The 71,859-nt window shown below is 45.0% G+C and overlaps 1 protein-coding gene and 2 pseudogenes across 1 annotated transcript; 1 reads left to right on the top strand and 2 right to left on the bottom strand.

Moving 5' to 3' along the window:
* Positions 1-297: 297 nt before the first annotated feature.
* Positions 298-29,507, top strand: DOK7 (docking protein 7). Its single transcript, XM_066632598.1, has 11 exons — positions 298-479; positions 664-709; positions 3,933-4,163; positions 6,268-6,468; positions 8,519-8,638; positions 10,442-10,549; positions 12,463-13,334; positions 21,003-21,045; positions 25,048-25,119; positions 26,348-26,500; positions 27,384-29,507. Exons 1-11 carry the CDS (start codon positions 423-425, stop codon positions 27,527-27,529), a joined length of 2,049 nt encoding a protein of 682 aa, XP_066488695.1. The 5' UTR covers positions 298-422; the 3' UTR covers positions 27,530-29,507.
* A 29,316-nt stretch (positions 29,508-58,823) lies between these two features.
* Positions 58,824-58,940, bottom strand: LOC136656518 (5S ribosomal RNA; annotated as a pseudogene).
* A 9,812-nt stretch (positions 58,941-68,752) lies between these two features.
* On the bottom strand, positions 68,753-68,868 carry LOC136656545 (5S ribosomal RNA; annotated as a pseudogene).
* Between the last annotated feature and the right edge of the window lie 2,991 nt (positions 68,869-71,859).

Consider the following 71,859-nt stretch of genomic DNA (forward strand, 5'->3'; position numbering starts at 1 on the left):
TGACATCAGATCACCCCTTCTTCTTGGTTCCCAGGCACCCTTGGGGTGAGCGAGCTGTTGGGCATTTGCACTGTACAAAACATGGAAGATTGCACAGGTGAGGGGCCCTAGCAAAGAGTAGGTGGGCCCATCAGGGCTTCCCACAGGCAGGGCAGGAGTGTCTGCTTGCCTTTCTCCCTGGGCAGGCGGGTGGAAGCAGGGTCCATGGGGGGGAGGGGGACTCAGCCATCAGCTGGAATTGGAGCCGGCCAGGAACGAGCCCGCCTCCCTGTGTGCCCTCCTCTCTCTGGTTGCCTCCCTGCCTGCCCCCTCCCGCCCAGCCTCTCCCCACCGCAGGCGGCAGGGCAGGCAGTGACCCAATGAGGCTATTTTGAAAGTGACCCCGGCCTGCTGGCTGCAGCTGTCGGGAATCATGCCTGAAGATGACGGATTCCGCGGTGGTGGTGGAGGGCCAGCTCAAGTGGAGGGACGGCAAAAAGGTCCCCAGCGTGGCGCGCCCTGCCGCTCGGGGGGGGGGGGGGCTTCCTCTGGGCGGCGGGGGGGAAAGGGGGCGCCTGCATGCATGCCTTATGTGGGGGGCTGGGCTGGGGGTGGCGGCGGGGAGAGGGAGCCTGGGTGCCCGCGTACCCTCTAATGCCTCTCCCCCTCTCTCTCTCTTCGCAGTGGAAGACCAGGTGGGTAGTGCTGCGCAAGCCTTCGCCGGTGGCAGGTGAGTGCGGGCGCGCAGGTGCGCCAGGTGCTCTTCGGGGACAGGGGCCCGGCGGACGGGGGGCAGCGCCAGGGGTCTCCGCCCGCAAGCGACCCCCGGGAGACTCGCCTCGTTGGCCTGGAGTGGAGGGGAGACGGGGACGCTTCCCGTGAGCTTTTCCCAGCCAGGGCGCAGGGCCACGCGTCGCCTGCCCCTCTGGGCTCTCCCCTGTTGTGCCTTCCTGCTCCCTTGGCCCGGGGAGGGGGGGGGTGGAAGAGATAAATATAGAAGGAGGATATGGATGGTGGAGGAGGGATGGACTGATCGCCTGGCCACTGGCAGAGGCCACCGCGGGGATCGCTGAACTGTCCCGTTAGAAAACTGGACCGTGCATGCATGGGCTTCAGTGGCGTAGCCGGGGGGACAAAGCACTAAGTTTTGCAGGAAGCCTCCCCGCGGCGTGCGAGCGGACCCTCTCTTCGCAGCCATTGGGGGGGGGGGAACCAACCATATGCATTCACACATTCAGCCTCTCAGTCTTGTGGCTGGTGGGCTCAGATCTCGCCTAGATGGCACTGCACGGTCCACTCCAGCTGGGTCTTATTTATATCTTTTGTTGTTTCTTTTTTCTCCTTCCCCTCTATTACTCAGTCATAGGAGTTTCAAGTCAGGTTGTTTCTCCAATGGCCTGCCAGCTGTGTTTTTCCTGGCTGGCAGCCTGGCACGCCTGCATCCTTTTCCTGACAAGTTACCTGTGGTTTCCATCTGTCACTATAGTCAAACTGGTGAAAACTGCCATTTTTCTCCAGACATTCCTTCCTAATTGCCGCCTCCAATCTCCTGCTTCTCTGTCTGTATCTGTGAGGTTGTCTTAAATTTTAGCGGGTGCCAGCTTGTTAATAGCCTCATTAATGAGAGGGGGGGCAGCTGGCTGACAATCCATCATTCGTTCTCTCTCTGGGCGACCCCTCCCTTTCTCCTGAGCATGTGAAAGAAAGGTAATCATTTTGCATTGGTGAAGGGAGGGACTGAGTGAAGTTCCTTTTTAAGCTCTTGGAGGACAACTGATTGATGGATTGTCTTCTTAATGACTCTTATCTTACATCACAAAGGTCAGCAAGGCTGTTTTTAAATCACCAGAGCAAAGAAACTTTGTTTTTAAAATTGATTTGCTATAGTGCGTTTTTTTGAGTGCTTGGAAGGGAACCCACTCGAATAATGAGGCTCAACCTGTATATTCTTTTAACAATGCTAGTAAATGGGATTTATTCCTGTGTTAGTGTGGATAGGATTGCAGTATAGGATTATTAAAAAAATTTCCTGCTTGATGATGTCACTTCTGGTCATGACATCACCGGAATGTCATGGTGGGCCATGGTGAGCCCTGACAGATTTTCATTCTAAAAAGTGGGTCCTGGTGCTAAATGTGTGAGAACCACTGGTCTAGAATATTTTTCTTACCCTATCCTACCCACTTCAGATCTACCAAAATAGTTTTGAGATTTGGATTTTGAGATTGAAGTTAATGTTTTGAATCTTTGATGCTGTAGTAGAAGTGTGTGCAGTCAGTAAGAGTAGATAATATCTTTGTTGATAAGAAATGTGCTTGGTGAGATTCATGAACGTGTGGTTGGTGAGGGGGCAGGTGAGGCAGAGCCTCCCCCCAGGAATCCTTCTAAGGGCACAATCCTAACCCCTTATGTCAGTGCTTTCCAGCACTGGCATAGAGGTGTCAATGGGACATGTGCTGCATCCTGCAGTTGGGTGGCACTCATGGAGGCCTCTCTCACAATCTCTCACAACCCAGGCACTTTCCAAATGACATAATATGCAAATCTAGATAATATTTTCAAGATATGGGAGAGCATGGCCACCTTTTCAGCCATCTGCTGAGGTATCACTTTGCAGCTTATCAGCTGAGAGATGCTCTGCATAGCAATGCCATGGCAGAAGCAGCTCTGCTGTGACTCCAGGAGAGTCCAGTTATAATGGGGGGGAGGGTAAAGAGCTTCCAGGGATAAAGAGCTTCCAGGGACTCCATCTAGTCAGGGGCCTTATACTTGACATTTCTGTGTTGGATGATGAGGTAGACTGTTACGAATATTTGCTGTTTTGCTGGTGTGTCATTCTTTGGGGCTCAGAAGAGTCTGATGGCAATTGGTAGTTGTGAGTCTTGTAAAGCTGGGGAGGGGTCTACATCCTTCATTAGTTGTAAATATGGATGGGGAGACATGATGGAGGAGGAATGGCAAATTTGTGATAAGGGAGAAGGGTCTGTCATTCTTGAATGCTCTCTTCTTCCATCTACTGATTCATTCTATGCTCTTCTTTAGTGTCAGGTTGATTCAGAATAAAGCAGCAATCTTTCACGATATGACCAGGAATGAGAAGGCTAGCCTAATGAGTATTAGGGACACCTGGCTGGATGAGACAGCAACTTTCTTGGACATAGTCACTTTCTTCAGAGTACTCTGTACAGCTGCAGTATAAGATCAGTGGATGGGGAAGGTTACTATAGTCCACAAAGATTTTTTCTCTTTGCCAGATTGCCACACCAACATTTTGAGTATGGATACCTGATGTTTGATGATTAGGATAGTGTAAAGATTCTATAGGTTTATTAACCATGCTGCTGCCTAATAATCTCCCTGGCTGAGTTGACAGAGTGGTCTCTGATATGGTGTTGAGACACTGCCAGGTTTATAGTTATGGAAGACTAAGTTATAGTTATGGAAGTCTCCTTAATAGATTTGGGGCCCAATCCTATCCAACATTCCAGCACCGATGCAGCAGTTCTTCCTCTGAAGCGTCAGTAATTGGGAAAGAGAAATGATATCTTTTTAATGAAAAAAACCTAAGAAAATGCTGTTGGACCTGATATAGTAGTTTTGTTGTATTGGTCATGCTGATAACCAAGTGGGGTGATAAGATTTACTCCCCCCCCCCCCCAGGTCAGGTTGCCCAATGATCCTCAGTGAGTGAGTAGTTATTTTGCTTTGTAATTCATGGCAATTGTTGCACTACTGAATGATCTAATGATGTATTGCAGACAGTAATTCCTCCTTTGGCAATGTATTCTGTGCTTTATAATCTAGAACTGTAATTAGATTATTCAGATTATCTGAACAGGAACTGTTTCAGAAAAAAGAATCCCAACTAGTGCTGAGGATGTCCCAGTATTTAAATAAAAGATGGCTTGTGTCTATCTAAATGTTGTACTTCATGACAAGTTTCCCTCTTTCAGATTGCTTGGTCTTGCTGGTGTATAAGGAAAGAGCTGAACGACTGAAGGGGCTGAGGGAACGGAGCAGTGTGACCTTGGAAGACATTTGTGGCCTGGATCCGGGTCTCTGTTACGAGGGTCTGAATCACACTCTTGCCATCATCTGTTTGACTCAAGTTGTTATGCTGGGTTTTGAGAACAAGGAAACGATGCTTGCCTGGGATCTACGGATCCGTTACAGTTTGGGTGAAGGTAATGCTTGCTTCACCATGTGCATTTCATTTTTGTTCATTTTGTTTTGCGATCTGATTCAAGACATTTGGGTCCTAGTTCTAAAAATGTGCAAACAGTCAGAGGTGTAACACACTGCCCTGGCATGATGTCATGTGAAGTTGTATCACGTGAGGTCACATCTGAGTTCTCCCCTGATGAGGGGTGCTCACTGTAGTAGCTTCATGCTCCCTGTTCCTTCTCCTGTGAAGACTCCCCTTGAAGGGCAGTTAAACCTAACCTAACCCAACCCACTAGTTGCCATTTTTCTAAACTAGTTTCAACAGTTTTAGGTTTTTCTCATAGGCAAATTGCTCCAGCTTCCTGATCATTTTCATCGCTCTTTCCCACCACTCTTTCTAGCTCTACAATGTCCTTTATTTAAGATGGGGTAAGCAGAACTGCACATGGTATTTCTAATGTAGCGACTCAATAGATCTTGACAAATGTACAATTCAGACAGTTGTATTTTCCATTCATAAGAACATAAGAAAAACCCCACTGGATCATGCCAAGGATCCATGTAGTTCCGCATCCTGTATATCACGGTGGCCCGCTAGATGCCTCAGGGAACACACAAAACAACAAGAGACCTGCATCCTGGTGCCCTAGCATCTGGCACTCTGCAGTAGCCTACTTTTAAAATCAGGAGGTTGCACATACCCATCATGGCTTGTAATCTGTGATGAACTTTTCCTCCAGAACTCTGTCCAATTCCCTTTTAAAGAAATCTAGACCAGATGTCATCACTATGTCCAGTGGCAAGGAGTTCCACAGACTAATTACATGCTAAGGAAAGAAATATTTTCTTTTGTCTGTTCTAACTCTCCTGACACTCAATTTGAGTTCTGGTTCTGGTGTTGTGTGAGTGGGAAAAGAACATCCCTCTGTGCACCCCCTGCATAATTTTGTATGACTCAATCATGTCCCCCCTCAGGTGCCTTTTTTCTAGACTAGTCTGAAGAGCCCCAAATGCTATAGCCTTTCCTCATAAGGGAGGTGTCCTAGCCCAGTGAACATTTTGGTCACTCTCTTCTGCACCTTTTCCATTTCCACTATATCTTTTTTGTGATGTGGTGACCAGAACTGGATGCAATACTCCTGGTGAAACCTTACCATCAATTTTACAATGGCATTATAATATTGGTCGTTTTTATTCTTAATCTCTTTTTTAATGATCCCAAGCATGGAATTGGCTTTCTTCACTGCTGCCACACATTGAGTCAACACTTTCATTGAGCTGTCCACAAGATCTCTCTCCTGATCTTTCACAGACTGCTCAGAACTGATTAGCCTATATGTGAAGTTTGTATTTTTTGTCCCAGTGTGCATTACTTTACACTTACTTACATTGAAACGCATCTGCCATTCTCCTGGTTTGGAGAGATCCTTCTGGAGCTCTTCACTTTCCCTTCTGCTCTTCATCACTCAGAAAGTTTAGTGTTACGGTAATTCCTTTCTTAACAATCGCTAGGACTGAATTTGCCTTTTTCACAACTACTGTACGCTGGGTCAATATCTTCATTGACCTATCCACCACAATCCCAAGATCTCTTTTCCAGTTAGCTACTGTTAATTCATATCCTATCTGTCTATTTGAAAAGGTGTTTAAAAATGGATTTTTAAACTGCAGATTTGTTGAATAAAATGGCAAAACATGGTGTTTTGTGTTTTTATTCAAATACAACTTACATTTTAATTTTATATTTAAAAACAACAACTGATTACTATAAAAGTAATCTATTTTAACCAGATGCAATCTGAAACCAGTTGGTAATTTGGTTCCAAATCTGGAAAATGAAAGAATATATACAGTTTTATACATTGTGGTAGCAGCATGAGGTTGGGAGCTACCTGATGGCATCTGCAGAGTCATGCCTAACCTTGCTGGTCCTGGATTGTTCATGCTGGCATGGCGTCAGGGTGAGGAAGGCCTACCTGGGACCTTCCACGTATGGCCAAGGTTGGATGTTGCCCCTGTGGCACCAGCAGAATTGCGCCTATGCTTTCGCTTTCATGGCTTATGTCTTTTTGGTAGCATGATATGATTTAGTGTAATTCTTTGTGCTTTCTTTCCCCTTGCCAGTTCACAAGTTTCATGTTGTGATTGCACCTGGAACTAAACTGGAGAGCGGTCCAGCAACACTTCACTTCTGCAATGATATTCTAGTACTCGTAAAAGATAGTCCTCCTGTTATCATGGGGCAATGGAAACTTTCAGATCTGCGACGCTATGGAGCTGTTCCCAATGGATTTGTCTTTGAAGGAGGAACTCGTTGTGGCTACTGTGAGTATTCTACGCTTCGGTTTTGCTGTGTGGGAGTACAGAAAAATAGTTACCTGTAAGATGATGGATCCAATCCAAGCATAGCTGTAACTTCTCTGTAGACTGCTTGTGTTTAAGTATAACTTAAGTGTAACTGATTTGTTGAGATATTAGAATGTGTCAGTTATAATATGCTGTTCTTCTAGAAGAGGTCTACAGGCCTAATATGTTAGAACACATGTCATCCCTGCACTGATATAAAGCAGAGGTGGGAAGGGGCAATTTAAAAACTGAGAAACAGAGTGTGTATGGGGCATGCTAAATCGGCCCTTTCACAGCTCACTTCTGCTCATTTTTTTTTTTTACCCAGTGGGGTTCCAGGATAGAAACAAACTCAATGGGGGAATTGCAGGTGGGGAGATGATACAGGGCCTCCTCTTACTTGTCCCTTCTTTGATTTAAATTCCCCTGCATTCTAACAGATGGGTTGTGTTGCCACCATATGTAATTAACCCCAGGAGAGTATTGAGTGTGTCCTTACTCTGGGTGAATGCCCTCTGTTGCTACTGAACAAATATAAAAAGTGTTTTCAAAGTGTACATGAGCTGAGTGGGAGCGAAGATGTCTAACATATTTGCTTTTCCTCTAAGACAGGGACTTGGGGGGAGTGAGGCTATAAATAGCAGCAATAATGTCTGGCTAACAACTGGAAAAATAATCTGCCAAGTCACATGGATTCATTAAGAAAAAAATCACAGGGCATTACAGACACTAGCAAACTATAACTGAGCTGAATTTTAACAAGCTGTGGTTTTCATTTCAAAATTTGAATGTTTGTGGGAGAACCTTCAGAACAGCTAAGTAACTTGATCAAAAGAGTTCTGGATACTAATCACTGCTAACATACAGCTATGCAAAAGCTCCTCAAAGCTGATTTTTAAGACTCCAAGGAACTGTACAGTCCCTGAGTTAGATGTTAGGCACAGTTCAGGAATGTTCCTGAGCTTTGGAAGGAAGGTTGCTGTGCAGTCCCAGAGCCTGTCAAATCAAGTTTAGGGAATTCCTTTTATACCTTCTGAAGTCCTTCTCCCAGGCTGTGTTGTCTGTAGGTATCAGCGTTGTCTTGAGCAAGGTATCGGCCTTAAAGGCCTTGGGAGCTTTCTTGGGCTGTGTCCTATGTGGGCTAACCCAGGAGTTACAGTTTCCTGTAGCCTGAACAATAGCACTTAGGAGATTTTGCACACTTTGGAAAGAGGTGACCAGGAATTGGATGAAAAATAGACAAAATTTGAAAAGTACTTTGAAAGTGCATTAAAAAAATAGAATTGCTTCACAGTACTGAAAGCCAAAATAAGGCAAAAAGATCTTTTGACTTGGCTCTAAAACAAATGAAATGCTATGTTCATGATAGAAGAAAGAGAAATGAAATCATATAAAGGTAATTTGACCACTGTGTTCTACACTGAAATAATCCCCCCCCCTGCAGTGGAGTGGTAGTTTTCCTATGTCTCTGCAGCGGGTGAAAGCACCTACCTATTGTGCTTGGCACTGGCCATGAAATTGGCTCTCCTGCCTGCTCTGGCTCCCATACCGCTCCAAATGGAGGCGTTTCTGGGGCCAGGGCTGCACATTCAAGGGGGAAAGGGTGATTGCGCAGGTGTGGCAGTGCCATAATACAGGGGCAACTTTGCATCACCTGGGCCCCAGGTACTACCCCCCCCAGCTATGCTAATGAAGAAGGTACCTCTTCCCCTTACTCTAATGCTAGAATCTCGTCCTCCACCCACCAAAGCAGTAGTCATAATTTTGTTGTGGTAGCAACAGTCTGGTGCACACACAGAGGACAGTACAGAGGCTAAAAAGAACTCTTTAAATGTGATACGTATTGAATGAAACTTCTATAAAGATAAGGTTTTTTTGGAAGCAGCTTCAAAAGGGTCAGCGTAATGGATGTGTTGCTCCTTGCAGGCCTTTTCAGCAATCTTTTGACTAACCATGCTTAAATGTATCCTCTAACTGTGCCTCTCCTGTGTTTGGGTTAGAATTGCCCTAAATTTTCACTTCCTTGCAGGGGCCGGTGTATTTTTCCTTTCTTGCATGGAAGGAGAGAAGATCAGCTTTCTCTTTGACTGCATTGTCCATGGCATCTCGCCAATGAAAGGCCCCTTTGGCTTGCGTCCAGTCTTACCAGGTTAATATAAGAAGTATACCATAGCCACATAAAGAGGGGACTCACTCACCTTGCCTTAATGCATTTTGTTCTGAAGGGAGTTAAAGGTTCTGGATGCCAAGACATGGAAAGCACATAGTGCTTGTCATCAGCAAATATCAAAATACAAATGAATGTACATTTTGACACACCCATTTCATCCTCTGCTGTCGTTCATATTTATGCTGCTAGCTTTTGCCTGGAATCATTCAGTCATGTACAAATATAAGATGTTAAATAGAGAGGGGTCCAATATCATTTTGGGATATCTATATTAAACTAGAGACAAACCAGGCTCAAAATTGGTGGATAACTTACTGAGCCAGGGACTGACATACATGGGATTTCTTTCATTCAGTTTCAGGTAACTCTGGAGAATAATGCTGCCATTGGTTTAGTTTAGTGCTGGGTGACTCCCACATGAGCTCAGTTTGGATTGGGACTGGCAATTACAAGTGGCATTGAAGAATGCTCAGAGAAAGGTTTTTCCTGAGAGTTCTAAATATATTTGCAATTCTCAAGCCCCCAACTACCACCACTCCAAGCTGTTGGGTTAACAGATGCTGGGCTCCTACAGTGTCCTGGCAGCTTCAGTGGCAGGAAGGGAGGGAGACTACTCTCAGTCCTGAGCATCTGGGATGCTGTTTTTCTAGGTGCTAGGGAGGATGCAAAAGAAAGAAGCCTGCCTGCCTACCAGTCATCTGTACCACAGCCTAGTAAGGGAATGTAAGGGAGGAGCAACCCATTTTCTCTCCCATACCCCAGTTCTCAAATTGTGTACCATGGTGCCTTAGGGTGCCGTGGGGCACTCACAGGGGCTTCACAGGATGTCCCTGGTTGCCTGTCCTACTGGCTGTCCCAGGCGTTGCTATCTTGGATCTTGCAAGATTTTGGGAGATCCAAGATGGCGGTGCTTGGCTGAGCCAGGAAGAAGAGACTGCAGGGCATCATGACCCTGGTAAGTTTGGAATTGCTGCCCCAGTTCTTCTATTGCTTGTACTCCAAATTGAAGAATACATGTTGAGTGAAACTGGCCCAGTTTGGAACGTGTGCATGCATCATGAGCTTGCCACTTTTATTGTCTGAACCTGGTAATTTTGAGGCTTAGTGACATCCCTTGTTTAGTTAGATCTTATGGAATGAGGCTAAATTCCCTGGAGATTTGTGGTTTAGGTCCTTGGGAGCAAGAACACCCAAAATTTGGAGTAGTTCAAGAAATTACCCTATGCTCCATAACAGCCTAGATTGAAATTCTACCAGATCAAATGAGGACATTGCGACTGAAAGAAAGGTAATCTTTCACCTCCCACTTTCTGTCAAATGTTGAAAGCAACACCCATGCTTAACCATTCAAATGTCTTTCAAGGGTAAAGTAATAACTGCTATCAGTATTTTTGTGTTGCTGAAGTTCCTGACTAGAAAATGGAAGAGGGGTGTAGAATTATCTTGTCTGCTGAGAAGAACTGCACATCTAATTGTAAAGCGATTTTCCTGTTAATAGCAAAAAACCCTTTCCAATGAGATGTGTAACTCAGACTGGACAAACTACCAGTTTATTCTCTAGCCACAGTATTGCTTCTAGCAGGAACCTGCTGCTTCTTGTCTTGGCTTTTCTCTGATGATTTAACATTTAGTAGTGCATAGACAGGGATTCAGTGGTTGAGATGGTAGAGTCAAACCACAGATATTATGAGATGTCCATAGGTGCTCTGCTCTGAGTACTTGAGTGAAACTTTAATTACAGTGGCATATCAATCATCATTTCACAGTATCATTTTTTTTAAGATCCCAATGCAAATCCCACCTGCATAGAAGAAAGAGTGGCACATGAAGCTTTGCAGTTAGAGAAGCGCCTCAGTCTTCTGTCCCATACAAGTTACCATGGCAGTGGAGGTAAGAACACCATCTATCCAAGTGGGCAATTACAGTCAGTTCTCATTGTTTGCTAGAGTTAGGTTCCTGAAAATCCTTGTGCATACTAAATTAGCAGATACTGAATCCTTGAGCCTATGGGGAAAATGCGGTTAGGTTCCAGGGGATCCTCTTCACCAAACACTCTATGAACTTTGTGAACCTGAATCTTACCGTGAAATCTATGGGCTGGGGTGTTACTGAATGCTAATTAATATCTCCAACATCTGATGCTTCCTCGTCCATGCTGGCTATCCCTTGATGCATTGAAGATTGTGGTGATAGCAATTTCTCCATTCAGCTAGAGTCCCTGAGATGGTGCCCAACATAGTAGAGCAAGCCTGGCAGTGGACGCAAATGTGTCTGACGATTCTCCACAGACCAGTGCCCATTTGATGTGGAAAATTGACTCAATCCAAACAACTTTCTAAAAAACGAGGAGTGTAATTGACTGAACGCGATTATTGCATCCCCTTATCCATAAGCCGTATACTGTATAGACATCTCTTCCTTTCCCCCCAAGCCGCATGGTGCTGGCATTGCCTTCTGCTTGCAAGGAAGCCACTATCTCTTTTTCTCCTCCTCCTGCAACCTCTCTTGGCCCCGCCTGCATGCTCATAGCTGCACCAAGCCCCCACCCCCACCTCGAGTGCACTGGCATAATATTTGCAGATAACGAGAACAGAGTCACAGATAAGGAGAGGTAGCTGGCAATTCTGCCCCTCCTGATAAGTGAATTTGCAGTTAGTGAATTCGCATATAAAGAGAACTGTGTAGTCCTGTTTTCTGAGGCTTCTGGATCAAGTCTTGATTCTTATTAATGGAGACTTCTGGTCCAGACCTATAAACACAGTTTTAGAGAGATGGTTGAAATAATAACAATAACAATAACAACAACAGGTATTTCTATACCGCCTTTCTTGGTCTTTATTCAAGACTTTATTCAAGGCGGTTTACATAGGCAGGCTTTTATTTAAATCCCTTATTAAATAGAGGTTTGTCATGTTTGTAATCCTGTGTTTTGAAGCCCATTTTTGCTCAGCTGCAGGCTGCTGGGGATCAAAACCGCACTGTGAGTAACAAGCCAGGACTGTCCACTGTGGGATGCCAGCTGCCACCACTGTCTGTGTGCGAGGTAGCCTAACTTGAATGTGGCATGTGCAGTGCTGGAAGGAAGCAATTGCTCTTCCTTGCAACTGTCAAGAGACAGGACGCAGCTTGGCAGCTGACACAGTTTGGCAGCGAGTCTGAAAAAAAGACACTGCTGAACTTCTGGTCATAAATTATAGATAAATGTGCCTATCCTGAGTCAGGAAAAAGGGAACTAATTGTGAGTTGCAGCGTAACTAAACAGGGGAGGTGCTGTACTGCTGTACAGGAATGAAGCTACCAGCCAGGAAATTGACCAAAGAACCCAGGACTAGCCATGAACAGTTATCACAATAAGCCTTAAAGGATTGATAAGCCTTAAAGGATTGATGAAGATCCACAAGTCTAACACACACATGCCCCTGAATTGTCAATATCTGAATTGCCTTATGCAGTGCAAGGGAAAGCTCCACCATCTTCTTTCTTTCCAGTGCACCATTTGTTTTCATTGTTGTAGCTAAGGTCTGGGGGCACACAGTCTGGGGTCTGGAGGCACCTGGGGGCACAAGAATTTTTAACATCCCACTGGGGTGTTAATACCCTCCAGGGGGTTAAGTGCCCAGACCCCCCCCCCGGGGCTTCCTCCCTAAGCCTCAGAACTCCTCCCAGATGCCTTGGGATCCACTGTCGGGGGTTTGAGTTGGCACTCCCTAAGGAGGTGGTACCCGGGGCAATGTACCCCACTGCCCTCCTTAGCTACAGCACTGTTAGTATTTGGAGCATTAATCTCTTTACTTTCATCCTAGGTGATGATAGGAGTTTATCGAGTTCCTCTTCAGACACCAGCCACTCTGATGCCAGCCTCGGGAGCAGGTTGACTATTTGGCCAGAACAGTCTTCAGCCAGTACTTCCCAAGAAAGTCATGGACTAGCCACAGCAAAGGGCATTCACCCTGGGGAAGAAAAATCCCATTCAGAGAGTAACCGTGGCACTACCAAGCCCCCTCCAAAGCTTCTTCGCTCCAGGCAGCTGCAAGAAATAGGCCGCCAAAGTTCTTCTGACAGTGGGATTGCTACTGGGAGTCACTCCTCTTACTCTGGAAGTTTCTCGTCCTACGCTGGGAGCCTGGACATTTGCCATGCTGATGAGCTTGGATCGCTATTGAGCTTGCAGCTGAATCTTCCTTCAGACCAGAATATATGCTCTTGCCCGTCTGGTGAGCACCAGAGAGGCTCTGGCCTAGAGTACCAGGTTCCCAGCTCCCTTAGACATACCTATGACATACCCAGGAGTTTGTTACAGGGATCTACTAAAGAGGTACAAAATACAAGTGCAGATTCCTCACTGTCCAAGGACCAGGCGCTTCAAGGAAACAGGGACCTGAAACTGCTGCTCCCCCATCCAGAAGCCCAAGCTCCTCTCCCTGAGCACTGCCAGGAAATGGGGATGCAGGCAGCCTCCCCCTTGGAGAACATCAAAGATTTGGGTCATGAGGCAAGTGTGGATTTTGTTTCAAGGTGGTCACAGCTCAGACATCAAGGACCAGTGGAAGACTCTAGGAGTACTGAGGTGACACCCTTTGGAGGGGTTTCCAGCAGCCTGTGTGAAATATGTAGCTCTCCGACCAGTTCATCTCGAGCTATCTTTTCCTCTTGTCCAGTCTGCGGTGGCCTCAAGGTAAACACTTGGGCTTGCATGCTAAGTATGGGTTTTGTTTGATCTTGAACTGTGGTTTTTGTGTTCTTATACAATTTCTGAGAAAACAGATTTTGTGCCATTTATGAGTAAACCACCACCAGAAGAATGTTCATTAGATTGTACAGTGGGCCCTCGGTATCCAGGGTGATCCATTCCAGGATTCCACGGATAATGAAATCTGCAGGAAGGGAACCTGCACCAGCAAAGTGGAAGTGCCTTCCACTCACATCCAGGAGGCCTGTTGAGGCATGGGGAGGCCTGCCTGTGGCCTTCCCACACCTCAGAAGGCCTCTTAGACAGGACTGAAAGGCAGTTCTGGTTTTTTCTCTGAGGCCCTTCAGTTACAGGCTCAGCATCCACAGATACTCAAATCCATGGATGCCGAGTCTGCAGATAAGTAGGGCCCATTGTAGTTAATAAATCTATATCTAACTTTTCTTCAATGGAACTTAAGGTTTCCTTGAACTCTGACCAGATGCAGTTATCGTCACATGACTGCCTTCAGACCACAGCACTGAGACCAATTATTACCATCTCAGAGAGCTAAATAGACTTGGAGACAAAAGCTGCAAAGTCCCAGAGAAGGGATAAATTTACCCTATCAAAAGCTAATTGAGAATCATTTAACCATTTGCTGAAATAACATACCAGTAATTTCTGTGCTGCTGGCATGCCATTAAATTTAAGCAATGCCCATTCAGCTAGTCACGAGTATTATTACCTCTGTAGATATTAGATCTGGGAACAGTTCTGTCCTCTTTAAAATGTAATTTAGTTATTTGCCTCTTTCTGCAAAAAATTATGGTGAGGAATTCCACAGGCCACTTTTATGCAAACATTTCACCTTCTTGAGAAGGGTTCATTGAATGTTGTTAAGGCAGTGCATTTCAAATGGTGGTTTGGGACCCACTAGGTGGGTCACAAGCAAATTTCAGGTGGGTTGCATAGTACCTAGCTCAGCTGCTATTGAAAATACAGAGCTGAAAATTCAGAGTACAGAGCTGCTGGGCAGAGTGGGCACCTGGTTAGTGAGAAGCATGGTGCTTTTCTAAGTGGGAAGATGGGTTGCTGGAAAGAGGGAAGGGATGTGTGGTTAGAGAAGGATCCAACTCTGCGTTCTGCTTTGACATCTAAGCTGGAATGTTTGAATTCCAAGCTATGCAAAATAAGAACACAAGCATGCTGTGTAATTGGTCCTTGAAGGTTTGAAGCCTAAATTGATGATGTCACTTCCAGCCATGATGTCACTTCCAGGTTAATGACATCACTTCCAGTGGGTCCTGACAGATTATAATTCTAAAAAGTGGGTCCCACTGCTAAAAAGTTTGAGAACCACTGTGTTAAGGAAATAAAATGTTCCTACCTATTACAGGTTGATTGGAGTGAGGTTGGGAAGCATGGAAAAAAAATTGAGCAGACCAGATGAATGTTTTAAGACACCTTACAGGGGCATTTCCATACATCATGCAGAATGTAGTGATTATACTGGTTGGACAATATGTAGAGCACTGTGCTTGAGAAACATTGAGGATAATTACCTTGCTGAACGGCCAGAGTCAGTTGTCCCTTCTGTTCCTGGCAGTTTCTTGACAGGCTGCTTGTTTCTAAAAGGCTCCAGACAGGGACCATTGAGAAGAAGGAAGCTTGAGATGCCTCGGTAATTTTAGCTGTTCTAATAATAGGGCAGTGAAGCCGAGGCTGTTAGACAGAATGACTGTACCCCTTTCAGGATTAGCCATGTCCTGAGAAGTGCAAGCTCTAGTGTTGGTGGAGGTCAGAGCTCCATTTCTAAAATGACCAGTGTTCATGTTTAGCAGCAGCACACTTATGAATCCCAGCTGCTGAGGAAGAACAACAGGAAAGGGCTGTCACATTATTTGCTGCTTGTAAGCTTCCTAGAGTCATCCAGATGGCCACTGGAAAGCCCACTGGGTGGTGGAAACAAGATGCTGGGCTATATGAACCTTTGCTTTGTCTAGCAGGGCCCTTTTCATGTCCTTCTGAGATGTCAGCCTGCCTGTGAGTCCTGTTCTTTGGCTTGGAATCATGTATTTCTTGCCTATGGTGTTTGGGGAACTAATTTTTACTTAGTGATGAGGGAACAGCACTCTGCATATATTCAAAGGCACTGTTGCCTATTTTGCTTTTGCTGTGTAAACTATTTTGCATTTTGTTGAAAAGCAGTATATACAATTCCTACCTCAGTATCCATGGGGAATCTGTTCCTGGACCCCCCATGGAAACCAAAACCCATGGATGATTATATCTATGGAACCTGGCAGCACAATCCTAACTTGCTCTGGAAAAGGCAGGCTGGCAAGTCTGCACTGTGTCAAGCACAAGTTTCAGTCTGGCTCTGCTTAGCCTGAGACAAGGGGAAATAATTCTCCTTACCCCCAGTAGAGCCACAGCAGCCCCAAGGGGCTACTCAGATCTGCGCCCCTGAAGAGATAGCAGAAATTCGAGCAGCCCTGAGCTGCCCCAGGCTACCCAGGAACAGGGATAGGATCTGTCATGAGTGCTGGATCCTGGTCCCACCCCTCGCTTCCCTGCTGCGTGCCCATGGGACTGCTGCCTAGCTTCCCTGCTGCCTGCTCTCCCCCGCCCCGAAATGCCTCCCCGCCCTCCCCATGCACCCCCAGACTCCCACACTGGCCTGGAAAGGCCAGTGCAAATTTACTGGGCCTGGGGCCTGTGTCAACAGGGGAGGCCAGCGCGCGACTCACAAATCTGTGCAAGCATACTTTATGGCACATTGGTGACATTCGGGCTGGCAGAAGAGACTTGTGCCAGCCCAAGGCTGTTTTAGAATTGCGCCCTTATTGGCATAAAACAATATCAACAATTTTAACCAAAGATACACATACAAACAAAAACAGCTTTAGACGTTATACAATAGCAAATAGTTAGATGAGGCATATAAACATTCCCAGGCTACTCATCCACAGCACATTCAGTATAATTATATTTTGAACTCGCGTCTCTAGAGCTCAGCACTGTGAGAATACAAGAGGCTACATTTTCAAGTGTCTCACCCTTCTTTATCGATAGGAGGGCGCAGAGAGCAACCGCATTGGTCCACCCCCTGAAGTTTGTAAGCACTGGAGCAAGAAACTCCCAACGTGGCGCTTGATGTAGAGGACAGGACAGAACCAAATGTTTAAGCATTTAATTCTAGGGGACAGATGAACATTCTAGAGCAGGGGTGCTCAATAGGTGGATCGCGATCTACCGGTAGATCGCGAGGCAAAATGAGTAGATCGCGGAGTGCTGACCCCCCCTTCAGGTGCCTCTGGGAGGAAACGCCAGGAGTAAGGCCCATTGTACTCAATGGGGCTTACTCCCAGGTAAGTGTGGCTAGGATTGCAGTCTCACAGCCTAATCCTAGGCATGTCTACTCAGGAGTAAGTCCTGTTATACTCAGTGGGGCTCAAGGTACACCAACATACATTGTACATATAAATGTTATATGTTATGATGGTGCGAACATTGTAAAAAAAACTCTGGCAGATCTCCGGGCCTTGCTGGGTTTCAAAGTAGCTCTCGAGCCAAAAAAGTGTGAGCACCCCTGTTCTAGAGGAACTCGATAAACTCCCTCTGATGCTTCCAGGGGCCTTTATGAGGCCCATAGAGGACACATGCAGCCTCTGAGGGTCTCCGAAAGCCTCCCAGACATGACCGGAACAAAGTTCTGGTCATGTCTGAGAGACCCTCAGTGGGTCCTCAGCTGTGAGTTTGGAACCTGCAGTAGATCAAATTCATAGTCACGAATCTGCAGAGAAAGAGGACCCACCAGTAACAACAACAATAATTTCTGCATATATTCCAGAGGCAAAATCCGGAGCCGGAGTCCCTGAGGCAGTTCATGGCTGAACACAGTCACGTTCTGGCAACTCCTGCAACGCCGCTGGAACCAACCATATTGGCTTCTGCCTTTCCATTGGACCATTCCAGTGATGTGGAGAGGGGGGATTTGCTGCATGGGAAACAGTCTATCCTCCATATCTACTTTACCCAGGCTTCATGCTCTGGAGAGGACATTCTGTTCCAGAACCACCATTCAGAGCGCGATACCATAGTCTTCCGAGACTGAAGGATGCCATAGTCTATTCCAGAATTGAGTCTTAGTACTGAAAACATTCCCAGGGCTGGCTTCTGTATTTAGCTGTAGACTTGGGCCCGGGATATGATAGTTTCATATGTATATTTTTGGACATTGTGTTATTTAGTTTGGTAGCTAATATTTTTGATATTATTTCTTTTCCATTATAGATCTGTAATATCCCTACTGGTTTGTATGGCAAGTAGAAATTCAGTTGGTGAAGCTTTCCCTGTCTTGCAGGTATGTGAGTGGAATTGCTTTACCAGGTGAATTTCTTCTTAGCATGCATCTGTAAAAGGCACAGGAGCCCTGCCAGAAGACATTGTTTTCTACCCTAGTATAGCTTATTTTGTATATCTTTCTCACAAAGAACTATGAGATTTTAACAGAATAGATTGGTCTAAATCACAGGAAAATCTTGATTTAAATCAAATTCTAATTCATTTGTTTGCTGAACAAGTATACAAACCAGTTAGTTGCTATAATTATATCTGCAGTTAAAAAGAACCTTGATACTACTGAGGAGTACAATCAAAATCTTGATCAAAATGGATAGGTCCACATACCTTTTCACTATGAAATTTGTATTTATTTAGGAGAACAAATGTGAAATTAAGGATTTCAGTTTGGATGTTTCTATGCATATGAAAGGCATTACAAGGAACTGATTTTGCTTAGTGTTCTTATGTAGAGATTGCCAGAAATGAAAGCTAGTGTTTTTAAATTAGTTGTACTAACTAGTTAATGGCCAGGTGCAAACGTACCACTCAAATTTAAAAAAAAAGTGCTTTTTTTCCCTAGCTAGACTCTGTGATCATAAGAAGGCTAACTTCAGGGTAAAATGTTCTAGAGGTGGCTTAATTTTTTTTTAATGGCTATGGGTCCAATCCTATCCAACATTCGAATACCAATTCAGCCATGCCAACAGGCCATGGGCTGCATCCTGGGGGGGGGGGCAGCCTTGGAGACCTCCTTAAGGTAAGCGAACATTTTGTTCCTTTGCCTTGGGGATGCATTGTGGCTGCATCGGTGCTGGAAAGTTGGACAGGATTGGGCTGTCTGTCTACACATACATACACACTCACCTTTTATCTTGATGCATATACAGCAGCCCACAGTATACTATGTAAACCACACTATACTATGGTTTAGTGCTATATGAATGAGTTTCAGAAGCTGCAGGCTTGCACACTCACCACTCCTTTTCTCCTCTGTTGTGTGCAAGAAAAGAAGAGTGAAAGTGTTCGCATTCACTTTAGAACAAACTGCATTCTGAGTTTGTGCTTTGGCTGAGTTTGTGCCAAAGCTTGTGCTTAATGAAGAACTGTGGTCTGTTCTAAAGTGAAACCAAAGGCATTTGCTTTCTCTCTTTGGGCAATGAAGCAACTTTAAAGTGGAGGCTTGCTTATATTTAGCAGGGGGAGAGCAACTGTCCCTATTTCGCCCCCCCCCCCGCCTTGTGTCTTTGCTAGCAGCTGTTTGATGGTGTTTCTTCTGCATGTGTTTTAGATTATGAGTCCTTCTTGGGGGCATGGAATTATTTATTTATTTAGCTATTTAAATCACTTTGTGAACTTTGTTGAGAATCAGCATAAAAATATTCTTAATAATAATGTGAGAGGGTAGGGGGAAGTGCATGACCCTGCACGTCTGTAAGACAGATGGCTCAATCCTATTGGGCCTAACTGCCAGTGGAATACTCATTTAACCCCTGCTAACTGGTTAAGAGGCACTTTTTCAAGTAGGTGCTCCTTTTTTATTTAGTAGGGGGAGAGTAACTGGCCCACCTCACCCCAGCAGTGTCTTTTCTAGTGGCTGTCTGCTGGTGTCGCATCTTTTTAGATTGTGAGCCCTTTTGGGACAGGGAGCCATTAGATATTTGATTTTCTCTGTAAACCGCTTTGTGAACTTTTTGTTGAAAAGCGGTATATAAATACTGTTGTTGTTGTTGTTGTTGACTGCTGTAAAAGTGCTGTAAAGCACTTTCCAACAGCGAACTGAGTAGCATGCTCCCAGGATCCTGGCAGGAAGGATGGAGCCTTCCTGTGTGTGGTTTTTGCTTTCCTGCCAACTGCCAGAGCAAGTAAGCCAGTGGGAGAGGATGAGGGGGCTGGGGGAGGGAGGAATGGGGTGGTAGAGAGGGAATGGATCTGGCAGCAATTGTGCATATCAGTTCCTATCCCTTCTGGCAGCAACTTCCCTGCCTGCTTTCACTCCTCAGACTTGTGTTAACGAAATGGCTAGCACAGGTCTGAGGAGACCCTTAGGAGAGAGGGAGGCTTACACAGGGGTAAGGGGATACAGCATGTCTGTTTTTGGCACAGCTGCACCAGTGGGGGGGGGGTAGAATTGGGCTGTTAATTTTTCATATTAATAGTAATATTAACAACTCAGTCCTATCCTTCCTCCCCCTATTGGTGCAGCCGTGCTGAAAAGGAACATGCTGTATCCATGGGGGGGGGGGGGGCGGCAGATGGGGAGGCTTGGAAGGGGAAAGGGGATTAAAATCCCCTTATGTCTCCATAAGCCTCCTGTTCAGCAATTGGTCTCCTGAGAACTGCACTAGCAATTTCACTAGCACAAGGAGAGAAAGGAGATGGGGAGGCTGCCACCAAAGGGTATACGATCTGGCATGCACCATTGCTACCAGATCCACCCACTCCCACAGCCTCCCTGCCCCCATTTTGCCCTCCCTTGCCATCTTACCTGCCTCGGTGGGTCTTCCAGGGTCTGCTGGCATGGATGGAAAGGCTCTAGTCTTCCCGTCAGCATTCCTGTAGTATGCTAATCTGTATGCCTTCTGCTGGTAGGTGGACCCAATAGGAATGGGATGTAAATTGTTTTGCATTATATTTGAACTGACCCAGTTTGTCAGAATACATTGTACAGTTTGTTCAAAAGCTTGGTTCTTGTGAGCTTGGCAAGCAGTAGTCTAGCTCATGGAAACAATTGTATTGCATTCCCTTAGATCTTTTTCATGTGCATCCATGAGAACCATTCCAAATGATTAACACAGTGAACTTAGAGCGCAATCCTAAGTGCTCATTGGGCTAGCACAAGTCCCTTCCACTGGCCCAGGAGGATCGCAAACATGCCATAAAGCATGTTTGTGCCTCCGTGGGAGTAAGCTGCACTGGCACACGGAGGTGTGCTGGCCCACAGAGGCCAAATTTGGAGGCCTTGCAACCACCACAGCAGCAAGGAAAGGTAAGTCTGCAATGGCTGAACTTGGCCGGTGCAGGGTTCTGGGGGTGCCGGCAGAGGGTAGGGAGGAGGCAGGAGGGAGGCGTTTCGGGGTGGGGGAGGGCATGCTGCGAGTGGGCCTGTGGGTGGGCGGGTAGGGAGCAGGAGGTGGGGCCAGGACCCAGCAGTTATGCCAGGTCCTAGCCCTACTGGCCTGCCTGTTCTAGCGCAAGTTAGGATTGTGCTGTTAGTTGATAATAGTTCAGGCATCAATTTATTAAGTCAGATTCTTAAATGTTGTTGCGTTTACGAAAAATTCATTCATTTTAACATATTCTGATTCATGTGCTTGTGTTTTAAAGGAAACGTCAATTTTACCATCTGGAGTATCAACAACTATTCCAGGTAGGAACCACTAAGGCTTTTGCTATATGTAAAACTTCTTAATTTCTGTAATCAAGGAAAAGAAACTTTAAGCTAAAGTCTAAATCTACAAGTCTATAACATTCATTCTACAATAAAAAAATTTCTTCAGTTTAAGGATTTAAGGTGGTTATAAATTCACTCATGCGCCAAAAGCCATGAAAACTGTAAACTGAGATGTGCTATGTAAGCAGTAAACAAGTTATCTAGCGTTGCATATTGTGCTTATTAGCTTTCATGAATCTACATTTTCTCTTGGTCTTTGAGCCCTCCGTCCTCTTTCTCTGCAATGTGGGCACATGCACACAAACATACGAGCACAGCATCAATCTCCAGTCTCTTTCTTGCACATATACAACACCTTTCTCTCCTCACAAAAAGACTTCAGGTCACCCCAGACTGGAGGAAAGTCAATTCCATCTCTGGTGACAGCAAACCTAGCCCCTCCCAAGAGTCAGACTGAGATACAACCATGACAGCCAGCTGAGGCAATCATGGTGAGCCTCTGTCTTCCCTTGAGGAACTTGAGAGTGAAAGAGAAGCAAGTTGTATGAAGAGTATGTCTGTCTTCCGATCACCACAGCCTCTTGCACATCCACAAGGCAGTACGACAGGATTTAGGAAACTTTTCTCTGAAAGCATTTACAAACCACTTAAGGCTAAGTTAGCAGCACTTAACACGGGTTCCAGGGCAAGAGAAAACGTTTGACGCTTCTGCTACAACAGACACTGATCCATGAAGAAATGACATATATTTCAACAAACAGACTCATTCAAATGAGATCTGGAAAAATGGAACTGGTCAGGTTACATAGACCAAATGTTGGAGGTTTTCTAAGTAATTAAATGTAGGCTGGTGTTCTCAGAAGAATCCTTGGAACATTGAGAAGTGAGCATCAAGACTGAACTGCATTGCCTATCTGGGAGCCAGTGGCAAACCTGCCATTAAATGAAAGGGGCAAATGCCCCGGGCACAGAGCCTTGCGTGCCTCTAGGACTGTGCAGAAGCCTCTCTGAGGCTCCCAACGTGGTCAGAAACTGTGCTTCCCGTTTGCCAGAAGCACAGTTTAAGACATCGGAACAACCTGAGGAGGCTTCCTTGACACGTACTGGAGTTGCACAAAGCTCTAAGTGCTCCGTGTACATGGGGAGGGGTGGATTTGCCTGCAGGGGAGCAGCGGCATCTCGTAGGTGTCGCCATCACAGACCTTTGCCCCAGGTCATGGGGCTGGGGAAGTCCGCCACTGCTGGGAGCACAGTCAGGTAATGGTGTGCATTAGCATGTGAGACAATTTCTGTTGTCATACAATGCATGAGTTGGATGGCATACCTGTATCTATGTTATCATGCCAATGGGAATGTACATTTGCCTTGAGCCACTACTCTTGTGCAAGGCTTTTAGTACTGTGTGTGTTTTAAGTTTTCAGTCTTAAAAAAAAATCAGAAAAGACTGCAGCAGCAAAGTCTTACATAGAATATTTTAATTGTTTCCTTTCATTTGCAGAATTAGCTTCAGGAACTATTTTGGGAGTCTTTGTTCCAAAGCCAAGACAATAGAAGAAGAACTAATTTATAACTCAGCAACTGCAAAATTAAAGTTTTAGTGGGAGGAAGAGACAGGGAGTTGATACATCCATTGATAAGGAAATTTGTTTTTTCTTGCCAATGAATGTATTTCCAGAGCAATTTATTTTGAATGAATAGGCACAATAGAACTCTAATTATATCTAATGGCTTTTTTTAGTATTAATTTGCAGATGTTTTTAAAAAACAGGTGTTTCTGCTTCTCTGTCTCCAAAAGTGTTTAAAGGACAAACTTTGCAAGCTGGTAAGATACAGTATTTTGCTAGGGCCTTCCCTTAAACAGGATTGGCTAAAATGGCAAATAGTCAAGGTTTTAGATGTGATAGACGCATATGCTTTTTATTCTATTCGAATATCATTGTAGCATGACAGGTAACAAGCACTTAGAAGAAACAGAAGTGGCTGTTGAGGAGGGTTCAGTGTCACAGGCAGTAATCTTTATCGATTGCCATCTTGCCAGTATTTTAACAAGAGTTTAACAGAAAAAAGTTCCTCTTAAGCCTAACTTGTGTATTTTAGAAATGTAAGGTTTTCTGAAAATGCCTTTTGAGAGAAGCATATGCCTTCCCCACGCATATTCTGAGCTTGATTATAGGCAAAAACTGTCCTTACCCTATTGACCAGATTGCTCAAGGAAGTTGTTGTTTGATGAGTGATTTCCTTTTCTGGAGGAAAATTGTAGAATTTGAGATAGTGAATAAGCCTTGAGACTGTTTCAACTCTGCTTCTGCACCAGAAATTTGTCCCCACGATGCTTTTTAGGTGCATGAGTGACTTTACAAGTACCTTAACTCCTCTCTTAAAGTGAAGATTTTTTAATCTTAGAATTTTTTTTTTTAAAGAAATTTACTGAAGTATATGTTCTTCTTTGGGTCAGGTGAAGCCAATTTAACTTCACTGTGATTCTATAACTTGGCATTCATATTATTATGCTCTATGATAGTGGTTTTCAACCAATGTACAGCGACACATTGTGGTGCTGCAAATGGTCTGCAGGTATGCTGTGGGAGTTGGGGGGGGGGGTCATTTATTAGTAGGGTTGATGTGAGCCTCCTGCCAGCATTATGGTGTGGCTTGTCGATTGTCAAAAATACTGATGGTGTGCCTTGACAATTTTAATGCCTTGTCAGTGTGCCATGAGATGAAAAAAGTTGAAAATCCTTGCTCTAAGGCAATGTTTCTTAAAGTGTGGTCCATGGACTGGTGCCATTCTATAAACCATTGGCTGCCCATCTGCGCTGCAACTCCTCTGGCTTTCAGTTTCTCTATCATCTTGAGGGTGTCCGGAGAGATTAGAGCTGTGAAGTCTCCTGAGGCTTGCAGCTGGACCTGGACTTTGCCTTTTGGGATTGGTGCACCAAGTCTCATGAGAGGCTACCAGACAGTGGGACCCGAGACACAGGAAAAGAAGAGGGAAGCAGGAGCTTAAGAGCAGCAGAGGTGCAGGAAACAGATGGACAAGGACAGGAGAGGAGAACTTATAGGAAGAAGTAAAACACAGGAATAAAGACCAGGTGGGCTAGAAGGGGTGAGCTGTCGCAGAACTGAGAGACCCATAGGAAAAGCAGAGACTTTCCCTAGGGCAAGGGACAAAAGTTCTTTCACCTGAGGAGTCCTCTACAACTGCCACACCCACCTTAGGATGCCACGCACGCTCCATTGGTGGGCCTGCATTGGTAAGGGGGGGTGTTAGGTAGGATGGGGCTGCTCATCACTCACCTCTTAACTATAGAGCCATTATGGCTCTGTAATTAATCAGTTGGTTGCAGTGGCGTAGCTGGAGGGGGTGCACAGCACTATGACTTGCAGGGAGCCTCAGTGTGGTGTGCAAGCAGCCCCTCCCCCTCCTCTTCAGAGCCATTCCAGACAGGGGGAGTAGAACAGAGGCAAATGTAGGGAGGCGAATGCCTTCATCACCCCTAATTGATTCATTTGCTGGAGTAGCATTTATTCCCTTGCAAGTGTTGTCATTAGACACTGAGGATGATTTTAAAAAGATTTTTACATTTTTTGACTGAAGCAACACTTAGACCAGCTATTTTCAACCACTGTGCCATGGCACACTGTTGCGCCGTGAATGGTCCCCAGATGTGCCACAGGAATTTGGGAGAGATTAGTGAACCCCCTCCCCCATTGGCAGCACAGTGTGCATTGTCAATGGTCATAAAACTGATGGTGTGCCTTGACCATTCTAGTGCCTTGCCAGCGTGCCTTGAGATGAAAAAGGTTGAAAGTCACTGAGACAGTTTGTCTTTGCTTTCTAAATTATTTGGAAAAAATCTGAAATAATTAACTTGTATTATTTATTTTCACTATGCAAATTTATGATTAAAGTTAACAACAACAACAACAACAACAACAACACTGGATTAAGTATGTAGAACCATATGTGTATTCTAGGTCCTAAAGGAAGCTATGAAGTGATGGTGCCAGCTGCAGAACCTGGATCTCTACCCAGTCCTGAAGAACCTGGTGAGTAAGTAGACTTGTAGCAGACTACATAGAGTGTAGTGGGTGAGTCGTTTTATTTGAGTATGTAGGCAGGTGGGACCTTGGTATCCACTGGGAGTTCTGTTCCGGAACCCCCGTGGATACGGAAATCGGTGGATACCGGGGTCCACTTTTAAATGCCTTTTAACAAGGAGAAAAAGCACCAAAATCCTATTTCCTACCTTTGCACTGTTAATCCACACTGGTTGCAAGCTTCTTGGGGTTAAAGATAGCTTGTTGCCCCAGAATACTTCCGTATAGACACTGTACCACATGCAGCCCCTAGATGGGGTGAATAAGGGAATGTAATGAAATTATTCTATTCGATTCCTTCCCCTGTAGCCCGCTCCCCACCCTTGCCCTCCCCTGCCCCTGCTGCCAACTTACCAGTGCCTGTGGAGTTTTCTAATGACACTGCTAAGCATGTCACACCTCTCACCATTTGCAGCAGCACACGACAGCAGCCTGGCTTTTTGCCACTGTAAAGTGCTTTTACATTCATTCTAACAGTGCAAGGCCAAACAGAATTGGAACCTTATTTAAGTAAGCTGTTCCACCTTCCCTCCCTAGTTTGTTTGCCTTGCCTGCCTGAGAGCTTGAGGGGGTCAATCAGTAACAGGAGAGCAAGTGGACTTTGCAACTTGCAGTGTTCCCTCCACAATGTGGCACGTTTGAGAACCATGTACATGGCTGATGTTCATGTTGACCCATTGAAGCACAGAGATTTATTTGTATCTTCTATTGAAATGAATGGGCAACACTTTTAGGCAGGAGAGATCTATGTGTGTATACAGTTCACTTATCTGTGGATTTTGATACCTGTGGGGGGGGGGTCCAGGATACCCACGGATACTGAGGTCCAACTCAGTGGCGTAGCTAGAGGGGTTGCAAAGCACTAAGTTCTGTGGGGAGACTCACTGCAGCATGCAAGTAGCCCCTTCCCCTCCCCTTTGGAGCCATTCTGGGCAGGGGAGCAAAGCAGAGGCAATCACCTGGCTCTGAAGGGTAGGGGCCACTTGCATGGTGCAGTGAAGCTCCCTGCAGAACTTGGTGCTTTGCACCCCCTCTAGCTACACCACTGGTCCAACTGTACAGGCAAATTTCCCAAATAGTTGTAACTTCAAGAAAGAATTCCCCACCCCAAGCCTTATTTTTTGACTACTTCAGGGACATCACATTATCTCCTTTTGAAACCTGTTCCTTTTCTTAGCAGGGGCAGTAGGTTTTTCAGCAGATCTACCCGTGCCTGATCGATTGCGCAATGAGTCAGCAACCTATGTTAATATTCCTACCAGCCCTACATCAAAGAAACAGCTTCACTATATGGAGCTGGAACTTCAGGAACCCAGTACAAGCATAAGAGGTAGGGACCATTTGTAAAGCATCCAAAGCATGTCGCTGCTGTTACCGAATCACTTCTGCTCTGCTGTGTCTTGAGCTGCACCAGGGATCAAAATGGGCCTCTGGGAAAGTGCAGGAAAGCTATATAGTGCTCAGTGAGTGACCAGTACACACTGGCATACCCATAAATAAAGGAGGACACACACACACACACACACCCCTCCTTTATTTATGGGTATGCCAGTGTGTACTGGTCCTTGAGCACCTCCTGTTAGCCTCCCATACAACTTAAATGAACTTCATTTGTGTACAGCAAGTCCTCACTTAAAGTCATTTTGTTTCAAGTTGTTTCAGTATAAAGTTGATGAGGATAAGAAAATAGATACCTGGTTGGGGTCACTGTCTGTGTGGAGGTTGGCAAGTTTTCCCCCTGTCTGCGTGGGTTTTCTCTGGCCTGGAAAGCTTACATTTATTTCAGTGTTTAATATTAGAAGTGTTTGAGGTCTTAATTTGGAACAGGGGTGACCAACCTGTCAACTTTAGGGTTCCTGAACAATTGTGTAGAAGAGGGAATTTCAGAAGGTGTAGCTTATCTCACAAATCCAAGAGCCCTAAAGTTGAAAAGTTGGCCACCCCTGACTTAGAAGTTAGGTGGTGTTTTTATGTCCAGAAATATGTGATCAGAACTTAATGCTTGTTTACATATATCAATGAGCCTACAGTAAAATTGTTTTGGTTATAAGTCATTTCACTTAAAGGTGTGGTTCCCAAGAACCTATCAACAAGTTTAAATGAGGACTTACTGTACAATCCTCAACTCTTTAAAGGATGGTCCCATTCCTGACTTGTGTGTTAGCATGAAGGAGTTTATAGCACATACTGATAGCAATGCTTTTGAATGACAGGGACTGGATCAACCAAATATGTGCAGATTGACATTACGGCAACAGAGACGGCTCACAAAGTGGGGACACAGCATGCTCAGTTTAGAGAAGAGCGCCTGCAGGAACTCGAACAAAAGAAGAAAGGAAACCAACTTGACTCTTCATAGAGAGAAACTAACCAGCTAACCCTAACATAGTACTTGTAAATGTTTCTTGAACTTATTAATTCAACTAAACGCTGCCACTGTTTTCAGATTTATACCAGATTCATTCCAATCTATTAATTTCCAATTGGAAAACTGGTAGCATGGTGTGTGTGTGTCTAAAGATATGGGTAGTAAACATGTCTGGTAAATCACATTTTGTTGTAATTTTTTAAATGTCTTGCCCATATCAGGTATCAAATATAAATGATTTTTAAATGAGGCATTTAATTTGAATGTGTAATTATGAGGATGTAAATGTATACATAAAATATTGGTCTAGACAGTGTGTGTATTGACATAATGTTCTGTTTTGCTAAGAATTTGCATAGCAGTTCATGTTGTTTTTTTAAAAAAAGTTAAAGCCAGAACTTATCAGCAAATTTTATGTGATAATCACAACCACAAATGTGCCATGAATTACCAGTTGCAAGGGAGCAATGGTGGGAAAGAAATATGCCTTTCTCACTTGCTTGTGGGCTTCCCTGAGGCAGCTGGTGGGCCACTGTGGGAAACAGAAAGCTGGACTAGATGGGCCTGTGGTCTGACCCAGCAAGGCTGCTCTTATATTTGTACAATGATTGTTTGTGGCTGGTTCTATTAGAGAGTGAAGAGCATAATTGTTTAGATTGCCAAACTGCATACAGTGGGCCCCGGTACCCACTGGGCGTCTGTTTCAGGAACCCTCCCCATAGCGAAATCTGTGGGGTGGGGCATACCGGCAAACCGGAGTGCCTTTTAGCTTCCAGGAGGCCTTCTGAAGCACTGGGAGGCAGCATTTGGCTTCCCCACTCTTTAGAAGACCTCCCAGATGCAACTGGAAAGCACTTCTGGTAGCATTGGGTAGGTCCTCGGAGGCCCTTCAAAGTGGGCTTGGGATCCACGTCGAGTCAAATCTGCAGATCACAAAAGCACAGATGAGAAGGGGCCACTGTACCTCTGTTTCTAGACAACTGGTCTTCAGCAGATTAACTCATTATTATAATAAAACAGTAAAATTCTATGCAACTGTTTCTGCACAACTGCTGCAGCAGCCACAGCATAAACCATTGCCTGGCCAGTAAGGCAGTGCCAACTGGCATTGCCCAATCTCCAGAAAAGACTACCCCCCTCCTGCCCCAGCTTTAGTCAAAGGCAGCTGTAGCATTGTTTTGGCCTTTGCAGCAATGCTAGAGATGGCAGCCTCTCACATCAGTGCCCTGCCCTTTTGAGCTGGACCTCAGTGCTGTAGTTCATCAGCTGAGGCTGCAGACAGCATCATTATAGCAGTAGAAGCAGCACGGGACTGACAGCATTTAGGACAGCATTTAGGATGTAGCATCAAGGAAATGTTATGCTGTCAGCTTGCCAGCTGATAACACCATTCATAGCCCTGGCAGAAATCTCTACTTGACCATGAGAACTGAACACAGAGGATGAGTCAGCTAAAACTGTATTTCTTTGTTTTATGTGTTTGGATTTTTGAAACGCAATGTGCACCTTTCTTATAGAGAAAATTTCTCCTTTCTTATAGAGAAAATAGGTATATTGTCAATCCATTTTCTAGAGTGTGGTTTTTTAAAACTCAAATCATTTTGTACTGAAGCAACTTTCTTTCCAAGTTGGAAGCAGCTAGTAGCTTTGGATCCAGCCATGCCATCATAATGAATGAAGTGATGTTCATTCCATTTTCTGTCAAATCCACCCTACACTTTTCTCTGCAGAAGCAGACTGTATATTATTCCTGCCCATACTTAATGACAGTGTTACTTCCTTCCTTTACATCAGTCTTTATATTGGTTTGGCTTTGGTTCTGGTTCAGCACCTTGAGAAATTCACGTTCATTTACAGAACTTTGCAGAATGGATGGCTGCTCCTGAAAAATAAGGGCTTGCATTCTTATTTCCAAAGTTTGCCTGATAAATGGTAACTGAAATAAAAACCTAAAACAATGATGATCACACATTTAGCAATATGCATCCTGTTCATTGAAATCACCACCATGTTAGTGTATTTCTTTTAAATTTTTACTAATAGGTTAAGATTATAACAAGGAATTTGCATTCTTTTTGCATTGGAAACTGGTAGATCATCCTCTTTGACCATTCCCATATCTTTTGAACATTAACCTTTGGAAATGAATCAGCAGTAGAAATCAATCTTCTAGGGAGAAAAGCAACCTGGTCTTTTAAAAAATTCATGTTCCTCTCTCCCCTTTAATGTCTGCCAATTTAATTGTTTTCCTGGCAATTTACTGTTTTCTAGGCTGAAAGGAATTGAGAATCACTTAGTGCTGTTTTGCTTACTGCACTAAACTGCAATAGAAATCACTCTGAAATGTATTGTTTTTAAATTTTTTTAGTGTAGAGTTGTCAGTATTTTCTTTAAAGAGCCAAGCTCTCATCTTTCTTATACAATATGCATTGCGATTCTACATGTTTGTTTGAACACATATACAATATTATTACCCTAAGTGATCTTAAATGCATTAATTAGAACTCCTGATGTAATTGTTTGCTGCCTTAGGTAGTACAATATTCTCACAGGAAAATTGTGCCATTTGGTTAAAATTTGATTAGGGGAGCTCAGCACATGCATTAGAACTCTATAATCTACCTTTATTGTTTTTCGAATCTGTTTAAGGAACCTGTAAACCACTTTGTGAACTTTTTGTTGGAAAGCAGTATATAAATACTGTTAATAATAATAATAATAATAATAATAATAATAATAATAATAATAATAATAATAAGCAAAAAAACAGTGATTGCCTTTTCCACTTAGAAGGACTTCACTTTTCAGGTTTTAGGGTTCAGTGAAGCAAATCTCTTCTTTGTTTTAATTTAATATTGTACTAATATTTTTGTCCCATATTATTTAGGTAATATCTATCTTCTACTTTCCCATTTAATTCAATAGTAACCACACCCAGAAGACCACAAGAAAATAAATTACTATTGCATGAAAAGTGCCACTATCATATGGCACTAGCATAGAGTATTGCATTGCACCATGGACTTTAAGCTCCGTGACCATGTATTTTATAAATGTCTGTTTATCCAATATAAAACACTGATAATGAGACACAAACCTCTCTTGTAAACATGGAACTAAATAATTTCCTGAATTCATAACATTTCTTGCAAATAAAGCTACAGTTATATAGAAAACAAAGTTTGCGAGCACTTTTTAGTGCTGCTGAGGCATTGCTTTGCTGAAATTAACTGAAAGCAGAATTAAGGTGGAGGATCCATACATCATTTTAATACAGCACTACATTACCAAGTGCTGATTTTCTCCACGGTCAAGTTCTTGCAGTACAATTACTCGCAAATTTGACGAAGGACGCTGTCAACATTCAAACAAATTTCATTGCTTGTAAGTTGAACCCTCTTTATCATTTCCTGTTTATTCTGGTTGGGAGGGCAGCTCACAGTTAGTAAGTAATTGTCCCTTGCTAATGGACAATTGTCTCTCTTAAATCTCCCAACATCATTTTCTGTTTAGGGAGAGAGACTTTAATTATTGGTTCCTCACATTTTTTTCTTTTTTTGAAAAGACTGAGTGTTGTTTTGCCTCCTTTTTAATTTTAGTGAGAAAGAAAGGATGAAAAACTGACACTGGGATAATTCAGAGAAGCTATTCAAGGACCACTGATCTTTCAGACACAATAGAAAGTAACATGAAAGGGAGAAGTTGGAAAGAAGGTGCTTGATTTAGGGCGCAATCCTAACTCCTTATGTCAGTGCTTTCCAGCACTGACATAAGGGCAATGCAGCTCTGAGGCAAGGCAACAAACATTCCCTTACTTTGAGGAGGCCTCCATGAGTGACACCCAACTGCAGAATGCAGCACACTGGCACCACTATGCCAGTGCTGGAAAGCACTGACATAAAGGATTAGGATTGTGCCCTTAAAGGTACAGGATTGAAAAGCCTTAGTAGCACTTAGCCTGTTCACACTGGACAGGCTTCCCAGGTCTCAGAATGCCTTAAATGCCATTAAAACATTGCAGAATTTTTTTTTTTTTTTGCCTGTGGGTTTCATTCTGAAGCTTGCAGTGGCTGCAGGCTGATGTACACAGCCTCTGGGGGCTTCAGAAAGCCTGCTGGAGGCAACCAGACCGCAGCTCCCGTCAACTTCAGAGGGTTCAGGTTGAGCCAAGTTTGGCTGAATGTGGGGGGTCTGTGTTTAGCCAGATACAAAATCTGTGGATAAACAAGCTCAACCTGTACCTCATTGGATTTCCTGGACAACACTCAGTGTTTTGCATTCACACTAGATTTACATTGGACTTAAACAGAACTATATTTCTGAAGTTTGGAAGAGGTGACTATAAAGGATCTGGTCCAGCTGAAGCTACTTGCACTTAGGGTCCATTTATATCACTGGGACTGTTGAACTGCACCTTGCTTAAGCCCCACTGATTGCAAGAAGACAAGTACCTGGATTGGGGGGGGGGGCTAGAGTATTCAGCCACTGTAATAACAATATTTGTGTGCTGCATACTGTTCAAACAAAAGATTCCTTAATCACCCTGTTTTCAAAGCTAGAGCCATGAAATGTATTTTTGGATTGGAAAACACTAATCAATGCCAAAAAGGTGTAACGGGCTCAGGTTGAGATTTGAAAGGTGTGGATTTGAGATGCAGCAACAACATTGTAGAGCTCTTGAAATTATTTTTAGTTTGGACAAAGAGCAGAAGGTATGTTTTCCCCGTTGGTCTGTATTTAATGAAATTTAACACAACAATGACTCTTCAGCATAAAGTGAGAAGCTACAGCAAAGCTGAGATGCAAAGGCATCTCAGCCAATACAGCCACTTTAGTGCGTGGTCGCTGTTCTACATCAGCAATGCAGAACGGAGAGGCTTGAGACATGGATTGAATTTCCTTTCCTCTCACAGCAGGGGAGATGAAATAGGGAAGAGACAGGGACAAAGTACTGTATTTACTTAACTAAGATGCAACTCTGACATCGGCAAATACATACTTCGAACGATAGCTTATCCACTCCATAATCTTTGTGCCTCCTGTGACAGGTGTAGGAAGAAATGTGTTCATGTGCATACAGAATTTGCTTATACTTATTACTAAGACTGAGACCACTTGAATGGAGGCACCATATTTCAGCCTGTTCAACTTGCGCTAGATCAAAAGGGGTGAAATTTCATTCTATGCCAGTCTAGATGTACAGTCAAATCCCTGAAAGTCCACTGCGAAGGTTTTCACATGGAAACCCAAGATCTGCTTACCTACTTGGCAATAATTTGCACCCTAGGACAGCCCATAATGGTTTCACACCTGTTTCAGCTTTATCGTGCTAGCCAATCTAATGCAAAAATTCCAGACAGAATATGTGAACTGCTTGACCATGGGGAACTGCTGGAGTTATTACTAATGAAGAATGGGGACAGCATCTATTTTCTCTCCCTTTGTTTTTTCCATGCCTCACAGTTTAACAAGAACACAGAATTAAGTGGCAAACAGAAATCATATTAACTAATTCAAGCATTTTAAAACCAGGCACAGCCTAACCAGAGAGCTGGAACATTCTTGCTAGCATTACGACAATGTGCTCTCTCCGTTGCACACTGGGGGTTTGAGTGGTCTTTTATGCCATCACACATTTCCTTCCCCATTTAACATGTTCCCCCTCCCCCATTGCTCTTCTTAGAAGGGTCAAACACTTTGAATGGTAGGAGACAGCCACAGGCCAATTTTACTCTTGTCCAGTCTTTTAAAAAATTTCCTTACCATGCAAGCCAAGGCATTCTTACTCATAAGAACATAAGAACAGCCCCACTGGATCAGGCCATAGGCCCATCTAGTCCAGCTTCCTGTATCTCACAGCGGCCCCACCAAATGCCCCAGGGAGCACACCAGATAACAAGAGACCTCATCCTGGTGCCCTCCCTTGCATCTGGCATTCTGACATAACCCATTTCTAAAATCAGGAGGTTGCGCATACACATCATGGCTTGTACCCCATAATGGATTTTTCCTCCAGAAACTTGTCCAATCCCCTTTTAAAAGTAAGTCTTTTCAGTACCCCTTTCAGAAATAAGTCACAGTGTATCCCACAGAGCTTACTCCCAGGAAAGTGTGCCTAGGTTTGTGGTTTCAGCCCACCCACGTTTCAAGTTTTAAAATCAAGAGTGAATATTCAGCCTTTGTTAACAAAGAGCAATTAATGTTCTTAAGAGATGCAGCGAATGCTTTTTTAAAAGAAGATAAGTGCTTTGCTGGATTGCCTCAAGATCTACCTAGTATAGTATCTTTTGTAGATGTTCCATGAGCAATCAGGTGCCAGTTGGTCCACACATAATTGACCAGTGATCTACCTTTGGAACACACTGCCTGCCATCTCCTTATTTCTGGCATAGGACAAAGGTCCCAACAGTGCCAACAAAATAAGCTGTCAGTTAAGGAGAATTATGTGTTACCTCTACACCAGCATTTTTCTACTGGCGGTACATGTACATGTCATCACCAGTTACTTCTAGTCAGGGACATGCAGTGGATGGGGAGGCAGGTGAGGCAGAGCCTCCCCACCACAGCCCTTTGAAAAGCGCCACTGCCATGTGAGGCATCTAATCACTCACAACCCATGCATTCAGACCATGAGAAGTGGTACATCAGGGAACAAAGGTTGAAAGACACCGCTCCACCCTCATTTCCAGACAGGCATTTCTAGGAGAAAATTCAATGATTCATCTCAAACCTTACCCATTAGGGAGGGCTACAACTTCACATGGCCATAAATATGCACATGATATCCTCAAAGCACTTTTCCCCATTGCTTGCATCTTTTCAAGTAAAAACAAAAAAAATTAAAGCACCACTAATCAACCATACACAATCTCAGTTTTACAGGAAGTCCAAAGCTGCTGCCTTACATTCATTCATATCACATTCAAAGCTCCAGGCAAGAGCCTGCCATTGAGCATCCAGTCGAAACCTCTACCCTCTGAATTTCAGGAGAGCACCTCGGCTCTTGCAGATCTGAGCAGGAAGTCTGGCAAACTGCCCAGATCCTGCTGTGATTTTCTTTTTCCTAAGCAAAGGCCCTACAGCCCTGCATGAAACATCACCGTACTGTCAAAGGCTTGTCAAAGGTATGTGTTTACAAAAGAGGAATCACTCAAGTCAGACAGCCCCAACAGGGGCATGATGTGGGAGGAGGGCAGGTGTAGTAGGAGCTCTGGAGCAGCAGAGAAACATCTCCAGTTGTACTTTAGGATAGAATGGTACAGAGAAGGGTAGAAGAGCCAGGATTTCCAACTCTGCCTAGATCTGAGCGTTGTTAGGAGGGAGGATTTGGAGGCCCCCCCACAGGTTGAGGTTACCTATTCTGCAAGCAAGCATGCGCCATGCTCTCTCAGTGCTTGCTCCATGTACTGTCTATAGCTATGTGTACTGTTTGCAAAGCAGCTCAACAAGAAAGTGGGCAAAGAAGCAAGAATAGTATGCTCAGCAAATATTACGGCAATCATTTTTTCAGTAGAGGGAATGAGAGAAGGGGAGGCTCCTCTGGCTCTGATGGGGACAAAGGTGATTAATACTTACAAGGATCTCAGTCCAGGGGCTGCTGCCTCCTTCCCCCCCTCCCACTTCTCACTCCAGCCTTCCTTCCTCTTCTTTGGCCGCCAAACGTGAACTTCAGCTGAGTTTGCCATAGAAAACTTTGTGCATCCTCAGCTGCCTTCAAGTCCTTGCCTGCCAATAGGTGGGCTCAAAAGCAGATTCAGCACGAATTCCATCAACTCTGGCAGTGCTGGACCTGCAAATTCAATAAAGCTGCTCATTGTGTTCCCTCTTTCCTGCAGAGTGGAAAAAGAGTTCACAGCGACAGGTACTGAACAGTGAGACCTGTCAAACTGATGATTAGAACATTGGACTGTGAACAGGGCTGGAATTGGGTGGTCAGGTCGGACTCCACTAGAGGGCCCACAGGCTGCTGGGGATCCAACTTAAGCCCCCCCCCCCCCAATTCAACAGGTGGCAGCAAGAGTCAGTCAACCAAGTGCCTTGTGCTGTTGCAGTTCTCCCTCACTCTCCCCACCCCCCCTCCTGGCAACTGGGCTTCCTCAGAGGCCCTTGCAATGTCATATCAGTCTTTGAAGAAGCCAATTCGCAGACAGCAGGAAAGGGGACTGCTTGGATTCCCTTCCTCCAGCACCACCAACACTGAGGGAAGAGCATTGAGAGATTGCTCTCCTCAGGGCCCAGATCAAAATGGGGGCCTGGGAGTCCAAGGAAGAGGCCCAGCAATTTCCTGGGATATGATGTATTCTGATCACACCTGGACTTGCTGCCTATGCAGGATCCTTGCAGCCCTCACTGTGCAGCCCCCAATGCTGTTGGCACCAAGCCTGCTCCAACCTAGCCTCAAGCTAGGCATGATGGGGGTGTTACTGTGGGCTGTGTGGCAGCAGGTGCTGCCAAAGCCATATGTACCAGGCCAAAGAACACATACATGACACCTCTTAATAGCGTCAAAACTGGGAGCAAACCGGCCTGCTACAGTAGCTTTTTGGCTTCTGGCTCCACTTCGGCTTGTGGATCACATGAAGGAGTGTACAGGAGCTCAGGGACACGGCTGGAGGACTCCAGCTGCTGCAGAAGTAAGTTTGGATACCCAGAAATTTCCTGAGATCTCAGCTGACCCCCTGAGAGTGAAAGAAGGTCAGGCCAATTGGGAGGCTGGGTCTACCACACAGGTAGACCTGGGCTCCAAGACCTTTCTGGCTGTCACCAGCCTCTCCTGCTCCCTTTCACCCCCCTGCCCCCATTCCAGTCACCCCCATCACCATCCTCTCTCTGTGCCCCTTTGCACCACTCTCTCTTTGGGAAGGAGCCCAAAAGAAACTTTGTACCCCCTGATAAAATTCCTCTTGGGGTTCCTGGTTCTCCTCTTCCTTCCCAACCTGGATGACTAGAAAGAATCTCTAGATGCTCCTGTCTCGGCACTGTCAGGGTGCTGAGGGGCAGGAGTCCACGGAGTGCTCCAGTAGCCTTGTCATTCAGTCAGGGTTGGGAAAGGAGGAGGAAGCTATTTTTGGACACTCCTCTCTCAGTGTCCAGGTGGCACTTTGAGAGGAGAGTTCAAACCACTAGGGGAGAATCAACGTCCCCTCTAATTTTCCCCTGGGGTATGTGGATCCCTATGGTGGCTACATGGGACCAGTTGTGGAGAGCCTGGCGATGATATCATCATCATTGCTGAGCTCCAGAGCACCAACAAGGAAACTTTAGTGGGCTTAAATTAGAGCTATGTGGCTGTGCAGCTTACAGTGTTTGTGCCCAGGAACAGATGGCTTTGCCTGAAGTCCCCCTGAGAGCCTGGTGCTGGCACAAATTGTGACTGTCCCATAGCAAACGCAGTGGTGTTGCTAGTGTAGGCGCCACCTAGGGCATGTATTGGCTCCCCCACAGCTCCCGCTGTACTCACCCAAAGGGACATGTGGCACCCAGAAGTGGTTTGGCAGTGACAGGATGACATCATTGCATGTACCGCCATTCGACACTTGAGGTGACGTGATAGCCCATTCACTGCCAAATGCGGCATGGGCCTCTACTTGACAGAGGCTTGTGTGGCATGCCTGTCACCCCCCCCCCAGGATGTGTCACCTGGGGCCAACTGCCCCCGCCTGCTATGCTACTGAGAAAATGCTTCTGTACTAAACATTAAATTCTCACAGATTTCTCTGAGAAGTTCTTCCAAATTGTTTGGGATCAGAGTTTCAGGCTTGCAGTTCCATTCCAGTGATAATCACTTAAGAAATATATTCTGTTTGAAGTTGGTGGTGCTTGCTACCCCGCCAGGGGCAAAAGGACTGTAATTAAAGGAAGAAGTCATACTTAGAAGTCATCATTAAATCACTTTCCATTAGTGAAACATGAGCAATGTAAAATTTCTAACATTTTACTGCTCAACTTCACAACAGTTCGTCCACTGAAGTGGCAGGCAGCCAGCGCCAATGCGTGATTGCTTGCAGTAGCATAGCTAGAGGGGGTGTACACCACTAAGTTTTGCAGGGAGCCGCACCGCAGCATGCCCCTACCCCAGGCAAATGCCTCTATTTTTCTCCCCCTGTCCAGAATGGCTCTGAAAGGGGGAGGGGCCGCTTCCATGCTGCGGTGAGGCTTCCTGCAAAACTTAGTGCTTTGCACCAGCTCTAGCTACACTCCTGATTACTTGGAAGGAAACAGCCCTGGAAGTCAATGATTTAGAAATAGAATCTTGTGGATGCTCTAGAAAAAGTGAGTGAGCCAAGTGCAAGGGAGGGCACCAGGATGCAGGACAATTGTTATCTGGTGTGCTCCCTGGGGCATTTGGTGGGCCACTGTGAAATACACAGCATGTATGCACTGCTGAAACAGAGACGCCTGCGTTGGCTCGGTCATGTCGTGGAATGGATGATGGCCGGATCCCAAAGGATCTCCTCTATGGAGAACTCGTGCAAGGAAAGCGCCCTACAGGTAGACCACAGCTGCGATACAAGGACATCTGCAAGAGGGATCTAAAGGCCTTAGGAGTGGACCTCAACAAGTGGGAAACCCTGGTCTCTGAGCGGCCCGCTTGGAGGCAGGCTGTGCAACATGGCCTTTCCCAGTTTGAAGAGACACTTGGCCAACAGTCTGAGGCTAAGAGGCAAAGAAGGAAGGCCCATAGCCAGGGAGACAGACCAGGGACAGACTGCACTTGCTCCCAGTGTGGAAGGGATTGTCACTCCCGAATTGGCCTTTTCAGCCACACTAGACACTGTTCCAGAACCACCTTTCAGAGTGCGATACCAGAGTCTTTCAAGACTGAAGGTTGCCAACTACTGTGAAATACAGGAAGCTGGACTAGATAGGCCTATGGCCTGATCCAGTGGGGCTGTTCTTATGTTCTTATGAGTCACAGATGGCAATTTTAAAGAAAAGGGCTAGTGTAGACACAATTAAAGCCTCACTTGCAAACATTAGACAAGCTCATAAATGCCACACAGTTATTCTGATCTAGGTCTGCAACCCCCAATGGGATTATTAGGATAGGCCAGTGATTCCCAAACTTACCGGGATCATGATGCCCTTATAGACCTTTGTTCCTGGCTGAGCCAAATCTAACAAGATTTGGTGAGATCCAAGATGGCAGCATCCAAATCTTGCAACATTTTGGTGCCATCATCTCATCTTGGATCTCACAAGATTTCAGATTCAGCAATTAAGAGATAAGACACTTAGGTGAGATTAATAAGAACCACAGCTTTATTAATTCTTATAAAAGATTGTGCATTTAAAAAACCCAAATTAAATAATCAGCCTCAGAGGTGGTGCAGGTATTTACTAGGGCCACGAGAGTGCAAGTCTTTAAAACCACTTGGAGTCAAGACTTCAGGGCAAGTCTTATTGGCCTGCAGCCATGTGCAGAAGCAATCCAAGGCATTGCATGACATCAGAACATGCCTAGAAAGTGAACACCAGCTTTGATATCTTATCTTCCACAACCTCAGCCATAAAGCCCCCCCCCCCGCCCATTCACTTGGGCTTGGAGCAAGGATGTACGGTGGGTGGGGAAGTAGGTGAGGAACAGCCTCCCCACTGGAGTCCTTTGAAAAGTGCTGCCGGCATTTGAGGTGTGCAGGGTGTCACCGGATTCCCCATCCACCACAAGTCCCGGCTTCGGAGTTGCATCTCAGAGTAAAGGAGTGCAGGACAAGTGCAGCCTGGATAGCTGCAGTATGAAAAGCTGGATTGGACTGGAGGAAGGGAGCATAAAATGGTGATTCAGAAAGTCCCACAATGCTGTCACTCCTGAATGCAGAGTCAGGGTAGTTCAACTATGCAGCAAAAAGTTCGGTTCGGCAAGGCTGCATTCCTCTAGCCAGGCAAAAGCACAGTCTTCCACTTGTTGATTGATGAAACCAATCTAGATAACTGCTTTTTATGAAGACTGTGAACTAATAGTCTAGAAAAGATGCCTTATTGCCAAGCTCAGGAAAGTGTTGCTGTGTATACAGTACATGATAGATTTTTGAGCTCCAGTAGAGTCCATCAAACTCAAAAGTCCATCAAACTCAAAAAGTAGAGTCCATCAAAGTCAAAAGTGGAGATGCTTTTGACTGCATTTTGCTCATGCAAAATCTTTGCTGAATTTGTGGTTGTGCACCTGAGCTGCAGTTACATTTGTTTTGCCTGCTGTTGTGTTGGCATCTTCTTTCTTCCCTGTAATTTTTGTTTTAAGACAGAAGAGCTTGCTGATAACCAGACCACATATTGTGACTTTACAGGCATCCCAAAGATGCGTGGCCATTAGGGGGACAGAATTGTCTAGAAAATGTTTATTCAGGTGCTCCATTTTTCTCTGTGACATCCTGTTATAAGTCTAGACAATTTAATCACCATGAGAAAAGTAAAAATCTCAGAAGTATTCAGGCTGCTTGCTTATTCAGCAGGGAAGGAAGGCATTATGCTGGCTTCGGAAATCTGAAAAGCAGCCTCTTTAAAGGTAGAGGCAAAGAAATGGGAGGGAAACTCGTACAGCATAGAACAATAAAATCAGAGCCGAAGTCCTATGCAAACTCAAAGAACCATGGAACTAAAAAGATCTGACTTCAGAGTTACAGGCAGATCCTTGTAATGGGCCCAATCCTACCCAACTTTCCAATGCCAATGCAGCTGCAATGCAGCCCCTAGGAATGGGAACAAACATTCCCTTACCTTGGGGATACTTCCTTGACTGCCCCCCCATGGCAGGATGCAGCACGTGCCCTGTTGGCCCGGCTGCACCAGCGCTGAAAAATTGGATAGGATTTGGCCCAAAGATGGGTTGCAAGACAAATTAAAAATGGAACATTGAGAAGCAAGGGAAGAAATAATGATTTCTAATAATAAATAAATAACAATGCTTCAGTAGGCTTCCTCGGTGCATCCGGTAGTTGTGCAAGGCTCTGTGAGCTCCCGGTAAGTGGGGGGGGAGGGTTTGTGTGCAGGGGGCAGTGTCATCCTTCGGGGGTGCCATTATAGACCCTTGCCCCAGGGCGCAAATCTGGAGAGGTCTGCCACTGTTCCTTTTCCTACTTTTTGCCTTCCCAGGGTGTCATGACTGGAAGATGCTGGAAGTTCCTCCTCATCTAAGCCTTTGGGGACATTCGCCATGTCTCATAAACCCAGTTCCACTAATACAGTGTACCTCCGATCAAGGTTAGACACCTGCCAAGGTGTAAGGTGTTTCTAAGTACCATTAACATGAAGGGAACAGTCAATTGCACTGTTCTTCTGTATCGCTTCAAGTCTCTGTGATAGGTGTAATTCCCATTTTCAGCACTTCAGGATTTCAGCTAAGAGTTCCTGGTAAATAAGAATGCCATCATCTTCAAAATCAAATCCTAGGTGTTGGATACTGCCATATACGCACTGTCCCTGATACAAGGAAGGCAAAAAAAGTTATACTGTATACCAGGGATGTCCAACTTCGAACAGGTCGTGATCTACTTTTTCCGGCAAAAAGTGCCGGTGATCTACCACCATGAAAATTAAGTTTCAAATTAAATTTTAACCCAATAAAGTTGGAGGATTCCCCCCCCCCATTTTTAATGAACCTTCTGTCATTTACTTGGATGTGATCAGCTGTTAAGCAAATTAAGCAAAAACAAAACAGAGAGACGAAGATCCAGTAAGAACTGCGAGGGGAAATGGAAAGTACATTTTTTCTTAAAAGTTTTATTGAGTAATAACTTTCTTTAACTGTCTTAATAACTTTCTTTAACTTTTATTGAGTAATTTGTGTTAAATTTAGGTCGAGTATTGATCCAGGCTGATCTTGCAAAATCTTTAATATTTCGCTCTTGCTCATTAGTGATACATCTGAGCCTGCATTTCATCCACCAGTTTTTTGAAGTTGGGTGAATATTGTATGAGACCAGTCTCAGGGAATCCTGGAGATGTTCACCTGCCATGTTGGAACGTTGTGTACTCTTTGTCATTTTCAGATGGGAAAACGCAGATTCACGCAAATAAGTTGAACCGAAACAGGAGTATACAGCTTCACTGCATCTTCTCAAGTTGTGAAATTTGTCTCTAGGCACTAGCTTCCAAAATGATTCTTGCTCAGCACGGGTCTTGAGAAAAATGTCATTTTTAAGGGTTAATATTTTGTTTTCAAGAGATGGCTTGTTCAGTGAGTAATTTTTACTGATAGCAGCTGCAGTTTCTTTAATGTCCACATCTACTTTGAATGGGTATGACAAGTAATCCACAACTGTTCCAATTTTTTGGAAGTCACAGAATCTTTTTTCGAATTCCTGGATAACAGAACAGATTTCTGTGACATACTTCTCATTCTGAAAAACAAAATTTGGATATTGTCCCAGATGGTCCTGCATATTAGGAAAATGATCAAAAGTGTTGTTTGTGAGGTCAGTCATCATTAGCTCAAATTTGCTCTTGTAGGATGAAACTGTACTCATCTTCTCGCCAATGCATTTGTTTTTACCTTGTAGTTCAAGGTTCATATCACTTAGTTTGCCTGTAAAGTCAGCGAGAAATGCCAGATCACATAACTACTCCTCATCTTCCAACTCTGCTTGGTCATCTCCCCTCTCCTTCAAAAATCTTCTTATTTCATTCAGCAAATCACAAAATCTTTGCAGAAATTTGTGCCTACTTAGCCACCTTACATCTGTGTGCAAAATGATCTCCCTTCATCAAGAGTAAGATTGAAAAGCCATCTTTGAAGTGATCTTCCACGAACTGAATTTACAATTTTGAAAGTGATGTCTATGACAGTCTTTGTATTGAGTCTCTTGCTTGCCAAAACTTGCTGGTGAATGATGCAGTGGTAAGAAAGGAAATCTGGGAAGTCGTCATGCTGTCTGCAGAGGGCTATGAAACCTTTAACCTCACCTGTCGTTGCTCTTGCTCCATCAGTAGTGATGGAAACAAGTCTATGCAATGGAAGATTACACTTTGTCACAAAAGAATGGAAAGAACTGAATATTTCCTGACCAGTAGTTCTCCCTTTTAAAGAAATCATTCCAAGTAGTTCTTCTTTAACAATGAAGTCTTCAAAAACCATCCGGATAAAGACTAGTAACTGGGCTATGTCTCTTATGTCTGTAGATTCATCCAGTTGGGGTGAGAAAGCAACACAATTTGAAACATCCTCCAACAATTGTTTAGTTGTGTCTCCACACATCTTTTCTATTCGCCACACGACGGTGTTTCTTGACAATTGTACATCTTGAATAGCAGCTATGATCTCTTTCTTATTTTTAAATCCTTCAAAAAGATTGTCAGCTGCTTCAAGAAAACAATCTTTTACAAATTCCCCTTCAGTGAAAGGTTTGCATTTCTTTGTGATCACGTTGCTGACCTTGAAGGATGCTATGGTTGCATTGACCAAATGTGACCTTGGCTTTGCCATCAACTGTTGCTGAGTAGCCAATTTCAATTTAAGTTCTTTGAGCTTGAGTTTACAAATTTCACTTTTGGGTGGAAAATCAGCATCAAACTTATTGCTATGCAGAGCCTTATAATGACATTCCAGATTACCCTTTTTGGGCAAGGATACTGTGGCATTACAAATTAGACAACAACACTTGTCTTTCACCATGATGATGAAGTAGTCCATTTCCCATTAATCATGAAAGTGATAGGTTTTGCTCTTCTTTGGAACACTCATCTTCATTATACTGGGGTAGCTAGATGTAAGAAGGCCAAATCTGCTAAGTTAGTATAAACACTGGCTGAATCTGGTCCAAAACTGTCACTGTCCCAAGTATTAAAGATCAACAGGAACAGAAGACCTATGGATGATGTGCAATACAAGGACTGGAGATGCCGAAACCACACATGCAGTTCTAAAAGTAAAAATAAGAATTCATCATACTGGCACCAAAAATCAAATACCACCAAACAATCATCAAAAAAACTCAAACACCTGTCCAGCAAACCAGATAAAATCAAATACCGCCAAACAAGTTCAAATACCACCACACGCGATTTAATAAATTCTGCACACAGTGTAGAATGAACGCAAAGGCAAGGCAAAATAAAATTGCAGTGTAGAATCAACGCAAAGGCTAGGCAAAATAAAATGGTTTGAACCAATTCAAAGGCAAGGCATAGGCAAGTTAGAACAAAATTGGAAAAGCCTGCCCAAATCACCAAATTCTTGACACTTTGTTGTGTCTGCCCAAAAACATTTAATGAAAGCGAACTATAAAGCGACCAAAGACCAGCACACGACACAACTAATACGGTAAGTGTATTCAATTAAAGCCCGGGCAAATGGCTATCACCCGGTATATAACACACTTCTAAGGGGTGTTGGGGCAGGGGCAGGAATGGGTGATTCTGAGAGGCAGGAGACCAGGTATGACGCCGGGCCTGTGGCGTCTCATCACGGGGTGCGGGCGGCGGCCCCCTGGGGTACCCACAAACTATTAGCACGTAAACAACAAGCACTCCCAATACACCCACAGGCAAGATTCCTGCAGGCAGGGAAAAAAGACAGGCAAAGGATCAGCAGCGGCAGCAAGCCCTCGGCAGACAACCCGCCGGCACAAGCTCTCTCTTAGCGACGGGGTGAGCTGCTGGAGAGATGGAGCCAAGTGGGGCTGGTGATCTACCTCTGACCCCTCCGCAATCTACAGGTAGATTGCGATCTACCTGTTGGACATGCCTGCTGTATACTGTCTCCAGAAGCTTTTTGTTTGAGCGTGTATGGGAATGCCACTCACTGGGCTCACCGGAGAACTGCAAGAGATGTTTGAAGGATCAGTGAGGATTTGCTCTACAAGTCAATTATGCAGTAAAGTTTGTCATCCTCTCCACTGTCTTGCTAAAACTCTCAAAGCCAGGCTGTTCCTCTCTTAACAGGTTTCAAGATTATTATTCATGCGATCCCACTGCATTTCTTTCAGATTTCATAACCCTTTGCATAACCCTGGGGTTTCCTTAAGTGCTCACAGCAAAAAAAAAAAACCCAGACTTTTCATGAAGCTGCACTCTAAATTGTCTGGGTGGAAGTGAGAGCTTTTGAGCTCAAGCCGGCCTTCTAGACAGAGATGTCACTCCCTCTTCCCCACCAAGCTTCTTAAGATGTACTTGAAAGTACTCAGGGGGAAAAACAAGCACATTATTCAGATATGCAATAATCATCACAAGCAACCTTTCTTTGGTATTAAAAAATAAAACAAAAAACAAATGTGGAGCTAAAGCCATTGGCCTGGCTTACAAATTCAGAGCCCATGAAGAACAATGGAAGTGGAAAAGGTGTTGACTATTTTGGCAACCTTTCTATGGGTTATGGCTTCAAAGTGGTTGCCATGTTTAGCAAGACAAGAGCTACAAAGTAATAGCAATGCTCTAACTGCACTTAGACATTCTGGGAAAATAAACTTTGGGGTACCCCCCCAAATGCTTGATTCAAGAATAAAACAGGTGGGACCTTGGTATCCACTAATTTGGCATCCACTGATTTGACTCATCGACGACACTGAGGTTTACCTTTAAATGCCTTGTAACAAGGAAAAAAAGCACCAAAATCCAATTTCCTATCTTTGCACTGTTAAATAATTATAAATTCATTCCATTAGATTCCATTATTCATGCCATCTAGAGACTGAATGCAGTATAGTGTCTATACCTGGGGTCTGCAACCTGTGTTTTCAGAGCCGCATGCGGCTCTTTCAGTCCTCTGATGCAGCTCCCCAGTGGGGGCTGGAAGCGGGGCACCTTCCCCACAGCTGCCGCCCAGCCCTGAGGGTGCCTCATGTGCTGCGGGCGCTGGCTGCTGGTGAGTGCGGGGCGCCGCTCCTCCCTGCAAAGCTGCAGCTCCTTCCCTGCAGGCGAGGCTGGTCGGAGAAGTGCGGGAGACGCAGAGCTGCTGAGGCAATGGGCAGGAAGGAGCGAGGTGAGCTGCATTCCTGTCCACACTTCCCTGGGAGGAAGCCCCGTTCACTCTACTGGGACTGACTTCTGAGTAGACAGGCAGAGGAGCCTGCCCACACTTCCCTGGGAGGAAGCCCCGTTCACTCTACTGGGGCTGACTTCTGAAGAGACAGGCAGAGGATGTCCCCTGGTTCTGGTGTTATGTAAAAGTGTAAAGAGCATCTCTCTATCCACTCTGTCCATCCCCTGCATAATTTTGTATGTCTCAATCATATCCCCCCTCAGGCGCCTCTTTTCTAGGCTGAAGAGGCCCAAACGTCGTAGCCTTTCCTCAAAAGGAAGGTGCCCCAGCACCTACAAGGGAGCTACAAGAAGGGGCTACATTATAAAAATGGGACCTGTAAGAGGGGAGCGCATTATAAAAGTTGCATATACAAGAGGGGAGTGCATTATAAATTGGGACACACAAGGGGGAGTAATAACTATAAATCTCTTTATTGTATTGAAAAATACTAGTCATTAGATTTTGTATTTCATTGTACCTCTTTTACATTACTGTGGAAAAGACACAAAGATGACTATTTACTGTTGGTCAGGATTTTCTGCTAGGGAGGGCACCAGCCCAAGTCTTGCCTATAGCACCAAATTGGCTAGGGCAGGCCCTGGGAAAATAAATTAGTATTTAATTTAAATGTATTTTATTTTAGCTCTTTTGTTTTTTATATGTAATTCTAAATTTAAGATTATGGTGATCTTGTAACATTAAAATATGTTACATATTGTTTTCTCTGTAGCAGTTCATTCATTTCAAAAATGCAACATACTATAGTTTTTTTATACATAGCATAAAGGTAAAAAAAAAACTATATATGCAGTGTTATCTTCATTTTAGATGTCAAAAGGGTTTTGTGGCTCCCAAGGTTTTCTTTTCTCCAGAAAACGGGTCTAAATGGCTCTTTGAATGTTTAAGGTTGCCGACCCCTGGTCTATACCAATGTATTCTGGGGTGACAATAGATGAGCAAGAATCCTGGAAATGGGTCTTTAAAGCTATTTTTCCACTGATTTGGTATCTACTAATTTTTTTATTCACTGGGGGTTCTGGAATGGAACCTCAGTGGATAACAAGGCACAACCCATACATAATACACAACAATAACAATAATATGTTTCAATGTTCTTATTGAAAACGTTAATACATGAGGGCATATATCAATAAAAGGATTGGGGGGAGTCTAATGCCGGAAACCATTTATAACATTGGCCAAGGTCTGCAGGTCATAAACACTTCATTGGGAATCAGCTAGTAAGGATAAACTAGAACAGGCTAAAAAGCAGGCAGCTCTCAATTAATGCTGGCTTAATTTGCCTGCTTATGAAATTGCAAGATTCGCAAATTAATACTAGAAGTCTAATTTACACTGACAGTTTTTGAAATAATGCAATCAATTAGCTTCTAATTGGCTGCTAACAAGTAACCCTGTTGGTCACTAGTAACTTCCTGTGGGGGGGGGGGTCTCCTCTAAAGCCAGAAGATCAGGCCCCCTGGAAGGAGGTCTGGTCTAGAGGGTAGAGCCTCCGTTAGCCTGAAGATAACATCAGAAGGTCGCCAGTTCGAGGACACCGTCAGCTCCCTGAACGGCTGAGAATGGCGAGACCTTGAAGCAGCTGACAAGCCCAGCTGAGTGATTCCACCTGTTCTTGGTGTGAGCAAGAAGCGTCTTGGCTGCCCTCCATGTGAGAGATGGAGCTGCTTGTCAGTCTGCGTGGGAGGCCAGAAGTGAGACCAAACCAGGAAGATCCATTCTGAAATGTTGTTGGTTCTTGAAAGAGAGAACCTCTATGATTGTCAAAATCCCCTTGAGGAATTTAGAAACACCTGCCTATGTAAACCGCCTTGAATAAAGTCAGAGGAGTAAGATGACCAGAAAGGTGGTATATAAATACCTAGTTGTTATTGTTATTGTTATTATCAAAAAATAGAGAAAGAAAATGTGTTCACAGATCTGCCACTTACTGCTTTCTCTGTCTCTTTACCAGTATCTTTGTTTTCATCATTGTGTTCTCAGCCATTGACACCAGTAGCCACACACACTCCCAACAGCCTTCCTCCTTAATCTTCTGCCTATGCTATCTTAGGCAAGCAGAAGTCACCCACAAGCTGTGAAGTACATGACTGGGTCATGATGCTGTCCTCCCAGGTGCTCGTTGATGATGTAATTACATCACCACCAAACTTCCAGGCTGCCAAACTCTGTGCTATGAGGAACTTGGCTTGGAAGTGCACAATCGAACAACTTTGAGTCTAATAGGAAAAGGGAAAATCAATCTTACATTATATCAGGGGTGCCCAAACCCCGGCCCTGGGGCCACTTGTGGCCCTTGAGGCCTCTGAATGCGGCCCTCAGGGAGCCCCCAGTCTCCAGTGAGCCTCTGGTCCTCCGGAGATTTGTTGGAGCCCACACTGGCCCAACACAACTGCTGTCAGCGTGAGGGCGACTGTTTGACCTCTTGTGTGAGCTGTGGGATGAGGGCTCCCTCCACTGCTTGCTGTTTCACGTCTGTGATGCAGTAGCAGCAGCAAAGGAACGGCCAGACTTGCTTTTTGCAAGGCCTTTTGTAGGCCTTGAGCTATTGCAAGACCTTCATTCAGTCATATAAGTTCATCTTTAATATATTCATTTATGAAAACTTATGTAAATTTATTCAAATTTTAAATGTAAATCAATTCTTTTTTTCCCGGACCCCCGACACAGTGTCAGAGAGATGATATGGCCCTCCTGCCAAAAACTTTGGACACCCCTGCCTTATATAATCAATGAAGTAAATGGACTGCACTGAGACACTGTTGCCAGCAGAGGGAGCTTAAATGCAGTCATTGTACAGACATTGAGAAAATATATTAGAACAAGATGGAAACAAGTGGGAAATTGCAACAAAATATATATTGGGCAGCCCAATCCTAACTTGCACTGGAACATGCAGACCAGTGAACCTGTGCTGTATCCATTGCTGTATCCTGGCAACCAGAGGCTCAGCCAGGGCAAGGGGAAACCTTTTCTCTTACACCACTGCAGTCCCAATGGGGCTACTTGGATATGCGCCACTTTAGGAGGTGGTGCAAATCTGAACAGCCCGGGACTGCCCTGGGCTGCCGGATCGTGGCCCTGTGTCCTGTCCCCCACTCCATGCCTGCCCACCTCCAGGAACACCTGCCGCCCACCCCCCGCCCCAAAACGCCTCTTTCCTACTTCCTCCCCATCCTCCCCACGCCCACCCCAGACCCCTGCGCCAGCTGAGCCTGGCCAATGCAAACTCACCATCCCGAGAGCTCACATGGAGGCCACTGCACATCCGTGTGCTGGCCTTTCTTCCCCCAGAGTGGCACAAAAGTGCTTGGCGGCACTTTTGTGGCACTCCTGGGTCAGCGCAAGGGACTTGGGTCAGCCGAGGGCGCAATTGGATTGTGCCCTAAATTTATTTTAAAAATTTATATCCTACCTTTTCCATGCTGAAGCAAATCCCCAAAGCAGCTGTGGCTGAACTGCTCAATGTTCCAGAAGCTCACTGACCACAGGTCTTTTCAGATCAGTGGTGTGTGTGTGTGTGTGTGTGTGTGGGGGGGGGGGGTGTTAATGTTTTGCCATCATTTATAAATGAACACATTTCTGAATATCTGGGTATCCTTCTCCCAAATATGTAGGAAATACTCTTATTTTGGAGTGTCCTTTTATGCTAAAAAAAACTGGAAAACGTAAATCTATCCAAATTCAGAGAGGAGGAGGAAGGGGAGGAGGAGGATGGACCTCCAAAAGTTTGAGGAATTTGTACTTACAGTTCTGTCTTATACACAGGGCCAGCTTCCAAATTGTTAACATTCTTGCTTCTATGCCGTGCAGATCCTTTTTTTAAGTGTATGACTTGTGTTAGACCTCACTTGGGGAGATTCAGTGGGTGCCTCAATGACTGCAACAATACAAGGGCCAAATCTGCAAAATGTTCTTAACTGGAGAGTTTGACAAGATTGAGACAACCATCACTATGGAAACAGCTAAGAAGAACTCTTTGGAATTTAGCATGAAATACAGAAGTTCTCTAATGGAGTTGATAAAGCAAAGAGGTATAGTAACTGTTCATTGGTCTCCAAAACACAAACAGTGCACTAGAGCAAGGGGACATACTTGTGCATGGCAGAAAGTGCCAGAAGAAAGCATCAGCTGTGGTCAGGGATGTGCAGAGCCTCAACTGTCATTCTTGTTGGCAACCTTCAGTCTCGAAAGACTCTGGTATAGCACTCTGAAAGGTGGTTCTGGAACAGCGTCTAGTGTGGCTGAAAAGGCCAATTCGGGAGTGACAATCCCTTCTACACTGGGAGCAAGTGCAGTCTGTCCCTGGTCTGTCTCCCTGGCTATGGGCCTTCCTTCTTTGCCTCTTTGCCTCAGACTGTTGGCCAAGTGTCTCTTCAAACTGGGAAAGGCCATGCTGCACAGCCTGCCTCCAAGCGGGCCGCTCAGAGGCCAGGGTTTCCCACTTGTTGAGGTCCACTCCTAAGGCCTTCAGATCCCTCTTGCAGATGTCCTTGTATCGCGGCTGTGGTCTACCTGTAGGGCGCTTTCCTTGCACGAGTTCTCCATAGAGGAGATCCTTTGGGATCCGGCCATCATCCATTCTCACGACATGACCGAGCCAACGCAGGCGTCTCTGTTTCAGCAGTGCATACATGCTAGGGATTCCAGCACGTTCTAGGACTCAGCAAGGCCTCAACTGTCATACTCCAAGGAAAAACGCCTCAGTTTCCCCTGTGATTATGTGTGCACTCCACTCACTGAGGGGCTGTGCTATCACAGGGGAGGCTGAGCTCTTGCTGCCACTAGACTAGAGCTGCAGCTGATGAGAGTTCAATCTCCCCTGCGATTGCACAAATATTCCCTGCCCCTGGGGAAGCCTGCATCAGCCTGCTGGGTCTATTCAGATAGCCCAAGGAGGTCTCTGGAGGCCAAAACTACCCCTCAGCATACAGCAGCTGCATAGCCATATGGAGAGTTAAATAGGGTAGGGCTGTTAAGTAGATTTTTGGAGAAATATTCAGAGCCCAAACCTATGCATGTCTACTCAGAAGTAAGTCTCATTAGAGTCAGTGGGGCTTACTCCCAGGAAAGTGTGGATGGATTGGGCTGTTCCTACAGTAGGATTGGATTTCCTACTTATATTCCGAATTCACACATCTCAGTAAAAAACAAACACAAACTCATTGTATTGCTTTATTGATCTCTGGTTCCTTTCTGTAATTCAAAGCAAATTTGGTTTCTCTGTATACTGAGTTTCCCTTTAGAATAAAACATTGCCTATTTTATTCATTCATTGTAAAATTTAATAAGAATATCCCTATGGTTATTACACCTTCTCACCAAGATATAATTTATCCAGTGTGGCATTTCAATTCTTACCTACAATTCCTTTCACATTTCAAATCAATCTTTAAATGATGTACCAAGAAATTAATTACTTAAATATTTTCCAAGTCTTCCGGGAACACCTCTCAATTACCAGGCCAAAGCCTTAATTGCTGCATCTACGGTAGGTATTATGTATTCTATCCGTTGCAAAGAGGTCTTATTTTCATCATTTTCTTTTCGTAATTCAGTAATTAAAGCAGAAGGTTTTCCAGTTAGTGCGACAACTCTGAAGATTTTAAAAACTGTCAAGCAGTTCCTGCTCAGTGGCTGTCACTCGCTTTGACAATGGTGTCACCCTATTGCTGAGCCCCACATGAAGGGCAGCTAACTGGCAAACTGTGGAAACCGGGCATAGTATTACAGATTACTGGTTTTGCATAGCATGTTTCCAAGAGTAGGGAAAATGTGTGTCTTCAGCAGGCCTTCTCTCTCTCCCCCCCCCTTCCTTTCACCTCTGTTTTGCTCCCACCACTGCAAATGGCTCTGAAGGGGAGGGGCCCCACGGGCGGACCATCCCAGCCTTGCACCCCGGGGAAAGGTCTGCAATGGTGCCGCTGCAGGATGCCACCACCCCTGTACAAATCTGCCCCCCCACTCACTGCATCATTCCAGAGCCTTGCACAACTCCAGGACGCGCTGGAGAAGCCTTCTGAGGCTTCCATGCGCTCTTAAACTGTGCTTCCAGCAAACTGGAAGCATAGTTCCCAACTGTGTTGGGAGCCTCAGTGAGGCTTCTGTATGGTCCTAGAGACACGCGAGGCTCCACGCCCATGGAATTTGTCCCTTTCACTGAATGGCATGTCAGTCTCTGAGGGGTCCCTTGCATGGTGCGTTCAGGCACCTGCAAAACTTAGTGCCTTGCACCCCCTCTAGCTATGCTACTGCTATCATGGCAGCTGTCTGAAATACCGTGCTTGGGACAAAAAGTAATTGGTAAAAGAGGAGGCGAAGGGTTGGGCTTCACCCAAAAGGCATGCTATCAAGGGAGAGAGAAGTAATGAGTGGATGATCTCTGAGAACAATCTTGGGCTCTATTTTTAAACTATTTTCATTAGTCACCTTAGGGAGGAGTGTAGGAGCACAAGTTACAATCTGCAGATGGCACCAAGTCATTCCTTTGTTTGCTTCTCCCACTCCTGTCTTCCAGCCTTTTACCCTGCTGCTGTTTGTGCCTGGAGCAGCCTCCCTCCTGGTCTCTGTCAAACCTCCTTGCCTTCTGCAAGCCCAAGACTTTGGCAAAGGCGGCTTTCTCCCCATCCAACAGATGCTCATCTTTTTGCAGTGCTTTCTTCTGCCGGCTCAACCTCCTGAGCTGGCAGAAGTGGAGTTCAGTGGTGTGCTTTGTAAGCTGAAACTGGATGGCACCCAGTCAAAGATCAGGTCATGTCAGTTTTCGATACAATAGTCATGGTACTATTTGACTTAGTAAGCATCAAAATAATAGGAGCAGGACTCATGACCAGCCGTAGTGGGTGAGGGAACATGTTGGTCCTTGCCTTAGAACAGTCTATTTCAAGCATTTATAGTGTTGTGTTGTATTCCTTATGCATTGTGTTGTATGCCTCCAATGCATCCTCGGCATCACCTGGCAGGACAAAGTTCCAAACAACACAGTCCTGGAACAAGCTGGAATCCCTAGCATGTACACACTGCTGAAACAGAGATGCCTGTGTTGGCTCGGTCATGTTGTGAGAATGGATGATGGCCAGATTCCAAAGGATCTCCTCTATGGAGAACTCGTGCAGGGAAAGTGCCCTACAGGTAGACCACAGCTGCAATAGAAAGACATCTGCAAGAAGGCAGGAGGTCTGGTCTAGAGGGTAGAGCCTCCATTTGCCTGAAGATAACATCCACAAGGTCGCCAATTCGAGGCCACCAGCACCTTGCGACCTTGAAGCAGCTGACAAGCTGAAGCCGAGCTATTCCATCTGCTCTGAGCGTGGGAGGATGGAGGCCAGAATGTGAAACCAGATCAGAGTGAAACATCTGGACTGTTGTGGTTCTTGAAAGAAAGAACCTTCTTTCATTTGTAAAAAACCCTACAGGGATTTAAATAAACCTGCCTATGTAAACCGCCTTGAATAAAGTCTTGAATAAAGACCAAGAAAGGCGGTATATAAATACCTGTAATATTATTATTATTATTATTATTATTATTATTATTATTATTATTATTATCTGAAGGCCTTAGGAGTGGACCTCAACAGGTGGGAAACCCTGGCCTCTGAGCGGCCCGCTTGGAGGCAGGCTGTGCAGCATGGCCTTTCCCAGTTTGAAGAGACACTTGGCCAACAGTCTGAGGCTAAGAGGCAAAGAAGGAAGGCCCATAGCCAGGGAGACAGACCCGGGACAGACTGCACTTGCTCCCGGTGTGGAAGGGATTGTCACTCCCGAATCGGCCTTTTCAGTCACACTAGTTGCTGTTCCAGAACCACCATTCAGAGCGCGATACCATAGTCTTTCGAGACTGAAGGTTGCCAACAATGAAATGTATTCCTTATGTGTTGCATCTTTGTCTTTCCAGAATATTTACCTCCAGGACTCACCCAAGAACTCCTGGCCTGTGATCTGGCATGCTAAATGCTGTCCCTCTTTGCCTGCTGTTGTGGAAGTCTCTGCTTCCCCCCTCCCCATTCCTTCCTGAAGAGGTCATGTCGCTAGGCAGACTAGCTACAAGACATAGGGTGGGGGTGCAACCCAGAATGTGCCTGATGCCATCCAGCTGCACTGCTACTGCTCTGCACACTCATGAAAAGGCCCTTACTTTCCTCCTGGTGCGTTTTCTTCAAATGTGGAAGTGTTGGACTTCCAGTTTGATTTAAAAGGATGGTGCAAATGAAGGCACTCCATCATTCTCATGACCCTGTAAATCAAGCTGGAAGTCCCATACCTTCAAGTTGGATGAAACCATGCTAGGAGAAAGGTAAGGTAATGTACAGCTTTCAATGGGCAGAAAATGGATCAATGAGGATGATATCCACTACAGGCTGGAGGAAGGTGGCATCGGTGGCAGATTCAGGGTGAAGGGCATGCTGCACTTGCTGTCCTCTTCCCCAATCCCTGCAATCCACCACTGATGCACCCCTCATCACCTGGCCAAGCCTGTACAGGTTCCACATCCATCCTCTCTAACAAAGATGTTAAATAAATTTATCTTTGACTTTTGAATACCAGCCTCATGCAAAGAAGTCAGATCTGGACTTCTTGCTGTGCACCTTGTGATGCTTTATCTTTGCAAACAATAATGACAGGCTAGCATCAGGCCTCCACTTCCTTTTCCAAACCAAACTTACAGGAAGTGTTACAGAAAGTCCTCACTAGGAGGCCTCTGCAAGACTTTCATGACTGCCCTGTCCATGTTCCAGGTGCACGGAGTCATTCTGATGTTCTGGCATGGCAGGATCCATGAAAAATACATTTTCCATGCATGCTTGCACTTGAGATGCTGACTCACCTGCTCAAGATAGTGTTCTTGCTGCAATTATCCATAGGAGATGCATTTCCTATGGCTCCTGATGATCCAACTTGGATGTCCAATTCCATGGGAACCATAACTCCTATGGGCACAAATCCTTGTGCCCAGAATCCTGTTAACATGCTGAGAGTCTAATGGAGACCCATATGGTTCCAGCCATCTTTTCAGCCAGTCAGCCATCTTTTGTCAACCTCCCCATCTTCAGGGAATAGTCAGCTTTCTTACAAGCCATTTTTCCTGAGAAGTTGGACTGAAAAAATAAATGACCTCAACCACAGCGGGCACCTCCACAGCACATTACATCGTGTTTTCTCTAGAAGTTTGAGATTCATAGTTATCTCTTGCCAGTTCCAGCTTTGCCAGTTAGTTGATTGCTCCTGCATCATACATAGTTTATATTTTCAATAACATGTATCACTCTGTTGCCAATTAGTCTGTCTTTTTGCCAATTAGCACTGATTTCTTGAGAAATCAGTCAAAGTAAACACCTAGCCTATATAAACATGCCATTAATTTAGCTCAGTGCCCGGATCTGGCTTGGAACAAAAGCAGCATGATATGTCAGTCTGCAAGCCCACCTGATAATCCATCATAAGTTTCTGCTTTGCTCTGTATGCTTTGTTTTCAGTCTCAGGAGCAATAAAACATCCTTTTGGCATACTGACCCTGGACCATACTGACCATACTGACCATATCTTCTTTCTCCAAACCCAAGAGAACCTCTGAGCCCACAGGTAGGGCCCAGAACAAGGTCCCAAAATGATGCCTTTTTATTGTGCATCTTTTCTGCTGCCATATATGTTTGGGAGAAAGGAAGGGTCTTGGAGGTGAGGCACATGTTTGACCATATTACTGGGACTACAATGGGGCTATAGCTTTGAATGAACAGGACCAAGCTTAAGTTAGTTTGAATCTAGTCCCAAATTAACATGATTGAGGCAATCCTGTCTGAAGTTAGAGAGCTCTCCTATCACATACTGAACACCCATCCTTATGAAAAGTATTTACAAAGTAAGAGAAGCTGTGATAAAAAGAAGATTGTTTGTTTTTCACCACCAACGATTTAATGTGATTTTCTCCCAAATATCTGTCATGAATATTAAGTGCTTCTTGTATTTGCCAAAAATTTTGAGGAAAAACACAATAAAATTGAAAACCATGTTAAGTCTTTTGGCTGCAGCATCCAGGATTTATAAATCACTAATTCAACAGAATTAAAAAAAAAAAAGGATCTCATTCAAGATGGTCTTACCCTAAGCTTTAAGTGCTGGGAAACATTAACACCTACTCTGAGATCACCTTGACTAGGCTGGTTCATTATTTCATGGTTGTCATGACAATCTTCAAGCTATCCCAGAAGACATGTGGGTCCACGTATGTGCCAGATTGCACACTGGATCAGGTGTTTTGGTACAGAAAGATGAATAACACAGGCCAACACACATTTTGTTGTCATAAAAGTTTGACCTATTCCTGGGTATATTTGAGGAGGCTGAATCAAACAATGGCATTGGTTTTGCCCAGTTGGCTCTAGTTAAGGGAGTGGAGCATAGCTACCTCATTTCTGAAGAGGTCTAGTTTGCTCTGAACCTCTAAGGGATGGAGAACCTGTAGGGGTGGAGAATCAAGTGTGGGGTCCGTGCTTGGAGAGAGATGGCTCTGTATGGTTTTCTGATCACTTCTGAAGGGATTTCCAATGGACATGGCTGAAGATCCTATTAATGCTCTAGCACTAGAATTGAGAGATGATGGTGATGGTAGATATGATGGCTTCTAGATGTCGTCTCCTGCTGGCTAGAGCCAGGACATCTCCTTTACATCCTGGGAAGCTGGTAGCGATGAAGCACTTTGAACAGTAACTTGAATGCAGATGGGAAAAAACCTGTAACTGATTAGAAACCTGATACCTTTTACCTGTCCTGTGTGGTACTCTGTTGCAGGTATTTCCTCTTGCGCAACTTCCTTCTATTCTCACAAGTGCCTCTTCTTTTCCTGACCACCAAAGGGGCAACATTCAGGCTGCTGAGCTCTTCTCCTGAATGTTGGGCAGCCATTGCTCACACACTCTTACAGCTATGGGGTTCGCTGTTCTCTAGGTAGTGGAAGCTGCTGCTACTTCAGAAGATGCAAACAGCTGTAGAAGCAAAGTATTTCTTTTGAAATGTTAACTGCCTCTGCTCCTGTGTGTTCACTGATAGCGCCAAACTAGCTGGATGGTCTGCCAGCACAAGTGGGGGATAGGATTGGGCCATTCAGGTGGGAGGAGGAAGGAGGGAGGCACCAAATGCATAACTTCCAGATGAGTTGGTCATTCTTTTGAAAAATAGTAGACTGTTTGGCTAGAAGAAAAGCTGTGTTTTGATCTTTTATGAACAAATATGTGTCACTGTAAGACTGCTAGTTCTTGTATTGTTTAATTTATGATTAATTATTCCTCAGAAGACGGTGGTGACGAACTTTCCATTTGGAAAGCTGTCAAATGGGTATAAATCCTTCTTACTGTGTGGGCTTGGAAGTGGAACAAGTGAAGGCAGCTTGGCAGACAGATATTGGAGAGGAGAGCATTGAGTTGGTTGCTCTTTCATGGCCGAAAGGTGTATAGCCTTTGGAAACACCGGAAAGGCCCAGGGTTGGAAGCCTTGCCCAAGAGACATGTTCTTTCCTCTTTTGGTTTTAGCTTGTGCTTCCACACCGGTTATGCAGTCAGAGAGATAATGAGCTTATTTGGTAGAAAAAAGGACCTTGTTTTGTGTTTTCTGGCCTCCTGGGTGCTTTAAGATTTAGGGCAATTGTTTGCTTTGTTCTCACTTTCCAACAGAAGGATGTGCTTTGTTCCAATCTCCAGTTTTCTGCCAGCTATTTTGCAATTAATTTAAAATTTTTGAACAGCAGCAGAGTCTGCATGCATATTACGGTGCATTAGCACAGTTCTTTCTCTACCCCAAAGGCTTCCCATTTGCAGATCTCACAGTGCAGGTAGGCAAATCTAACAACAGGAACAAATGGGGGGGAGGGGAGGACTGCAGCACCAAACCAACTAGAAAACCAAAAAAGGAGACTGACATCATATTGGTGCTGGAGGTAAATGTTTTCCTCTGTAAGAAATGCCCAGTGCATCATAACCAAGAGCCTTCTTTAATGGCCCAATCCGATGTGGTTTTCCCGCCATCATAAAGGCTGTCGTGGCACCATAAATGGCGTGCTGACGCTGTGTGTGTTGGAGCCTCTGGAGCAAACATCCAGAGATCCATGCTCCCGCCACCGACAGGCCTGGGCCATGCCAGAGCAGGTAAGGTGGTGGAAGGAGCAGGTCATGGGTGGCTGGGGAGTTTCAGGGTGGTGAGGGGGGGTGGGCAGGGGATGATTCAGGGGTTGGAGGGGTGAAACTTGGTGGCAACAGTGTGCACCAGCATCCTATCTCTGTTTTTCCAGTGCACTCCACCCAGTGGCAGTCCTAGCCACTGTAGTGCCCTGGGGCTCACCTCCAGAGGTGCTGCCCCCACCAGGAGGAACCACCCCCCCCCCCGGAGACATTCTGAGGGCTGGAGAGATCACACATGGCTTTCCCGGCCTTCAGAAAGCCTTCTAAGGCCTCTGGAGGGCCTTTAAACGTCATTTCCAATATTCTGTCGAACAGCAGAAGTGATGTTTAAGGCCCTCCAGAGGCTTTGGAAGGCCTTCTGAGGGTCGGGAAGGCCACATGTGACCTCTCTGGCCATCAGAATGCCTCTGGGAGGAAGCAGCAGGGGTGGCACCTCCAGCTGCCACTGGCTTGGAAATAAAGGCGCCAAGTGTGGGGGGAGAGTACTGAATGCTGCCCCTTCCCCTCTGCCACCCAAGAACATGTGTTCCCCTCAACCCTCCCCAGGTACACCCCCTTCTTCTCCTTGGACTTATGCCAGCAACGCAGTTCTAGTTGGTTACTTGATTGGTCTGCCACCACTGCATGGAGCACACTCTCCATCAGCGTGGCCGTACGGTGGAAGATGATTGGGATAGATGGGGAAGATGATGATTTGCCCTGCTAATTGGGTAAGAGGCACTTTTTCAAGTGGGTGCTCCTCTTTTTAGCAGGGGGAGAGTAACTGGCCCACCTCACCCCAGCGGTGTCTTTTCTAGTGGCTGTCCGTTGGTGTTCTTTTTGCATCTTTTTAGATTGTGAGCCCTTTTGGGACAGGGAGCCATTTAGTTATTTGATTTTTCTCTGTAAACCGCTTTGTGAACTTTTAGTTGAAAAGCGGTATATAAATACTGTTAATAATACTGTTAATATGACTGGGCTGCCAGGGCAGGCATGTGGCATATTTTCCAATGAATATTAAAATGAATTAAGACACATCATGACTGCATGTTCTTGAAATAAAGATGTCTAAATAATGCAATGATGTACAGGTAAAAAACAATTCAAAATGCTGCCCCCCCCCCAAAATGGTTGGCAACCTTCAGTCTCGAACGACTATGATATAAGCCTACAGCACCCAGTATTCCCAGACGGTCTCCCATCCAAGTACTAACCAGGCCTGACCGTGCTTAGCTTCTGAGATCAGATGAGATCAGGCGTGTGCAGGGTAACAGTTGCTATCAAGTTGCTAGGTCAATAGCATGCACACAACATGTTACACCTGTTGAAAATGGGCTATGTCAGAATGCCAGATGCAAGGAAGGGCACCTGCATGCAGGTCTCTTGTTGTCAGGTGTGCTCCCTGGGGCCTTTGGTGGGCCGCTGTGATATACAGGAAGCTGAACTAGATGGACCTATGGCCTGATACAGTGGGGCTGTTCTTATGTTCTTACGACATCTTCCTAGCAAAAGGTTCAATAGTGATTAATGACTAATCATGCCATTTACACAATTTTGAGTTCTTTAAAATACTTTCCAGTTCCTTAAAATCAATGGAGATTAAAATGCGCATTAGTGCATTGCAACTACAAAACTAGTCTATCTGGAGTAAAATACTCCAAAGTGGTTCTCAGAGGAACTAAATCCCTTTAGTTTCCAAAAAACAAATTCGGACGAGATTAAAAAGAAAACTCTGTTTTTTCAAGAGTAATAATAGAAAAAAAGCCTAAACTAAAATGAGATATTTGTTCCCAGGCAATAATCACTTATATATATGAACCATTGCATCAGGGCCAGCCTTTTCAAGAGACCAAATGGGGCAGTTGCCTCAGGTAGGGAGGAGCTTGGTAGGGGAGCTTCCACCTCTGTCGGCCCACACACCTTCACTGCTGCTCCTCCTCTTGACTTGGAAAAGAAGGGTACTGCATGGTAGTGCTAGCTCATTACTCTGTTCTCCACTTCCTCTTCTTCTTTGTCCCTTTTGCAGTCCTAGGAGAGGGAGAAATAGAGGCTGGCACATCACCAGGTAACAGGGGGCAATATTTGGCATGCCACCTCAGGTACTATGATATCTTGGGCAGGACTCAAGTTACAAAAAATTCAGTTGTATAAGTAAAACATTCAACAGCAGCGTTTCAAAACAGTAGTATAAATACAGCAAGATTGACAAGTAGAACCCTGGATGATAAGTGAGAAGAGTAAAAAACCCCAAAACTTCATGTTATGTAAAACAAATTAGAGTCAGGCAACAGACAGAGCAGTTCTGTAATTCTATAGCACGTAGCTAAAAAGTGAACAAATAAAAATAAATCTGTCAGCTAAGAAGAGACAGAAGATAAAGATTTGTGCAACTCATAAAAGTCTTCATGTATTTAGTTTGGATGAAGCCAGAACTGCTCACTCAGGAGGGCACTTTCAAAAGGACTGCTTGCCGGGGCATTTCTCTTGCGGGAGAGAGGTTTATAAATAAAAGGTCATGCAGTTAAAGGAAAAGTGATTTGCATTTTGTACAAATCCTTTTTTATATCAACGGAACTAAATCGATATCTGCTTCATTCCAAATCTCTGTTGGTACTGGAATGTAGTGGAATAACGATAAGAATAAAAATATGGAATAAAGAGTATCATCTTTAGGAAAATCATTGAAAGCGCATTTCATGTGTGCTGCCAAAACTTTTCTGTAATGGGCAAACATGCAGCTCAAATCCCATCTCACAGCATGATCCAAACTCTGGCTTTGGCTGGCGCAGTGTACGGCATTTTCACAGCACCCGAAGAGTAGGTTGTGCCAGCAGGGGAGCCTGCGTTGCCCTGTTGATGTCACATCCAGGCATTCCACTGGACAATGCAGATAAATTTGCACCGGGCAACAGAGGGGGTGAGGGAAGGGAGACTAGGAGGGGGCATTCCTGGGTGGGGGGAAGGCAGAATTGGACAGATAAGGCCCAGAGGCAGAGGCATCCTCTGCCATATCCTAGCCCCTTTTCTGGTTCTCTTGATGTTACACTGGGTTTCCTGAATTATAAAAGCCCCATAGGGTAGGATGGATGATGGCCAGATCCCAAAGGATCCCAAAAGAATCCCGGATCCCAAAGGATCCCAAAGGATCTCCTCTATGGTGAACTTGTGCAAGGAAAGCACCCTACAGGTAGACCACAGCTGCGATACAAGGATATCTGCAAGAGGGATCTGAAGGCCTTAGGAGTGGACCTCAACAGGTGGGAAACCCTGGCCACTGAGCGTCCCGCTTGGAGGCAGGCTGTGCAGCATGGCCTTTCCCAGTTTGAAGAGACACTTGGCCAACAGTCTGAGGCTAAGAGGCAAAGAAGGAAGGCCCATAGCCAGGCCAGGGACAGACTGCACTTGCTCCCGGTGTAGAAGGGATTGTCACTCCCGAATCGGCCTTTTCAGCCACGCTGGACGCTGTGCCAGAACCACCATTCAGAGCGCGATACCAGAGTCTTTCGAGACTGAAGGTTGCCAACACACATAGGGTAGAATCCATGAAACCCCATAGGGCAGGCTGGGCATTACTCAAGTAAAGGGAAAAATATCCCCTTACCCTAATGAGACTTCCAGCCACCTGTGATGGATACAGTGCAGACCATGCAGCCTGGCTCCCCCAGGGATGAGAAGGTGTAGCTGCCTATACTATGCTCCCTACTGGCTAGAGAAGCACAAAGCTTTCAGCTGCCCTGCCCCATCCTTAGGCCCTTGTGCTCCCTCCTTCCCACGGGGGTGGGGATGAAGTGGACCCTTCCCACATTTCCCAAGCAGGGAAGCATTGTGCTGTGAACAGACATCCCTGGAACAGAGTCACACAACCAGTTATGACAACCCTGCTGGTTTTCAGGCTGTTCTGTAGCAAAACAGCTGTACAGGGAACGAGGGTTGAGCATAAGTTACAGGCTGCAATTTTTTCACGTCGACAATCAGTTGAAGTGAGTTGATGGATGGCATGTGAAAAGCAGCAGCATCTTATGACAAGCTGCTCACACGGCTGGCTCACCTCAAGCCAATTTGGAGCCTGGATTGAAAACAAGCAGACTCTGTGCAGACTTTACTTGGAGTGATTAGCAGAGAACTGGGTGACAGATTGCCCTTTGTGTGAGGTTGTGGTGGGGGGAGGACTGTCTGAAAGCTTTCCATGCTGGGCTGAAGTGTGATTAACTGCTTCTGAGGAGGAGGTAGTGGAAAGAGCACTAGCAACTTGCACTACTAACTGTTACCCTGCACATGCCCCATCTCGTCTGATCTCGGAAACTAAGTAGGGTCAGGCCTGGTTAGTACTTGGATGGGAGACCACCTGGGAATACCAGATGCTGTAGGCTTATACCATAGTCTTTCCAGACTGAAGGTTGCCAACCAACTTGCACTACCTGTTCCAGGAAGTAAACAGGAAGCAGTTCTTGTTGGAACCACAGATTGCCCTCTTGACCATGCCTTGTACGCTGATTTGATCTGAAACATTGGCTGGATATTTCAAAACTCTTCCAACATTGCACAATCCTCTTTTCTTCTGCTAGTGTCTCTTGAAATCTCTCCTTCTGTTCATAGGAACAGGGAGATTAATAAGAAATAAGTTTTTCTTAGTGATGCTCTTATAAACAACTGAGAACATCCTGAACTGTTGTGCTCTTAGCGGTTTCAAATGTCTCTCATCTTTGTCGCTATAAAATATAATACCATTTTTTTTTGTCAGGCTCCAGGTAACTGAAGTGGAAGCATGAAGAGAATCAAGGTTAGTTACACGATAACCACCAAAAAAAAGTGTTTTTCTGGGAAATTCCAGGCCAGCTCATCTGACTTTTAAACCCACTACTGCTTCTCTAGATCCTAATTATGTGATGTCGTAGTTGTCTCAAGTTAATTCAATAGTACCAATTCAAACAAAAAATTATATTTTCTTTCCTGCATGTTTTTATGTCAGATAATCATCCAGCATGAAGTAAACTGAAGCAATTATGTTTGGTATGTGAGGATGGCTAGTCTGTGAAGAGTACAGTTCACCCCCACTGATGGTAGAAGAACATCGACTGCCACAGCAACAGGAAGGACCAAGGACAGTCCCCCACTTGTCATTGCTTCTGCTGGTGAACAGAACAAAAACCATGGGCAGAAGACTATGCCATTTCCCTCACTTTTCTATTTTGTATTGATTTAATAATTCCTTTCTGCGACTCCAATTTTGTAAGTCACGCTGAGTGTATTAATGGAGCATAATAATACAAATGCCATTTATAAATAATGCATTAATTAATACATCTCTTTCTCTATCCAGCTCTGGATAGAAAAAAAGCCTTCTTTTAAATTAGGCAACCAGGAAAATGCAACCATTGCAGCTGGATCCTGACTTCCAGCAGACTTGCTGCTCTTGTACCCTTTGGCATGTGGTGTGGTCCTTCCTTCAGAGAATCATGGGATGTTATAGCAGAACATTCTAGTCCAGGGGTGTCAAACTCCTTTCATACAGTGGGCCAAATAGAATTCATGGCACCTGCTGAGGGCTGGAAGCGGCATCATCAAGCAGGAAGTGATGTCATTAAGAGATGATGGCCAGAAAGAAGCACTTGGTTCTCAACACAGAAACTCATTAGCTGCAAATGACAGAAGAGAAAATTTGCAAATCATGATGAAGATATGATCTTCAAGATATGAGAGAGCCCGGTTATGCTGGGAGACCCCAGTTATCACATGGGCCACCCTTTTAGCAGTGCCACTTAATGCCACAGTGCCATTTCACAGCTCAGGAGCTGAGAGGTGGCCTGCGAAGCAGGGCCTCTTAGAGGAATTTTATCAGGGGGTACAAAATTTCTTTTGGGCCCCTTTGCAAAGGGGAAGGGTGAAACACAGTGGGGGGTGGTGGTGACAGGTAAGCAGAATGGGCGCAGGGAGGGGCAAAACAGGGTGAAGGGGAGGGTGGAGACAGCAAGAAAAGTCTTTGGAGCCCAGGTCTACCCACCCATGTGGCACTGGCAGCTAGATACAGAAATACAGAAAACCAAACATACTTGTAAGTCTCTCTAAAATCTTTTAAATATAGAAAATCATGCAGAAAATTTGCGTCATATTTAGGCTCACACTAGAATGAAAAGTGTACTGTGCAGAAATTGTTTCTGCAGCAATTGTAGACCCACAGCTGTGTCCCTGAGCTCCTATGCACTCCTTCATGGCAAGGAGATCCACAAGCCAGAGAGCTACTGTAGCAGGTCAGTTTCCTCCCAGATTTGACACTGTGTTAAGAAGTGTAGTGTATGCATTCCTTGGCCCAGAATATATGGCTTGCCAATAGCTGCAGTAGCTGCAGTCACAAGCTTGTGGTAGCGTCCCCAGCATCCCGTGTAGGCAACAAGTCTGAGTAGGGAGGAAAATGTAAGATCCCAGGAAATTCCTGGGGCCCCTCCTTTGGCTCCTGGGCCCCTTTCTAGCCCTGGGCCCTGGGTACAAATTGCCCCCTTTACCCCCCACTCCTAGGCCCTGCTGTGAAGTGATGGCTTGGTAGAAGCAGTGCTGCTGAAAGGGCAGCCTGTGTGAAAATTGGGCTCTCCCAGCATCTCAGCAATGTCTCTCTCTCTCTCACCCCTCTTGGTTGGCCCTTTACCCTGTAGTGTTCTTGTCTTCTGAAGACTCCTTCTGTCTCTCTGTCCCAAAGCCTCAGCAGAACCAATGCTACTGAAAGAGTAGCTCTGGGAGAGTCCAATTATCATGGGGGCTGAATAAAGAGCTTCTGAGAGCCATCCAACCTGTGGGCCTTATGTTTGATACCCTTGTTCTAGGGAATATACCAGGGATGTGCCCTGGGCACTAAACTTGAGTTGTGAGTTACCAATCCTGTGACTCAACTCAACCTGCAAGTCATAGCATGCGCCCATCACAACTTGACTTCCAGTTGTTCCACAAAGTCCTTCCAGTTGCAAGTCTGAGGGCACAATTCTACCCAGGTCTACTCAAAAGTAAGTCCTATTTTGTTCAATGGGGCTTGCTCTCAGGAAAGTGTGGTTAGGATTGCAGCCTGAGTCATTTCAAGTTACAAGTCACAAGTCCTTGAGCAAAAATGCACAGAAAATGGTGGTGGGTTGTGTAAGTAAGCAAGAACACACACACATTAAAGAGAGTTGAGACTCGAGTCATTTCGAGTCCCAACTCTTTTTTTTTTGAGTCACCGACTCTGAGTCATGAGTCATTGGGGTCAGTGACATCCATGACTCAAGTCAATTTGAGTTGTCAACTACAGCTGCTCAGTGCAACTCAAGTCGAGTTGAACTGAGTTGAGTGCCCATCCCTGAAATATACTTACTAGCCTGGTCAGTAATGGATTGTGTCCATAACCAGCAAATTCTGACTAAGCACTGTTGAAATCAATGGGATTTAAGATAACCATAATTTGTCTCATTGATTTAAACAGAGCTTAGTTGGGATTCATTTTCTCTGAATAAAACCCAACGTACCAATGGCCTGGTTGATCAATGGATTGACTCAGCTGCCCTTAGCATCTGTTAAATCATTAGGGTGGGATCCCCAGTTTATGGATGGTGAGAGCCAGATGAAGTGAGAAGGGAAGGGAACAACTAGAGCACAAGTTAGCATGCACTGAAGCTGACTTCAGAATATATAAATTTAGAGCACAATCCTAACCAGGTCTACTCAGAAGTAAGTCCTATTTTGTTCAATGGGGCTTAATCTCAGGGAAGTGTGGTTAGGATTGCAGCCTTAGTGGTCTGTGCTGTGGCACTAGAAGCAAAGGAAAACAAATCCCTGGTAAAGTTCTTTCTGACTATTATTTCATCTGCCATGCGTCCTCTTGTGAAACTGTTCTTGAGGGTGAGTAACTTCTTCAACCGGATGACTGAACTGTTGAAACTCATTGCATGGAATTGGTATCCCCTGTTGTTACCCAGGAAACATTTTTACTCTCTTTTAAGACATATCTGAAAACATGCATCCGTACATGTGCCGAGGGCCTACCAGGAGAGCATGAGCCAAGCCAATAAGGTGGCTACCTGCTGAAATGTTGGCAAGAGAGATCCACAAGCCACGACGGCCACACTTTTGATGAACCAGTTAATCACACACTTGTACACACCTCCAAGTGATCAGGCTAAGCTCTACACACTCCAGATTCAAATGGAGTTTTCCCAGCTCTAACATTCACTAATTCCAAACTGTGCCGGGACAACCAAATTGCACCTTATGACTGCAACCACCTCCTGACAGCTCCTGATTTTGGGAAAAACAAGTTAACAAAAAACAAAAGGACTCCAATGGTTCTCCAATGGTTCTCATCAACCCCATGACTAAATTTTATTTTTTTAAAGTATTTATACAGTGTTCATATAAACTGCATGAGAAACAGTCTACCCTCCATATCTACTTTACCCAGGCTTCACACACTGGAGAGGACACTCTGTTCCAGGACCACCATTCAGAGTGCGATACCATAGTCTTCCGAGACTGAAGGATGCCAACAAAAATAAATAAATAAAAACATTAATGGATCAAGCCAGGGGAATTTCAGAGCCACGGTACCTAGATGAAGAAATGCTTCATTTGGAACAAACGTTACAAGCTAATGGTTACCCAAAGCAAGAGATTAAAAGAGCTTCCCAACAAAGACAAAGGAATGAATCTCAAAAAGAAGGGGAGACACTAGCATCAAACGCCAGGGCTTTCTCCCCTATATCAAACATGTCACAGATCGTATAGGAAGACTACTGCAAAAGGCAAATATTAGGACAATTTACAAACCAACAGTCAAGATACAGCAGATCCTGTGACCACTGAAAGATGAAAGAGATCCACGTTTATAGGCAGGGGTATATTGGATCCCATGTTGCTGTGGGAAGGTATATATTGGCACTACAAAAAGGAGTATACAGACCCGAGTGAAGGAACATGAAAAACATTCTCGCTTAAAACAGATTGAAAAATCAGCACTTGCAGAACACTCAGTGACAACAGGACATAAAGTGGATTTTGAACACACCGAGTTGTTGTCTACTACTATACATTACCATGCACATATGTATAGAGAAGTAATTGAAATATATAAGCATCCAGACAATCTGACTAGGAAAGAAGAAACAATGAGAGTTAACAATGCAAGGCTACCAGCCCTGAAAAATGTTACTCAGAGAGTAAGGAGCCAGGTAGGGCTAACAGCTGACAACAATGTTCCCTAATTCAATGGGCAATCAGTTACAGCCTGTAGAAGAACAGCACCAAGTTGCAGTGCCTGAGGAAGTACACCAAAGCAGTGAGTGAAATGGCAGGTTTCAGCTTCTTGTTCCAGTCTTTTTAGTCTCTAGTTTTATTTGAGGTTTAGTTTCAGTTTTAATCCTTAGTTATTTTAGCTTCAAGTGTGTTTTTTGGGTTTTAGTTTTTAGCTTGGTTTTAGCTTTAGCTTTTTAGGTTGAGTTTTAGTTGTTGTTTTTAATTTTCAATTTTTAACTTAGTTTTAGTGTGATGATAGTTACCGCCCCCCCCCCTTTAGGATTGGTTTAGGCTCATTAGGTAAAAAAGCTAGACCAGGCACCCAGCCTGATAAACTATTGTTCAATATGGATTCCAATATGGATATGGATAAACTATTGTTCAATATGTGAAAGCCTTAGCTTGTTCAAGGCAGTCTACACAGGCAGGAGAACTCTAAACCAGGGGTCTCCAAACCCCGGCCCGGGGGCCAGATGCGGCCCACAGCGAGCCTCTATCCAGCCTGCAGCCAGCCTCTTGTCCCCTGAAAGAGGACTGAACACTCAACTGAACATGACCAGAGCTGTGCTCCGATTGCACCTGGAGGGTGTTCAGAGGGCCGGAGAGGCTGAGTGAATGAGCCCACTCATTCATTTATTCATTCATCTAAGTTCCATCCCTAATCTATTTATTTAAATTTTATATTTAAATTTTTTTCCGGCCCTCAGCACTGCGCCAGATATTTCATGCGGCCCTCTGGCCAAAATGTTTGGAGACCCCTGCTCTAAACCACCATTTTTCAATGGGGCTTTTACAATATTGCTCTGTAAGAGGAAGTCACAGAGCCCCCTGTTCACCAGACATTTTCCCTAACAGTGTAGTTAAATCTTCTGGCTGAATGCCATTCAGCTTCTGCAGGCCGCTGTAAATCAAACCCAGGCAGGTTCTGAAGGTCTTAGCCATTTTTGCCAGCTGGCCTCTCCACGTGCCCCTGCTGTCTCCCTGCAGGTGGTTCATCAGCGACTCTATGCTCTCTCACAACAGGTTATTGCACTTTGCCAGCTTGGTTTCACATCTCCCTTCCAAGGGCACAAGCTGAGTTGCTCCTGCTTAGCTCTTCAGGTGGTATGACAGTTCAGCGACTGGACTACATTGACCACTGCACAGGATCCTGACCCTTAAATTGTTCTTCCCCCTGTGTGCGCCTGTTATGTGTTTGTAAAAGTAGTTCTGGTAACAATTATGGACAAAATGGCTTTTTTTCCGTTTACTTGGAAGTCACCACATCGAACACGGAGACTGAGCTTTGAGATGCCAGATGCTCGATCTTGTTCTGTTTATTTGGATCAGTTTCCATCTCACTCTCCTTCAACAGCTCAAGAGTTTGTTGGTGGGGGGATGATGGTGACCATCTGGGAGATAGATGCAGGCTTGTCATGACTGGTGAAAGCCATTTTGGAGAGGCCTGGCCTTTTAACCCCTTATTCACACAGGGCTCTGAGCATCCTTAAATCTGCAATCATCTGTTAGTCAACAAACAAAACAACAAGCTTTATGCGCTCTTGCAAGTATACTCATTTGGTATCCATTTAGATTAAAGTATTTTCTTTGCTCTTCCTCCTGTGCCTGTATACGGGATGCTTGCATGAGTTGCAGACGTTCAAGGGACGCCCAACCAAGAGGCTGATCGAAGTGTTCACTTCAGGTGGCGAACTGAGGGAGGCAGCAGACTGGCAGGGAGTGCCTTGCCCCCTGCATCCCTTTTACCTTCCTCAGTCTGCTGCCTGCCCAGCCACACCACCTGGCTACTCTGCCTTCCTCTTTGTGCTTGGTTGGCAACCTTCAGTCTCGAAAGACTATGGTATAAGCCTACAGCACCAGTATTCCCAGGCGGTCTCCCATCCAAGTACTAACCAGGCCTGACTCTGCTTAGCTTCCGAGATCAGACGAGATCGGGCATGTGCAGGGTAACAGTTGCTGTCCTAGGAACAGCTTCTACTACTATTTTATTGTTAGCTGCAAACTAGTGGGGGTTGATGGGGAGCAATCGGGGAAAAAGGTCTTCCGCTATATGACTCTGTTTTATTTATGGCCCAATTCTAAGGGCCTTTTTTGACAGTGGAACTAGTGTCCTGCTGCTGCATAAAAGGCCCTGTGACGGTGTGAAGACTGTGCCACTACCAGGCTGTTTGGATGGCACCAGGGGAGGTAGGCTGGCATGGAAGTGGTAGTTCATGGATGGGGAGATGAAAGGCAGGGGAGTATCTGGGTGGGGAGGGGAAGGAACTAAGAAGGCACAAGGGACTGGATCCAGTTGCAGTGAAATTCAAAGGATCCCAACCCCCATTTTGCAAACCTGCATGCCTCCTGGCTCTCTTTAGACTTGCACTAGCAAAATAGCTGATCCAAGGAGACATATAGATGTTTGGCTGACCTACGAGGAGGTATGTACCTCCTGTGGGCTGTCTGATCACCTTCCCCACCATAGCATGCAGTGTGCACTCCATTGGCATGCTATAATGTGGCTGGGGATAGGATTGGATTAGAAGTCCAAGGAACCCACTAGTGAGTGACCACAAGGTGATATTAGCCTATCTGTACAATGCATGCTCAACTTTAGAAGAAGCAAAAGTGGAGCTATAGAAGGAGGAAGTAAGCCCTCCCATTCCCCTCCTCTTCTCATGTGCTCTGTGAGTAAGCAACAAGAGGATGGAGTAGGCAGTGGGCAGGGTGAGGTGGCAGGCAGGCACTGAGTACTTGCTGTCTGTAGCTAGGGGCTTAACCAGCCTTATGGCTGGGTTGGCCCTGCATGCATGAATATGTCCAAGGCAGGGTATACTTTGTGAGTAGAGCCAGAGGAAGCCACCTTGTACTGAGTCAGCCTCTTACTCCATCTATCTCAGCACTACCTTCTCTGACTGGCAGCAGCTCTTTGGGGTTTCTTACAAAGGGTTTCCCCAACTCTACCAGGAAATGCCAAAGACTGAATCCAGGACCCACTGCATGCAATGTATGTTCTCTACTGCTGAACTATGGCCTTTCCCAAGCTTGCAATCTTATACACACTTACCTGAGAGTAACCTCTACTGAACACATAGAGACTTCTCATTCAATATGTGTAGGATTGCTCTGTAAGGCAATCAGTGCTAGGAATGTCTTGCGATAATGGCAGTTCTGTGCTGGAAATGTGACATCATGTGAATGGATGACATACTTATGTCACTGATTTCATTATGAGGTATGTCTAATTTCAAGTGATTGCATTTTTGTTAAAGAAAGAAAGAAAGAAAGAAAGAAAGAAAGAAAGAAAGAAAGAAAGAAAGAAAGAAAGAAAGAAGATGCTCCTAAATTGAAAGGCCAATTCCATTGGGTGCTTATCTGCCGCTGAAAGTTGGGTTGTGGGATCACCAGTGTAAATGGCTGGATGTCCTATTTGTGCACCAATGGCCCACATAGGCCAAGCTAGAGCAGTAAGGTGGTGGCAGAAGTGGGTTGTGGGTGGTTCTGGTAGGATCAGGGCAAGGAGCAGGCCAGGAACAGGAAGTAAAATTATTTTTACTTACCTTTCCCAGACATCTTGCTGCCCCTCCCCCACCAGCACTCAAAACCCCTTGGTGCTGCTGTACAGTGAAAACCGGTGGGGGATCAGCTTGGAGAAAGTGTTCTCCATTTTTGCGTTTGTCAAAAACCGACACGAGAGAAGGTGACAGATTAAAGAGGAAATGAAAGATAACTTATGACCGATTGCTATTTTTTTATGTGTTTGTGATGAAGCATGGCTAATAAAACGTTTTGCAAAATAATTGAAACTGGAAAAGATTCAGAGCTGTGCCAGTAGAATGAGGTCATTGATTATGTCGAGAAGCAACCAACCAACCACATGGCGGTGGCAGGAGAATTAAAGTGAGCCTGCAACTCACAGAAGGTAAACCATAAATAAAAGATACCCGGAATGGGTCCCAAGGATTCAAATTAAGATAAAGGTATCTTCAGGGGGCCTGTTATGAAAGAAGAGGTAGGATATAATCTTAAAAAAAAATTAAACGCAGCATTTACTGCATTCATTTTGGTGTTCATTTGTCACCTTACTTTTTAAAAGCACAGTCATTCATTTAAAGTTGCAGAGCTTATCTTTCCACCTGCCTCATCATAAGAGTGAATGAGCAAGTTCAGCTAAGTACCATTTTCCATTCCTTTTTGGATCACTAAAATAAATCCTTTTTTCTGCATCTCCCTCTTCCCAGTGATGTAGCTAGAAAGGGTGCAAAGCACTAAGTTACGCAGAGAGCCTCACCGCAGTGTGCAAGTGACCCCTCCTCTTCGGAGCCAGGTGTACACCTATTTGCTCTCACCACCTGGAATGGCTCTGAAGGGGAGTGGGAGGGGCTGCTTACATACCACAATGAGTCCCCCTGCAAAAATTTGTGCTTTGCACCCCCTCTAGCTATGCCACTGCTTCTTCCTTTCTCCACCAAGGCACGAAGCTGTACTGTTGCCCGTTGCACAGGATTCCTGCACCTGAAGTGCTTTTCTCCTGTGTGTATGTTACGAGTATTTTTTAAAAAGCACCACCAGTAACAGCTCTAAAATGGTACAGTCTGCCCCCCCCCTTTTCTGCTGGGGATAGATTCCTGCTGCTACCATGGGTACTGGAAACCACCGATAGTAGCAAACCCTACAAGAAGCTATTCACAAATTCCTGCCATTGCGCAAATGACTTATCTTTGCTCATTTCAGCTCCCCTGTTGCATTCTCTGTCTTTATGCTGCCTGCAAATTCTAACAGGAAGCAGAGAGAGCTCACAGGAAGTGGGTTGGAGGGCTGAAAACAACATGATGCTAATCATTGCAGGCTGCACAGCAGGAGCAGATCCAGTGTTTGTGTTGGGATGGGCGGGCCATGAGCACTACCAACTCAAGTCAACTACCAACTCAAGCAGGTAGACCTGGGCTCCAGGTTAAACTTAATGGCCT

Source organism: Tiliqua scincoides, chromosome 6 (genome assembly GCF_035046505.1).
Source record: "Tiliqua scincoides isolate rTilSci1 chromosome 6, rTilSci1.hap2, whole genome shotgun sequence".
NCBI lineage: Eukaryota > Metazoa > Chordata > Lepidosauria > Squamata > Scincidae > Tiliqua > Tiliqua scincoides.

What these genes read in the sequence shown, in the direction of transcription:
- DOK7 (XM_066632598.1), top strand. Translation starts at nt 423, where the DNA reads ATGACGGATTCCGCGGTGGTGGTGGAGGGCCAGCTCAAGTGGAGGGAC. An exon ending in AGGAACTCGTTGTGGCTACT is followed by an intron (nt 6,469 to 8,518) that starts GTGAGTATTCTA and finishes ACTTCCTTGCAG; the next exon opens with GGGCCGGTGTATTTTTCCTT. An exon ending in CTTGCGTCCAGTCTTACCAG is followed by an intron (nt 8,639 to 10,441) that starts GTTAATATAAGA and finishes ATTTTTTTTAAG; the next exon opens with ATCCCAATGCAAATCCCACC.